Below are 68,825 nucleotides of genomic sequence, written 5' to 3'. Positions count from 1 at the left end.
CTATCAATTGGTTAAGAGACTTCATCACAACCAGGTCTTATCAAGTTAAAGGAACCACAAATATATCATCCCCATGGTCATCTGAATGCGGAGTACCACAGGGATCGCCTCTCTCCCCAATACTCTTCAATATCATGATGATCCCCTTGGCCAGATTATTAGCCAAACATGGCCTTAATCCCTTTATATATGCTGATGACGTCACCATTTTTATTCCCTTTAAATCAAATTTATCCGAAATCTCTGATAAAATCACTACTGGTATGTCCACCTTGATCTCATGGGCCAATGCCTTTAAGATGAAATTAAATAAAGAAAAAACTCAATGCCTAGTCCTCTCATCTCAATACTCCCCATTGCTCCCGGCCACCCTCAATACCCCAGATGTAATCATCCCCATCTCCAGTAGTTTAAAGATCTTTGGAGTTACAATAGATAGTCATCTATCCTTCGATAACCACGCTAAGCTGATCACAAAGAAAATGTTTAATATGATGTGGAACCTGAAGCAAGTGAAATCTTATCTTCCATTGAACACTTTCCGGAACCTGGTTCAATCCACAGTCATCACTCAGGTTGATTATTGCAACAGAGTTTTCCTTGGATGTAAATCCCAAGTCCTGAAAAGTCTCCAGACTGCCCAGAACACGGCAGCCAGACTTATATTTGGAAAGTCAAGATTTGAAAGCGCCTCACCCCTTCGAGAAAGGCTTCACTGGCTCCCCATCAAAGAGAGAATATACTTCAAGGTCCATACAGTGATCCATAAGATCTTATCAGGAGAATCCCCCAGTTATATGAACAACCTGATTGACCTCCCAATTAGAAATAGAACAATGTCCTCGCGAACATACCTGAATCTACACCTTCCAAACTGCAAAGGTGTCAAGTACAAAACATACTATGCATCCACTTTCTCCTTTCTGGGTAGTCAACTTTGGAATGCTCTCCCAAGAACCATCCGAGATATTAATAACTATTTACCTTTCAGGAAAATGTTAAAGTCCCATTTTTTTCAAGCAGGTTTACCCTAATGGACCAGCTTAATTCCACCAGATCACCTACGATACTCCTGCTAAGACGTCGACACTTACTCTGACCCCAATGTTATACTCAATCCCTCATCTTCTTCCCTCCATCCTTTACCATTTCCCTCCCATTCTCCTTCCCTTTCACCTATCATATCCTTGTCTACCTTCCCTATTCTAGTTCATAACGTTCTTTTCACATGTCCTTTGTAATGCCTTTCATAATGTAAGTAGTTATGATCATCACAATTTATAATACTGTTTCTATATTTCCTTGTTTTTACTGTATTCTTTACCATGTAAGATGCTTTCTTTTACTATGTAAGCCACACTGGACCTGCTGTATGTGGGAAAGAGCGGGGTACATATGTAATAAATAAATAACAAGTCTTTACTCATTAAAGATTTAATTGGCGATTTTTCGATAGGTCTGGCTTTTATAGTAGAAACTTGGCTTTCAGAAGCTGATTTGCCTTTTTTATCAGAACCTAGTCCACCTGGATTATGCCATTTGTCATAGCCCTAGACTAGGAAAAAAGGGTGGAGGTCTGGCTATTATTTATAAGGATTTTTTTCTCTTAAATGTGTGAGTTCAGTATCTATTTTTGGATTAGAATTGCTAGCCTGTTGTTTGCAAAGTTCCTCATGAGACACACCTGAGAAAATTAAGGAGTTATGGGGTAGGAGGCAATGTTCTGGGGTAGGGGAGGTTGTTGGATGTCTGGAGGGGTGGGGGATGGGAGATGTATTGAAAGGGGAAGGGTAGGGGAGGCTTTTGGATGTTTGGAGGTGGATGGGGATATTTGTTGGTAGGGTAATGGGTAGGGGAGGTTATTGGAGGTCTTGGGGGGTATGTGGGGGTGGGAGATTGTTGGATGTCTGGAGGTGGTGGGGATGGGAAATGTGTGGGTAGAGGAGGTTATTCAATGGCTGGGGGGTGGGTGTGGAAATGTCAGTAGGGGAGGTTGTTAGATGTGATGGGAGATGTAGGGGGATGGGATATAGTTAGATGTCTGGAGGTGGTGGGAGATGGGAAATGTGTTGGTAGGGGAGGTTATTGGAGGTCTTGGGGGGTATGTGGGGGTGGGAGATTGTTGGATGTCTGGAGGTGGTGGGGATGGGAAATGTGTGGGTAGAGGAGGTTATTCAATGGCTGGGGGGTGGGTGTGGAAATGTCAGTAGGGGAGGTTGTTAGATGTGATGGGAGATGTAGGGGGATGGGATATAGTTAGATGTCTGGAGGTGGTGGGAGATAGGAAATATGTTGGTAGGGGAGGTTATTGGATGGCTGGGGTGGGTGGGTTGTCAGATGGGTATGGATAATGTGTAAGTAAGGGGAAAGTTTGCCTGCATTTGTTGGTGCCTAATTATAACCAAGGAGATTTTATGACAGGAGACGGCAAGATGTCAAAAATTTGAAGCCATCTCCCTCGCACAGCCGCCATATTGGTGAATCCTAAACAAACTATCAGCTGTATCCTTAAATCTTTCCTTCCCGCTCTTCCCTCACATGTTCTCACAGTTTTCAATGCATTTTTATTCAGTCTCAGTTATAGAAACATGCCGGCTTGTGCAGAAGAACCGTCAGAATGGAACTTACCTTTCATCGCTTAGAGTAGTAATGCTAGAAGGCAGTAGTCCGAAGTGGAGGAATACTAGAGCACATAGGAAGAGGAAAAAGCACAGTTGTGCCACTTTGTAGGTTTTGTTCCGGGCAACCACGGAGGTTTCATAAAAACTCTGAATGTTGTCTATTAAACCTTCTTGCAGGCAGCAGGCGAGCATCTCGTGTCTTCCTATGACAGTGGGAGGGTGGATGATTATGCTCTGGCACAAATCCATAATTTTGCATAATTTAGCATAGGCCAATCTCTTCTGTGGACCCAAAGCTGACGGGCACAACCCTAACTGCTCCCGAGTCTCTGACAGAGGTAAAAACCATACACTCCAGTCACCGCTATGGAAAGGATTGGGCAGCTCACATGAAGCTTCGGCTGGAAACTCGCCCTTACTTTCCTGTGGCAATTCAGGAGTAGTTTGTGCTGGAAAAACAAATGGGAAGCTGTCAAATTAAAAAAAAAAATCCACATATGAGCGGTCATATGCGTTTGCTATTGTTTTTATGTAGAAATATCTTTATTGTTGTAGAACTGTAAATATATCTATCGATATATTTATTTATTTATTGCATTTGTATCCCACATTTTCCCACCTCTTTGCAGGCTCAATGTGGCTTACAATACATCATGAATGTTGGAAATGTATAAGAGAATAGGCGTTTAGTATTACATAAGGATCTTGTTTAACATGATAATAATGAATTAAGATAGTAGAGTGACAAGCAAATGCTGTAAGACAATTCTGGGTATATTTGTAGGAGTTCACATTTGTTGATCTTTGTGGTATGCCTTGTTAAAGAGATGGGTCTTCAGGAGTTTGCGGAAGTTAGTTAGTTCATAGATCGTTTTCAGGCTGTGCGGCAGCGCGTTCCAGAATTGTGTGCTCAAGTAGGAAAAGGTAGAGGCATGCGTTAGTTTGTAAGGGAACAATACAAGTCTTAATGCCAGACAAGGTATGCTCTAAATTCCTTATTTAGGGAATTTGGCATCTTAAATACAAAAGGATCAAAGGAATACATAAAAATATTTATTATTACAGGAGCACAGGCTAGTTTACTAATGACTTCATACATATGGTTTATCGCCTCTGTGATAGTCTCCTTCACCTCTTGACCATTCGATTATCCATAATATATTGGAGTCATAAATCGCTCCCAAGTTGAGATACTAATGACTTACAATGTTTTTCCATCCCTAGAGGTCTCTGGGTCACCTAACAGAAAGTGGTCACATATACTAGATTCTAGCCTAATATTAATACTATATTAAGTATATTTATAAGGTAGAAGTTATTTCCACATTGTCATCATAGGCAAAAATAAAAGCCTATAACGTAGCACTGAAATCCACAATACAGCATTGCAAATAACAAAGGAAGCTCTGGTCTGGAGCAAGGAGGTTTAATAGACAGGAAACCAAGGGCTTCTTTTACTAAAGATTAGCTTGAGTTATCTGCAGAAGGGCCAATAGGAATAAAATGGGACCCGCTGTAGATAACTCGAGCTAACCTTTAGTAAAAGACCCCCCCCTCAAGTGTCGTCAAAATGTTGATACCAATGAGGTCAGTCTCAGTTTCCCCTTCCCCACACAGCCATCATCGCCATACTCTCTAAGCAAAGCAAAGCAAACCTATGAACTGCTGCATCCGTGTTGTCATTCTTTATTGTTGGTAGAATTTCTATTTAATCTCACTTACATTTTCAAACATGCCGGCTTGTGCAGCATACGAATGTACACAGAAGAAGTTTAATAATGGAATACCTTTTCAACAGGTAAAGGAGTAATTTCTTATGAATTGTAATCAATGTGTCATCTGGAGGAACTGGTTATAGGGACACCCTAGCACATGTTATATTCATACAGAGATTTTTTCCCCTACTAAAGGGCCACTAAAACAGACATCATGCTATGAGAATCAGGTGCTCAACATTCAGAGTTTCTATCTATTTATTTATATCATTTATACCCCACATTAAACATGAATTAGGTTGAAACCTGGGCACATTTTAAATCTTTTTTCCCCCTGTGTTTACATCAAAAGAAAAAGATGGCATGTGGGAACTTGCTACTTTTATTTTGTGGATTGCAGAGGTATATTATAAAAATGCACTTGATATTTTTATTACTATTATTTAAAAGAAATCTTAAAGTACACTATAAGCAAGCATATCTCTCCATATTTTTCTTAAACTGAGGAAAAGACTTCAGACACTCGGTACCTATTGCTAATTTTTAGCTTAGCGGTCCAATTCGCTCAACGCACATTAGAAAAGTTTCTTTCTTGCAGATATATGCGTTTTGCGAGTATCGTCACAAGTCTGAAAAACCTCAATTTGATTTATTTTTATTTTTATGTTAAAGTATTTAACAAGACTGGTACTTAGCTGCGGCGCATTCTGTGATTGCTGGGTACGCCCAACAGCGAGCTCCTGTTTCACTAGGTGCTTCGTAAGGAGCTGAACCCAAAGTCTTTATCACAGGAATCTGAAAAACAGTACACAATCTGTAGTATCATGAGAGATTAGAAAGTTCTTGAAGAAAAGTTCCCCTTAGATTTTTTTTCTCACCTATTACCACCGTTAACCTTCTGATACGTGAATTCTCAAAATGGCGGCAAGTACCAAGTATTATTTAAAAGACAGATCTTGAATAATGAGGGCAGAGCTACCTTCAAGCAGAAGTCCAGAGTCTGTCTAAATATCCAGTTCAGCACACTATTAGCTGCCAAGTTCATACAAAGTTAATTATGTTCAGTGGAAAATCAATCTGTTGGCTCAGTCTGCCTGCTATATGAATATTCCATCATTGTTTCATTATTGCTACCATGTATTGCATATGGGCATTTGCTTTTAATTTTGATTGTTTTAATCAGTTTATCCAGACCTTACATACACATGGTTTGCTTTTTAAACCCAAAGGGTGGTTGAACAATTAGGTAAAAACTGTGTTGTTTCTGACTTTACTTGTTTTGGACTGCTTTGGGTCCTGTTGATCTGTTCATCTGGTGTCTGGAATTTTGGAAGATGGAAATAAGGAAATAAAAATTTAATTTTTAGATGTACTCTGTAGAAGTTGTTTTTACTTTTGCAATGTGATTGATGCCTAGTCTGGTGTGTGCATGTGATAAACTTTGAATAACTGCTACGTTACTATGTTATACTTATGGCTATGATTTCTGAACATGTGGTATCTGCACAAAACAAAATATTTATTTTTATTTTGACTATAAAGCCTAGTGGTTAGGGAGGGTGGTGGACTTTGGTCCTCCTGCAGAACTGAGTTCGATTCCCACTTCAGGCACAGGCAGCTCCTTGTGACTCTGGGCAACATTCCATGTAGAAGCCTGCGCGGCCACATTGGTGGTCTGCAAGGGCCGACTTCTACATGGAATGTTGCTAGTGGAATAGCAACATTCCATGTAGAATCTCAAATAGTAGCAACAGTGGAGGAGTGGCCTAGTGGTTAGGGTGGTGGACTCTGGTCCTGGGGAACTGAGTTCGATTCCCACTTATACAGTCTGTGCCAGAGCCGGTGGTTGGGAGGCGGGGCTGGTGGTTGGGAGGCGGGGATAGTGCTGGGCAGACTTATACGGTCTGTGCCTTGAAGAGCATAGGTACAAATCAAAGTAGGGTATACACAAAAAGTAGCACACATGAGTTGTCTTGTTGGGCAGACTGGATGGACCGTGCAGGTCTTTTTCTGCCGTCATCTACTATGTTACTATCCCGCTTATAATTGAAATAGAAAAACGCCTATATTGTGACCCAAATCGGGAGATAGACGTTTATCTCACAAAAACGAATAAAGCGGTATAATCGAAAGCCGAATTTGGACGTTTTCAACTGCACTCCATCACGGATGCGGACAAAGTTGATGGGGGCGTGTCGAAGGCGGAACTGGGGCGTGGTTATCGGCCGATCAGAGATAGGTGCCTTTCGCCGATAATGGAAAAAAAATATGCGTTTTTAGCGAGAATTTAGGGCACTTTTCCTGGACCCTGTTGTTCCACGAATAAGGCCCCAAAAAGTGCCCTAAATGACCAGATGACCACTGGAGGGAATCGGGGATGACCTCCCCTGACTCCCCCAGTGGTCACAAACCCCCTCCCACCATAAAAATATGCCGTTTCACAACTTTTTATGTTCACCCTCAAATGTCATACCCACCTCCCTGGCAGCAGTATGCAGTTCACTGGAGCAGTTATTAGGGGGTGCAGTGGACTTCAGGCAGGTGGACCCAGGCCCATCCCCCCCCCCACCTGTTACACTTGTGCTGGTAAATGGGAGCCCTCCAAACCGCCCCCCCAAACCCACTGTACCCACATGTAGGTGCCCCCCTTCACCCCTTAGGGCTATAGTAATGGTGTAGACTTGTGGGCAGTGGGTTTTGAGGGGGATTTGGGGGGCTCAACACCCAAGGGAAGGGTGCTATGCACCTGGGAGCTCTTTTACCTTTTTTTTTGTTTTTGTAAAAGTGCCCCCTAGGGTGCCCGGTTGGTGTCCTGGCATGTGAGGGGGACCAGTGCACTACGACTCCTGGCCCCTCCCACGAACAAATGTCTTGGATTTCTTCGTTTTTGAGCTGGGCGCTTTCATTTTCCATTATCACTGAAAAACAAAAACGCCCAGCTCACAAATTGTCGAATAAAACATGGACGTCTATTTTTTTCAAAAATACGGTTCGGTCCGCCCCTTCATGGACCTGTTCTCGGAGATAAATGCCCATGGAGATAGATGTTTTCGTTCAATTATGCGCCTCCACGTTACTTCAGGCACAGGCAGCTCCTTGTGACTCTGGGCAAGTCACTTAACCCTCCATTGCCCCATGTAAGCTGCATTGAGCCTGCCATGAGTGGGAAAGCACGGGGTACAAATGTAACAAACAAACAATTTCCCCTGAAACATGTTCAAAACAGAATAATCCATTTGTACAAAAGAGATGAAAATGTGATTCCATGTGCCCCAATAAAAGGAGAGTTTAATTTAACTTCCAGTCTTTATAACACCAGGCTTCCCAAGGCAAATTACAACAGTTAAGAGATATCCTCACTGAAATGTGGCCATGTATTACTGTATTGTAACATAGTAGATGATGGCAGGTATAGAACAGTGTAGACACATGAGCACAAAATACAGCCATTATTAGTGCTGTTTTCACCAGCTACAGTAATGTTGAGTATTGTGTTCAATTCTGGTTGCCGCATCTCAAGAAAGATATAGTAGAATTGGAAAAGGTGCAGCGAAGGGCGACTAAAATGATAGCGGGGATGGGACGACTTCCCTATGAAGAAAGACTAAGGAGGCTAGGGCTTTTCAGCTTGGAGAAGAGACGGCTGAGGGGAGACATGATAGAGGTATATAAAATAATGAGTGGAGTGGAACAGGTGGATGTGAAGCGTCTGTTCACGCTTTCCAAAAATACTAGGACTAGGGGGCATGCGATGAAACTACAGTGTAGTAAATTTAAAACAAATTGGAGAAACTTTTTCTTCACCCAACGTGTAATTAAACTCTGGAATTCGTTGCCGGAGAAAGTGGTGAAGGCGGTTAGCTTAGCAGAGTTTAAAAAGGGGTTGGACGGTTTCCTAAAGGACAAGTCCATAAACCGCTACTAAACGGACTTGGAAAAATCCAAAATTCCAGGAATAACATATATAGAATGTTTGTACGTTTGGGAAGCTTGCCAGGTGCCCTTGACCTGGATTGGCCGCTGTCGTGGACAGGATGCTGGGCTCGATGGACCCTTGGTCTTTTCCCAGTATGGCATTACTTATGTACTTATGTTTAAACTGTATTAGTGATATTCACTTGTTATTTCTTTCCTCCACCTTGAACAACAGAAACAGTGTTACACTTGTTACAGATGCAGCATTTCATAGGTTTGCTTGCTTTGTTTTTGAGTGTGCTACAGATGACGGCTGCGCGGAGGAGTGGAAACAGAGGCTCACTTGCCATTAAACCTGCTTAGTCTTTGTGAATGTGACCCTCCCCTCGAAAACTCCCCCCTCCCTCCCTCTCTCTCCTAACAGAGAGAATAGAAAACCAAGGAGGTTTAATAAAACCACAGAAAGCGCACAAGTTCGCCACTCTTTTCAACAGCATCCCGGGTCTCTCAATATGGCGGCAAGCTCCGCCCACTGGCTTCAGCCCACACAATGCAGCAGATAGGCTCATGCCGCCTCCTGGGGGGCTGGAGCGGAAGTGGACGCTGCTGCGGCGGATGAAGACGCTGCTTGCTGCGGGGCGGAAGTTGACGGCCAGCGGGGCGGAAGTGGGATCGGGAGTGGCCTATGGAGCGCGGCTCAGCGAGCGAGCGGTAAACAAAGTTCCGCGCAGCCCGGTCGGGGGCGGCCTTGGCCGTTTATCCTTGTGTGAAGGGAGCCCCGGGCCAGGCCGACACCCCTGACTCCAGGGCATGTGCTGGAGACGGCGCAGCCTGCTTTTCCCCCTTCATCCTCCTGAGAGCTGTCAGGAAGCACCTTAGCACATCAGACTGCCATGACTTCCTCCCCCACCTCCAGGGGAAGAGCAACTCTGGAGGGTGGGGCTGGATATTTCACTGGAGACCAGGGGTTGGGGATTGACCTCCCCCTCCCCCATCTCCTGGCCCTGAAGAGCAGGGGGTGGCTCGCTTTTAATAACCCAGATCTGTTCTTGGACATGAGCCAGGGGAAGGACCCAATCTCCTGCCCCTGAAGAAAAGCAGAGGAGAGGTCTTGGGTAATGCCCCCCCCCCCCAATCTCCTGTACCAGAGAAGGGTTAGGGCATAGGAGAGGTAGACCCCTAAAAGAATGGGGATTGTGTGCTAGACAGATCAGTATCTGCAAGAAAGGAGATGGGGACGGAGACGGGTTACCCCACTGCTAAAAGTTGTCTCACTCTTAACCTTCTTGTTGTTTCCAGGTTTCAGTCATGGATGAACTTGTGCAGGATTTGGCCTCTGCTCTAGAGCAGACCTCCGAGCAAAACAAGATGGAGGAGCTGGGGGAAGAAATGGCTCTCAGCCCGCGACAGCAGCGGCGTCAGTTGCGCAAACGGCGAGATAGGAAGCGGCGCTCCGATTTCCTACACCCACAAGAGCGCCTCTGCTGCTACAGTGAGGCCTCTGAGTCCAGCCTGGACGAGACCTCAAAGGAATGCCGAGAGATTGCCGCCGCGGTCCACTACAGCGATTCCGATGAAATGCTGAGTTCCAGGAGACACCCGTCCCTGAGTGTCACCCTCCGGAGCAGGCTGCACACTTGGCATGAGTCAGACCCCTTTCCTGAAAACGGTTCTTGTCGGCCTTCTCGACGCCGGCGGAAGCTGAAGCGTGGAGCTGCTGGTCTGCAGCAGAGACTGAAGGGGACGGAGTGGGGCTGTGACAGGGGCTGCAGATTCAAAGCTGCCAAGAAGCAGCGGCTTTCCCGCTGGAAGGAGAACACCCCGTGGGGGTCATCAGACCATAACTTGTGTGAACCCCTGGAAAGCAGGACCTTGCTTGTCAAGGAGGCCAGGAAAGAGAGGATGGACTGTGAAACTGAGGAACCAAAGCAAGGCTCTGATGAGAACATGTCTGAATGGTGAGTTCTAGTAACAGGGACAGCCTCCAGACCTCTAGCACTCAAACGTCTGTGCTTATTAGGAATCTTCCCTGGTATTTCAGACCCTGCACTTTCTGCCTTACTGCAGGAGGGTTTATAAGTGCGCTCTTGGCTCTACCTGTCTCTGCACCATGACTCTGCCATGCCAAGACACAGGAGACAGAACCAGATACTGACCCTAACGTCCACCATCTCATCCTGCAAAACCATGACCTTCTTTGCCTCCTGCCAACAGAGTGGCACTTAGCAAGAAAGAGCATTTTCTTTCTTGAGCACTGAATTATAATAAAGGGTCTGATTTTCAGTGAGATCTTGGCACTTAGCTGGGAGTTAAATAGCCAGATCCCACAGCAGAAAATTCCCTTCCCTTAACTGCTAAATTCTGGAGGTAGAGTGAAGCTTTAGTCACCTAATGCTGGCTACATTTAGCCACCTGATTTCAAGTGGCCAAATGACAGGCTGAAATCTAAGCCTGATATTCTACTTTGTCTGAGCAACTTTGGGAATTACCTGGAGAAATCTTTGTTTTTTGAAATTTCCCCTTCTTGCACACCATTTACATTTTGTTTGGCCAAGAGCTAGCTGCTACCAAAGAGATGACGTGGGAGCTGTTTGCTTCCCTGGGTGAAACTTCAGTTTTACCCTCCCCCCTTGAGATTTTAATAATTACTCAGTTATGATTACCCCAGTATTGCCCTTTCCATATCAGGCCTGCAAAAAACAGATATCAGTTTGTTTTATACATATTTACATAATGAGGGTGATTTCCAAACATCAGTTACCCAGGATGATATTTGAAAATTACCCACCCTTCCTGCAGGTAAGAGTAACCTAGTGGTTAAGTTCAGTGGCCTGAGAACTTAGGGATCTGGGTTCGATTCCCGCTGCAGCTCCTTGTGACTCTGGGCAAGTCACTTAACCCTCCATTGCCCCTGGTACAAACTAAGTACCTGAATATATGTAAACCGCTTTGATTGTAACCACAAAAAGGCAGTTTATCAAGTCCTGTCCCCTTTCCCTACATGCTGTTGGTTCTTTGTGTGGCTGTGCAGCCTCCTGTTTAATTTGAATGTAGCTGGTCTTTGCTGCCCCCTCCCCAGGTGACTGCCTGGTTCACCTAATGGCCAAAAAGTAGGGAAACGGGACTGACCTTCAGAAACAGACCAAGGAACAATAGCTTATTATGATGAAATGGTTTTGGATTGTTGATTCACTGAAAACGCTTTGAAGACTCGACACAGAACCGTATTTCGGCAGAAAATGCCTGTCTTGGGAGTCTTAAAAACTGCAGAGGTATGGCTTGAATAGAATAAATAGACTCAGTGGTATTATTATTATTAGCATTTGTATAGCGCTACCAGACGCACGCAGCGCTGAACATCTGATACAAAGAGACAGTCCCTGCTCAAAAGAGCTTACAATCTAAATACAGACAGACAAGATGGTTATGGGTGAGGGAAGTAATGGGAGCTAAAAAGCAGCAGTGAAAAGGTGGGTTTTCAGCATAGATTTGAAAACAGGTAGAGATGGAGCTAGACGTATAGGTCCAGGAAGTCTATTCCAGGCATAAGGTGCTGCGAGAGAAAAGGAGCAAAGCCTGGAGTTAGCAGTGGAGGAGAAGGGGGACGACAAGAGGGTTTTGTCCAGTGAGCGGAGATGAGAGTGGAGAGGTAATGGGGGGCTGCAGAGTGGATGCATTTAAAGGTCAGTACGAGAAGTTAGTTGATGAGTTAAAAAGATGGAAAAATGACAGTGCTTTGATTTTAACTAGGCAACTGGTGTTCAGCACGGTGCGGTCCAGCTTGTTAACCAGACAGATGGTTGTGCTTTTGCTCTACCTGACAAAAATAAGTGATGAACTTTCTCGCTTCTTGAGCTGCTGAATTTTGTCTGCTTAGGAATGACGTGTAGGATCTTAAGTATAGAAAGGAGACTGAGTTAGTTTTTAATTTTTAGCTTTACTTTACTTTTATTTATTTAAAAGGTTCTGGGTGAAGTACGAATTGCATAATTAAATCAACAATTACCACATACTGTTAACCTTCAGTGTGCACTTCCCAAGCTCTGTCTGCGGTAAGCCTTATAATCCTTAATTAGAAAGAAAACTCCCAACGTCTGATCATATAATTTCTAGAAATACCTCAAGTAGTGTAAAAAAATGTTTGTGTTGTGTTTACAATTGATGATCTCATGGCACCATGCGGTGTCACAAGCAACCATCATACATTATTTAAATCACTGCACAAGCTGAGTAAAGATTGTATGCAAAAGCTAATGAATTTCAATCAAACATTACCAAAGAACACTGGTTCACCATAGAAATTTTTCAAAAAAGAGCAGCACTTATCTGGTGTAAATAGAGAGCGCTTGTGAGCGATATTGTAACAAATAGACTGGATTATATGCAAATGCTGAGTTCAAAGTCGACATCCGTAGCAGTAAGGAACAGACAATCCGTGACATCAAAACTAAGTGCTTCAGGGAGACCAGTCAGCTTAAAGTTGCCCACAGTTCCTCAACAGGGATAAGATGTTATCTTCAAAACTATATTAAAAAAATGTTTGTGTTGTGTTATTGTTCAGCTGTATGTTGTATTACTCTTGATCCTGTTTAAAAATACAAACATGGGAAAAAGCATTCAGAATAAGACGCTGTGGAATAATTACCCCAAACAGAAACTCACAAGATGCCAACATAAAAACCTCTAAACAACCTGAGCTGCATTTAAATTCTCCTGCGTGTACAAAGGAAGGGACCCTGATTGGGTAACAACCACACGGGTCAAGAGACCCAAATTATAATCACTTATCGCAGATACGTTTGCCACTCAAATTCTTGTTTCAAGTCCAAAGGTTCAACCGTCTGCCAAAAGTAAAGCCAGTGTTTAGTAATGTCCCCTCCTTTGGGAAGCATAAGCACTTCAAAACTCAAGTCCTGTAATGCATCCAATGATGGACCAATAGAGCTACGGCTGAGATGTTCTGAAATCCTATTCTTAACAGCTTGTTTCGTCTGCCTAATGTACAATAAATCACCCGGGCATTGAATCAAATAAATTACTTGCTTTGTAATACGAATTGGAGAAAATCTTTCTTCACTCGGTGTGTAATGAAACTCTGGAATTTGTTGCCAGAGAATGTGGTAAAGGCAGTTAGCTTAGCTGGGTTTAAAAAAAAGGTCTGGACGGCTTCCTAAAGGAAAAGTCCATAGACCATTATTAAATTGACTTGGGGAAAATCCACTGCTTATTTTTGGAATAAGCAGCATAAAATGTACTTTTTTGGGATCTTGCCAGTTGTTTGTGACCTGGATTGGCCACTGTTGGAAACAGGATGCTGGGCTTGATGAACCTTTGGTCTGTCCCAGTATAGCAACACTTATGTACTTATGCTACATCTGATGTGTCTGTGGAGTAGCTTAGTGGTTAGAGCACTGGGCTTGACATCCAGGGGAGCTGAGTTCAAACCTCACTGCTGCTCCTGGGGATCTTGGGTAGTACCTTACCCCTCCATTGCCTCAGGCACAAAAATTAGATTGTGAGCCCTTCATGGAGAGTGAAATACAAGTACCTGAATGTAACTCTCCTAGAGCTACCACTGAAAAAAAGGTGTGAGCAAAATCCAAATAATTGGGGTCTTATTCTGAATGCAACATCTAGTCACTGATTTGTATTTTATTTCCTGCACTTTCTGTTCAATGTTTGGTTACCCTTTATTAAAGTATAGTTTTGAAGATAACGAGGAATGTGTGTAACTTTAAGCTGACTGGTCTCCCTGAAGCAGTTAGCGTGAAACATGATTCTTGTCGGGGACCTGTTGCTGTCCAAATTTTTGGTTCCTCACTGCTACGGATGTTGACTTTGAACATTAGGGGAATATTTGCAGCATTTGCATATTTATTTATGTATTTATTTGCAGCATTTGTATCCCCCATTTTCCCACATATTAGCGGGCTCAATGTGGCTTACAAGTCACCGTATTGGGGAGCTCCAATACGGTCGATGATAATCAAATACAAGTAGAATCAGGGTAAGGGAAGGTAGGGGTAAATGGGAACAATAAATGACAAAGATATAAGAAACAACAGTGTCTTTTAAATCAGTGCAGCGTTGAGGCTGCTAATCAGAAACAGCAGGGTAGGCCTTACAAAACAGATAGGTCTTCAAAGTTCGCCTGAATTGTAGATGGTCATGTATTGTTTTCACTGCTTTTGTTAATGCATTCCACATTTGCGTACTTAAATAGGTGAAATTGGACGCGTAGGTCTCCTTATATTTAAGGTCTATGCAATTAGGATAGTGAAGATTCATGTAGGTACGAGATGAGCTGATACTATTCCTGGCTGGTAGATCAATGAGGCCAATCATATAACCAGGGGCATCACCATAGTCCAGCCTAAGGATACAAAATTGGTTACATATGATCCGTTTCTCAAACCGCAGCGAAACAAATGGGATTATGTTCATCTGAGTCATTCAGAAGTGATGATGATTTTCATACAGTAATTCTCTCAGCTTCAGTTTAAAGAAGTCAAGCGTGGCCTTTACTTGTCTGGAACTGGGATGATGCTGGGATCCTCTAGTTCCATGTGATTTGGACCATTTGGGACGGGGATGGATCCCACTCAGAATTAGGAGTTCAGCCTTCTGATGTTTGTTTCTAATGTAGGCACCTAGCTCGAGAGGCAGCTCGTTTGTTGGAATTTACCCGTTAAGGACTAATGATGTGTCGATTGCTACTCTGTAAAGGGCAGGTGTATTCTATAAAAATGCACGTAACTCGTAGGGATGCCCCCTTGAAATTACACAGTATAGGAGTTACACACGTATCATTATAGAATACCATTTGTGCGGAAATCCCAATTAATGCCAGTAACTGGTTAGTGCTGGTGGGCTCATTAATTAAGTTGCATGTACAAATTGGCTATGTGCTCTGATTTGAATGCGCAACTTTAGTCGCCATTTATAGAATCTTGAGTCGCTTCCTGAAAACCTACCACATTGTGAAGATATTAAGAAGAGGAAGAAATTAGTGATGGAACATGTCACATACTTTCCACGCTCATGTACACGTGAGCCTTTTCATACAGTCAGATGATGGGGGTTGTCTTGGTTGTCCCACTGAAGATGTATTTTCTTTTTTTGGCCTCTGTCCGCTTATACAGTACAGTGGGTTGAGATCCTGGGGAACCAGGTTCAGTTCCTGCTGCATCTCCTTGTGACCTTGGGCAAGTCACTTAACCCCTCCATTGCCCCAGGTACAAAACCTAGATTGCAAATCAGTTTTCACTTCTGGGTTTTGGGATCTGGCCATCTCTTACCTTAGCCAATTTCCTGGTTGCTGTTTTGTTAGTTGAAGGAGTGCCCTGTTGGGTCTGACCACGAGGCTCCTCTGCCCTGTCCTATCTCCTGCCTCCTTCTCTCTACTGACTACAATGTACTCTGCCTCTACAGGAAACACTCAGGCTTCAGCCCCAAGTCCTAGTATCTACTACTACTTAACATTTCTAGAGCGCTACTAGGGTTACGCAGCGCTGTACAAATTAACAAAGAAGGGCGGTCCCTGCTCAAAGGCGCTTACAATCTAAAGGACGAAATGTCAAGTTGGGGTGTCTAGATTTCCTGAGTAGAGGTGTAGTGGTTAGGTGCCAAAGGCGACATTGAAGAGGTGGGCTTTGAGCAATGATTTGAAGATGGGCAGGGAGGGGGCCTGGCGTATGGGCTCAGGGAGTTTATTCCAAGCATGGGGTGAGGCGAGGCAGAAAGGGCGGAGCTTGGAGTTGGCAGTGGTGGAGAAGGGTACTGAAAGGAGGGATTTGTCTTGAGAGCAAAGTGCATTGATTACGTTCTCTGGTGTATAGTTCACATTGGTCTTCCATCCCATTATCAGTACAGATCTCCGTGTACGTTCCCTGCCAGCGGGGATCTGCAGCTCATATTTCCTTTCCTTGACCTGCACTGACTTCCTCAGTATGGGGGGTAATGGGAGGAAGAGATGTTGTCCAACCTACATTTCCCCTCTTCAGGCTGCTCTGATTTCCTCAGTGTTTTTCATTATTGGATGTGGTATACATAAGACTTCACAAAGGCCTTGAAAGCTGTCCCACCGAGCAGCCTGGGGTAGACCCCAAGGTGGGGGACTCAGACGTTGGTCTGGTAAGGACGTGCTGAGGAGGGGGTTTGTCAGTGTTGAGCCCGAGAGCTCTGTCTTCAGTCCTGTTCTCTTCAATATCTTCATTAGTAATTTTGCCAACAGGAAGTGGGACTAATTTGATTTTTGCAGATTATGGTGGGCAAACCACAGCCTATGGCACTGAGAGAATGTTACTATAGCCTGCAAGTGATATCTGGGGATTGAAAGAAGTGGCAAAACATGTCGGCACCCTCCTACCCTGCTTGGACCACCTGGGCTTTTATTGGTCCCCAAGCTGGCGCTGGAACCCCCCCCCCCCTCAGGTGTCTAAAATTTGGTGCCTGCTACTTTGCTAATACTAGGTACAGGAGTGGTGGCTGCCTGGGGCTGGAAGAGGAGGAGAAATGGCTAGGGAGAGGGTCTTCGGCCACTTGGAACGGGGGAATGGGAGGGAGGAGTGTAGGAATAGCAGCAGCTGGGCTACAGGAGGAAAGAAACCTGAAAAAAAACCCCAGTAAAGACATTTTTCCTCTGTCTATAAGAATTTCTGAAATTTGTTCCACCCCTGCTATGATTTGCAAAAGAGTAAATGTCACAGATGAAATATAAAGAATAAAATTCAGTCCTCGGCTCTCCTAGTAGCAGCCACATGTTGCTGTAGGACCCTGGTGGATCTCTGCATTTCTCTCTCCTTTGCCCAACCATGCTCATCACTCACGGTGGACACCATCACAGGGAGCTCAGCTGCTACTCTGGGCTCTGTCAGGAAGCTGAACACAGAGAGCTTGCTTATTTATTTAGGAGCCCTTTGACTAAGCTGCGTAAGCGTCTATGAGTGTCTAATGCAGCCAAAATGCAGTTACCGCCGAACTACCGCGTGGCTTTTGCGGTGGTTTCATTTTTGGCGCGTGTCCGATATGCGTGTCTGAAAAATATTTTTTATTTTTGGGCGCTCGTAACGGACATGTGCCAAGTAGCATTTGATGCATGTAGGTCATTACCACCTGAATTGTTTACCGCTAGGTCAATGGCTGACGGTAAGGTCTCAGACCCAAAATGGACGCGTGGCAATTTTGATTTTGCCGCATGACCATTTTCAGTAAAAAAAAAAGAGGCCTTTTTTACAGGCACGCTAAAAAAATGGCTCGGCACGCGCCCAAAACCCGCGCCTACGCTACCGCAAGCCATTTTTCTGCGCACCTTTGTAAAAGGACCTCTTATTTATCTGTAGACATTTGAATACGCAATGCTCCCAGTGAGCTACATACTAAAGGAATTAATACAAAAACTGATTACTCTCTCTGGGTCCGGTTGGTAACCCGCACGCAAGTCTGTCTGAAGCTAACATGTGGGGGGGGTGGGGGGGGGGAGAACTTGTCTGAACCTGCCCATCGAAAATGATTGTCTTTTGTTACCTGTCCTTGTGTGCAGATGTGTAGAACAGGGCTGTAGTCTCCCGGCTGAGCTGCCCTGCGGTACCCATGGGGTTTAGGGATTTTCACACTGTTTCTCTGCTCTGGTTCCAGTGACACCAGCAGCGTGTGCAGCAGCAGTGATACTGGACTCTTCACCAATGACGAGGGTCGACAAGGTAACCACTTTTGGGAGGCTTTGCAGAGACCGTGGTGGTGGTGGTGGGGGGGGGGGGGGGAGTGTTGAGAATCCTGGAGACCAGCAGTCTGTGGAACAGACCTGTATGAGAGGCAACCTCTTGGGAATCTCCTATAATTCAGCAGAAATGTTATAGAAATTCCCTTCAGGTTTTACTGAGAATAAAACTATGATATGTTGATGCTTTTTGACATGGTAACTTTGAAACAGAGAATGATTTGATCTCATGTCTTTCCACTTAGTTTATGATGTGTCATCCAACTGATTTCCCTGACATGACTGTGGCTGACCCAGATCCATGGTTTCAGACACATGACTAAAGTGTGTCCCCTGTGTGAGGGTGCAAATGAAGAGTGACGGATCATAGGCCTGAGGCTTCTGAGTGATAGCCAGAACCCATCTTGCATGGGAGGCATGCCAGTGATGGATGACACAGATCCTAGATGTGAAGTGTGTGTATGATGGATTAAAGATCCAGGGTATGAAGAGTGCAAGCGATGGGTGACTCGGATCCCTGGCTATGGATTATGCAAGTGATGGGTGACACAGATCTCTAGATGTGTGACATAAGAACATAAGTGTTGCCATTCTGGGACAGACCAAAGGTCCATCAAACTCAGTATTATGTTTCCAATAGTGGCCAATCTAGATCATGAGTAGCTCCTTATCCTAGAAATAAGCAGTGGATTTAACCAACTTCATTTTAATAATGGCTTATGGACTTTTCTTTCAGGAAATGATGCAAACCTTTTTTAAACCCTGCTAAGATAACGGCTTTTACCACATTCTTACATATGTACATAAGTATTGCCATACTGGGACAGACCGAAGGTCAGTCAAGCCCAGCATCCTGTTTCCAACAGTGGCAAATCCAAGTTACAAGTACCTGGCAAGATCCCAAAGCAGTGCAATACATTTTGTGCTGCTTATTCTAGAAATAAGCAGTGGATTTTCCCCAAGTCCATCTTAATAATGGCTTATGGACTTTTCTTTTAGGAATCTATCCAAACCTTTTTAAAAACCCGCTAAGCTAATTGCTTTTACCACATTTTCTGGCAACGAATTCCAGAGTTTAATTACATGTTGAGTGAAGAAATATTTTCTCCGATTCGTTTTAAATTGACTACTTTGTAGCTTCATTGCATGCCCCCTAATTCTAGTATATTTGGAAAGAGTAATCAAGCGATTCACGTCAGCCCATTCCATTCCACTCATTATTTTGTAGACCTCTATCATATCTCTCCTCAGCCGTATTTTCTCCAAGCTGAAGATCCCTAACCGCTTTAGCCTTTCCTCATAGGGAAGTCCCATCCCCTTTATAATTTTTGTCGCCCTTCTCTGTACTTTTTCTAATTCCACTATATCACTAGAGATGCAGTGACCAGAATTGAACACAGTATTTGAGGTGAGGTCGCACCATGGAGCGATAAAGAGGCATTATAACGTCCTCATTTTTGTTTTCCATTCATTTCCTAATAATTCCTCACCCGGATCTCTGGGTGTGAGATGTGAGATCGATGGGTGACCCGGATCTCTGGGTGTGAGGTGTGAGAGCGATGGGTGACCCGGATCTCTGGGTGTGAGAGCGATGGGTGACATGGATCTCTGGGTGTGAGATGTGAGATCGATGGGTGACCCGGATCTCTGGGTGTGAGGTGTGAGAGCGATGGGTGACCCGGATCTCTGGGTGTGAGATGTGAGATCGATGGGTGACCCAGATCTCTGGGTGTGAGGTGTGAGAGCGATGGGTGACATGGATCTCTGGGTGACCCGGATCCCTGGGTGTGAGGTGTGAGAGCGATGGGTGATCCGGATCTCTGGGTGTGAGGTGTGAGAGCGATGGGTGACCCGGATCTCTGGGTGTGAGATGTGAGATCGATGGGTGACCCGGATCTCTGGGTGTGAGGTGTGAGAGCGATGGGTGACATGGATCTCTGGGTGACCCGGATCCCTGGGTGTGAGGTGTGAGAGCGATGGGTGACCCGGATCTATGGGTGTGAGGTGTGAGAGCGATGGGTGACCCGGATCTCTGGGTGTGAGGTGTGAGAGCGATGGGTGACATGGATCTCTGGGTGACCCGGATCCCTGGGTGTGAGGTGTGAGAGCGATGGGTGACCTGGATCTCGGGGTGTGAGGTGTGAGAGCAATGGGTGAAATGGGGTCCTGGTTGGAAGGCGTTGAGGAGGTGACTTATCTCTTGGTACTTTGTGGCCTTGATGTGATGCTTCTCAGATCATTCTAATTAGGAGGTTGTGAAGCTCTGTTCAGTCAGTCAGCATATCTCTGCTAATTACATTTGGGTTGCCTATTTAAGACTGCTGGATGGATTTACTGCCTGTCACAGTGCCTTTATTGAGAGAGGCCCTTAGGTGAGAAATGTACATGAGTGACAGGCTGGGTTGAACTCCCACTGGATTCAGATTCTGCAGCAGTAGTTAGCATGTTGACCCAGTCAGATGGGCTGGGTGCTTCTCGTTTTCCTACTTTCCATCATTCCCTCTTTCATCGACTCCTAACTCGGAAGTGCTCTTTTGCTTATATTTATTTTATTTATTAAAAAATTATATTCCGCCTACAAAAGCACATACATAATCCAATTTAAACAAATAAAATTCAAAACAAAAATATAACATACTGACCTGATACTAACGCATACAAATGTGGTCTCAGCAAATTAAATAAAAGCTATTTTGCTACAGCAATGTACAAAATTTAACACATTAGCTCCATGTCCGCACACACAAATGTGTCTTCAATAATTTACGGAAAGATGTTATACTACTATATAACCTATTAACTCCAGGTAGTGCATTCCAAAACGAGTGAGAACACTGAATTCCAAGTACAAACATATTTTGCAGAATGCAAATCTCCAGTTATTAGCAGCATCACATGATCTCACCTCAAGGACCGATACACAACGAAGGATTCTTCCAAATACCAGGGAACATAAACAGCATATAATGCTTGATGAATTAAGCATTCTACTTTATATAAAACTCTAAACTGGATAGGGAACCAGTGCAAAGAACGGAGCACAGGTTGTTACATGTCGAAAATGAGACGTACCATAGTTCCATTTCGGTTGCTGCAATCTGGGACTTTATGAAGAGCCCATGATATCGTTCAAGTTTGTTGTTGCTTAGGTGCCAGCTTAGATGGGTGGAGCGGAAATGGAAGAGATTGGTTTCCCTGGATATAGTTACAACAGTTTTACCAGAATCAGTTAAAAAAGGCCAAAATGTAATTCTTTATTCAAAAAGGGGCCAAATCCTGCATGCAATGTTTTTCAACTCTTGAAGGGTTTGAGATCAGGTGGTGTGTGTGTGTGTGGGGGGGGGGGGGGGGGGGGGTATTCAACTCTGTCATCATAACAAAATAAGAATAGCCATACAGGGTCAGACCAATAATCCATCTATCCCAGTATCCTGCTTCCATCAATGGCCAATCCAGGTCACAAGTACCTGGCAGAAACCCAAACAGTAGAAAAATTGAATGCTACCAATCCCAGTGCAAGCAGTGACTTCCCCCGTGTTTATCTCAATAACAGACAATTATTATTATTATTAACATTTGTATAGTTCTACCAGACTATGGACTTTTCTTTCAGGAATGTGTCCAAACCTTTTCTAAACTCAGATACGCTAACTGCTTTTATCACATCCTATGTCAACGAATTCCAGAGCTTAACTATTCTTTGAGTGAAAAAATATTTCCCCCTATTTGTTTTAAAAATATTTCTGTGTGTAACATTGAGTATCCCCCGATCTTTATACTTTTTGAAAGAGTGAAAAATGGATTCACTTGATCAAGAAATACTCATTCTAAACTGTTTGATTGCCTAATGCAGTGTTGGGTGGGATTTTAAAACAAGTAAATTGAAATGACAATTAAAACCATTTTGTATGATTTTTTAAATTTTTATTGAAATCACTCTTTTAATCTGATTTTGGTTTTAGATTTGGAATCACATAAAGTGATTTTGTATCTTTTTCAGTTATTAAATCAAAAATCATTTCTGATGCATATTGATTTAATCTTAGGATTTATGGATTTATTACTGTGATGGTCAGAAATGCCGGCAAAGTCTAAGGGATTACCAAAGTCCATAAACTCTGTTTATATATTAATTGTTGCCACATGGACTTGTAATTCATATCTCCATGCTTATCAATATTGATTGATTAATCTATAATCCTATACCGTGACAATTATTTAATAGTAGTACCTTGCTCTGTGATTTGTTTGTTTTATTTTTTTAATTTGAAATCACAACTGGCTTACTGATTTGATTTTGATTTCATATTCATTTTGTACTTAGTGATTTGATTTTCATTTGAAATCTTTGTCAAAATGACTTTACACAGCACTGGCCTAATGTCATGAAATTTTTAAATATTTGAGTATCTTGGGATCCTTGAGAGATCCTGGTTGACCTCTGACATTGGGGTTATTGGATATTCCTTGGTGCAGGGCTCCTGAGTGTGGTGGGATTGCTGGGTGCAGTTGGATCCCTAGGTGTGATGGATTTCCTTAATACTGCGTTATCCATAAGGATATGAGACTTCTTTAGGGAGTGGGATTCCTGGCTGTAGTGGAATTCTATTGATATGGGGTTTCTTGGCGCAGTGAGGCTCCTGGGCAGAGATAACTGGGGGTATGGGGCTCCTGGGCACACAGAGATCGCTGGGGGTATGGAATTCCTGGGTGCAGAGAGGTTGCTGGGGGTATGGGGTTCCTGGGCACAGAAAGGTCATTAGGGGTGTGGGGGTTCCTGGGTGAAGAGAGGTCGCTGGGGTGTGGGGTTCTCAGGCACAGAGAGGTCGCTGGGGATGTGGGGATCCCTGGTGCACTGTGGTCGCCAGGGGTGTGGGGCGTAGGGATCCCGGGCGCAGTGAGGTCGCCGGGGGTGTGAGGTTGCCAGGGAAGGTCGCCGGGGTGTGTGAGTGTCCCGGGCGCACTGAGGTTGCCCGGGTGCACTGAGGTCACCAGACGTACTGAGGTTGCCAGGGTCATGGGGTTCTCAGGCGCCCTGAGATCCCCGGGGGCATGGGGTTTACGGGCTCCCTGAGGTCGCCGGGGGCATGGGGTTCTTTGGGTGCCTTGAGATCACCGGTGTACTCTGATATCACCGGGCGCATAGGGTTCACGGGCGCCCTAAGGTCGCCGGGGGCATGGAGTTTCTGGGTGCCCTGATGTCACTGGGAGCGTGGGGTACTTGGGTGCCTTGAGATCGCCGGTGTGCTCTGAGGTCACTGGGGGCGTGGAGTTTCCGGGCACCCTGAGGTAGCCGGGTTCGCGGGCACTCTTATATCGCCAGGGGCGTGTGATTCCCGGGTGCAGTGAGATTGCTGGGGGTGTGGGGTTCCCAGGCGCAGTGAGTTTGCTGGGGGTGTGCCGTTCCCGGCCACAGTGGGATCACCATGGGTTTTGGGTTCCTGGCTGTAGTGAGATTGCTGGGGATGTGGGGTTCTTGAATGTGGTGGAATTCTTTGTTTATTACAGACACTTGATGTACTGCTATTAGTATCATAGCAGAGCATAGTAATTAAGAGTGAGAGAAAGAGAAGAAAAGGGAAGGTATGATAGGGGAAAAGAAGATAGAGATGGGTAGAAGAAGTGAAAAGGGATGAGGGAGGGAACCAAGGAAGAGGTTCTGATCTTTGCCAGACAGCTGTTTTTGAAAGCCAGTGGGAAATTGTGCTTTCTTGAATGTAGGAAACGAGGGTCATAATCTTAGCTGGGATTCAGAGTCACTTCATGACCTTTTGTACTTTGTCTGCAGGAGATGATGAACAGAGTGATTGGTTCTACGAGGGTGAGTGTGTCTCCCGATTCTCTGTCCCCAGCCTCCTGCCCAAATGGGGGACTGAACACCATTCTGACATGGAGAGGATAGACCCTGGGCTGGACAAGCTTTCTGACTCCATGTTTCTGCTGCCCTCTCGACCTGCACAGAGAGGTATGAATTTAAGAAAGGGAACTAGTTCTGCCAGGCACCTGCCCTTATCACTGAATCCCCATCACTGCATGGTTATCGAACAATACAACTCAAGAACTGTCTGAAATATACTCAGGAAGAGATCTGTATTTCCTAACTTAGTTGTTTGCTTCTGTAGAACTCTGAGTCTAGAACCTTGTTTTCTGTCCTAGCCTGTCCATGCTAAATCCTCCAGTTTTCTTTCTCCTTGGCAGTCTGAGTCCTGAGAGGGTGCTGTCCACCTGCAGCAATCTCCTTCCATTTATTTATTTTTAATAGGATTCCATGCTCGACTGAACTGCCTGCCAGGAGCCACCGCACGCTGCATCCGAAAGGGACACAGGAGACTCATTGGCAAGGTATTGCTTTTAATAACCCCAACTTGTCCGGTTACCATTGCTTGTCTGCTTCTCCGTAGTCCCGTTGTTGTAAGCTATACCGTGCAGTAAAGACTTCTTATCTGTACTGAGCTGTGGCTGTATCACTTGTAATCCTGTCATATACATCTCCTGTGGCCCAGGCTCGCTGATTTTGTGGTAATCTGCAACATGTTTACTTCATATTAAGGAAGATTTACACATCTTTAATTTTCTTGTTTTCTGGACTGATGACAGATGTAACTCATGCCTGGCCTGGGCCGTCAGGGCCAGTGATTTGCAGAGCAGAAGTTAGCTGTATCGTGGGGCAGTGGCGTAGCCAGACTGCCAATTTTGGATGGGCCTGAACCCAAAGTGGGTGGGCACAAAATTTTCTCTCTACCCCCCCCCCCCCCCCCCCCCCCAGCAAAATTTAGTCACGCTAATCAGATGCATTTGTCACACAGGGTAAAGTGCTGCTTTTCAGTGCATCAGATTTCAGAAAATTTATTTAATAGCTTAACACCCTTTTCAGTGAGCTTTCAGAGGCCAAAAACTCCTGCCTCAGGTCAGCATAACGCTGTTATGGTATCCTCTCCTGACCTAAGGAAGGAAGTATTGGTCTCTGAAACTTCATTAACACAGGTACCATATTACTTTATCCTAAATTAAAAATAAAATTATTTTCTTTACCTTTCTTGTATGGCCATTTACTTTTTCTCATTGTGTCGCTCCCAGTCTCTAGATTCTGCTTTCCTTCGTTTCGCTTAACTCTTCTGCCACGGTTTCCTGGCCATTTCTCATTTTTCTCTCCTTTTTCTTTGCTTTCTTCAATATTTTTCTGCCTCTCTCTCTCTCTGTCCTGATTTAATTCATTCTTACTATCCATTCTTTAATTTCCTTCATCTACTTCTGGCTTTTCATCTTTTTCTCACCCATGTTCTCCCCATGCCCCTTCCTCTTACTCTCCAGTCTTTCACTACTCTCCTTTTCCATCCAGCAGCTCTCTTCTTTCTCTCCCCATCCTTCCAGTCTCCTCTCTCTCTCCCCATCCTTCCAGTCTCCCCTCTCTCGCCCCATCCTTCCAGTAGTCTCCCCTCTTTCTTTCTGCATCCTTCCGTCCAGTGTCACCTTTCTCCCTACCCTTCCATCCAGCGTCTTCCCTCTTTCTCTCCCCATCCTTCCATCCATCTACCCTCTCTCCTGATCCTTCCATCTAATGTCTCTCTCTCCCTCTTTCTAACCAGTGTCTCTGTATCACTCTACCCTTTTCTGTTCAGTGTCCCTTCTCTCTCCACATCCTTCCAGTCTCTCCCCTTTCTCTCTGCATCCTTCCAGTCTCTCCCCTTTCTCTCCCCATCCTTCCATCCAGAGTCTCTCTCCCCATCCATCCGTTTCCCCTCTTTCTCTCCCCATCCTTCCATCCGTTTCCCCTCTTTCTCTCCCCATCCTTCCATCTGTTTTCCCTCTTTCTCTGCCATCCTTCCATCTGTTTTTCCTCTTTTTCTCCCCATCCTTCCATGTTTTCCCTCTTTTCTTCGACGAGGCCCGCCCTGCATGCCAGCGCCAGCCCCCATTGCCGGCCACTGCAGCTTTTCCTGTTGAGCAGCAGAGCCGGCACTACAAAAAGAAGAAGCGCTAACGGCGCTAAGGACGAAAAATGTTTTTTAAAAAAAGCGCGGCACCGGCAGACACTGTCTAGGCAGCCTTGAGGCATTGGCTGCTGGCTCACAGGCTCCTCCCGTCTCCTACGTCACTGCCCCTGCGAGCCAGCAGCCAATGCCTCAAGGCTGCCTAGACAGTGCCTGCCGGTGCCGCGCTTTTTTTTTTTTTTACATTTTTCGTCCTTAGCGCCGTTAGCGCGTCTTCTTTTTGTAGCGCCGGCTCTGCTGCTCAACAGGAAAAGCAGCAGTGGCCGGCAATGAGTTCTGGGGCTGGCGCTGGGCGGGCCTGGGCTGAAATTGGGTGGGCCTGGGCCCAGCCAGGCCCACCCGTAGCTACGCCCCTGTCGTGGGGAGAAGTGTGACCTCATGTTAGGGGAAAATGCTGAACCGATGGGAATGTCAGGCATTGAACAGACACATCTAGCCAGGAGCCTCATGTGGTTATGTGTCTTATCTGGTCCTCTTACTGTCCTCTGCTCCCCTGTGTTACATTTCCTAACTCTTGTGCTGACCTCAAAGCATTCACATCTCTTTACCTTGTATGTCTTCTTCACCTCCCCTAGTGTCCTTCGCCCTCGTCCTCTTTCCCCAGTCTCCACTGCCATCGCTGTTTCTTCATCCCCACAGGCCATCACTGTTCCCCTTTTGTGTTTATTGAACTTGATATACCACCATTACAGGAATGTGAACAAAGCAAAATATAATACACACATGAAAAGAACTCCATCAAATGATAGGCGGAACAGCAGCGGTGGCAGGACTACATTTTCAGGCTGTTTCGGTGCTAAAACTGAAATTTGGTCTGCCTCTAGTGTGTTGTAGTGAACGATCATGAGACACGATGTGTTTTTCTCTCTTTCACAGGTGTTTTGTCTGTGTGTGTTAAATTGAATGGTCTCTTTTTGTCTCACAGATGTTGTGTGTGTCGTAGTGAAAGTGTGCTTTGGGTGTCCCTTCAGTCATATATGTTATATGTGTTTTGATTGCAGGACAGCACAATGAGCGCATTGGGTTTAGAGAGGATGGGACAGTTCATGAATGATCCTCGCCAGAAAGAGTAAGTAGAAATCCAGTGAGGATGAATTTGCATTTGCCCTTTGACCCTGAGACTGCTGGAGTTACACAGTGGAAAAATCCGAATTGCCTTTATTTTCTGGGGTGGGATGCACAGAAAGAGAGTAAACTTATAAACCGGTGCTTATTTTAAGAGCTCATTTAGGCTCTTACATAGGAGGTGTTTAATAGAGACACATATGTGTCTGCCTGAAATACTAAGGTAAGTTACAAGAATTGCAGGCGTGAACATTTTCACTTGCTTGGAAGCAGTGTGTGTTCATGCAAACGTCACTAAACTGTGCTCCTGTACGTGTCTACTGGCATCATATCAACACACGTCCTTTTACACTATCCGAATAGTGTAGCTTTAGAGTGAGCTGCAGTTTGTGAACTGCTAATGCAAAGACCGGGAAGGAGGAGGTATAATCCCGCAGATTGAACTTGAGCTAGAAGTGTAAAGAAACGGGAGACTGTCTGCTCCAAAATCTAGCAATGAAAAAATATTTCCCAGGGAAGGACAACCTTGGATGTGGGGAAAGCATCTCTAATGTCTCTGAACGCTAGCGTATACTTTGAGATAACAGTTAAAGCCAGGAGGAACTGAACAAAAATCTTGAGTCATGGAATTCAGAAAACGCCAAGTGAATAAAAAAGTGGAGGAACAGCCTTCTGGTTACAGTAATCAGCTGATAACCAGGGAGACCAGGTGATCTTGGGCAAGTCACGTAACCCTCCATTGCCTCAGGGACATGTAAATTCTACTTACATGTACTGAGAAAGCTGTGAACTAAATTCCAAAAGGAGGCACTGCCAAGGTCGGAGCATGTATTATTATTATTATTTATTGCATTTGTATCCCACATTATCCCACCTATTTGCAGGCTCAATGTGGATTTTCCTAACTGGTTGGGTTGGGAAAGTGAATTAGTGAAGCTGTTGGCTGTCGTTGTAGACCTTGTTGAAGAAGTATGTCTTCAGAGATTTGCGAAAGTTATTTGTTTCGACAATTGATTTCAGGTCTGTGGGTAATACTACTTAACATTTCTAGAGCGCTGCTAGGGTTACGCAGCGCTGTACAGTTTAACAAAGAAGGACAGTCCCTGCTCAAAGGAGCTTACAATCTAAAGGACGAAATGTCAGGTTGGGGTAGTTAAGATATCTTGAATAGAGGTGTAGTGGTTAGGTGCTGAAGGCGACATTGAAGAGGTGGGCTTTGAACAAGGATTAGAAGATGGGCAGGGAGGAGACCTGGCGTATGGGCTCAGGGAGTTTATTCCAAGCATGGGGTGAGGCGAGCCAGAAAGAGTGGAGCCTGGAGTTGGCGGTGGTGGAGAAGGGTACTGAGAGGAGGGATTTGTCTTGAGAGCGGAGGTTACAGGTAGGAACGTAAGGGGAGATGAGGGTAGAGAGGTAAGGAGGGGCTGCAGATCGAGTGCATTCCATATCTGCGTGCTCGTGTAGGAGAAGGTAGTGGCATGCATCAGCTTGTATTTTAGTCCTTTACAGCTGGGGAAGTTCAAATTGAGAAATTTGCGGGAGAAATTTGTAGGAGAGCCAGAAGAGCAGTGGGATAAATGAAAGGGAGCTATAGCAAAACAAAATCTTTCCTGCAAGGTGACTAAAAAGTGAGGGTAAGAGCAGTAGTGTACAAAACATTTATGAGAGACAATGCAGTGAAACTGCCAGAGGAGGAAAAGTGAAAGGAAAAAGACTGAGAAGAGAAATGCTAAAGAAATAACTATGACATCAGACCCTGCTTCTTAGTTATCCCTTCTAAGGACCTACTGATGATGACAAGACGCCATACGTCAAACCAAACTACTCCTAAAAAGCCCAATAAATGCTCCAAAAATACTCACTATATCAAACATTAGTGTGTGTGGTGTGGGAGCCTTCAGTGGCGTGAGCATAATTTCCTAATAATTAGGCTATTTATTCTGCTCACACTACCGAGGGCTCCTCCAGCACACACAGTGATGTTACTGCCGGTTAAGTATTTTTGGACCATTTGGGCTTTTGGGGGTTAGTTTGTTGTGAAGTGGTGAATTGTTTTCCTCCTTTTTGGGGTTTGCTTGCTTTGAAGTTAGAGCATCTACAGATGACGTCTCACGTTTTGCTTCACTTTAGCTTCTTTAATGCAAACTAAGTTTAATGCCTTCTCTCTTTTTGTCTCGCTTCTGTCCCTCTTTCTTGTAAAACTTCCCTGGTCTTTTTTTTTCCTCCTGTCACTCCTTTCTACTCTGGCTATTTTCATCCTTTCTACCGCTTTTTTCTTGTCTAATTGCCACTCATCTTTCTCCTTTTCTGCTCTTTCCTAAATTCTGCCTTCCTCTGTGTAATTGTGTGTCACCTTCTCTCTTCCTTACATTTCTTCCCCCTCACTATCCACTCTTCCCTTATTTCTCACCACTGCCCCCATCCCTTGTGTGCTTTTCTTCTTCTCTCACCCCATGTTCCTCTAACTCTGCTGTTTGTCTTTCCTTCCCTTTTCTCTCCTCTGTGCTGACTGCATTTCTTTTCCTTTTTCTTCCTGTATCTCCCTAGTTTCTGGTTGCCATCAACAAGGAGACGAGATTGGAGCCAGGTAAGTTGAGTTCTCTTTTTCACAACCAGCAGATTTTCCCGATGTCTGGCGGTGTGCTTGGAGTTAGGGGATGCTGGCTTCACTGTGGATCTGCACTCAGCACTCAATCAGATTCAGAAAACTTTTGTAGCCTGACATTTTCAACACGTGTTCCCAAATTAACACTTGTAGAGGGTAATTTTGTAAATGAACATCTAGGCATAGTAACATAGTAACATAGTAGATGACGGCAGAAAAAGACCTGCATGGTCCATCCAGTCTGCCCAACAAGATAAACTCATATGTGTATACCTTACCTTGATTTGTACCTGCCTTTTTCAGGGCACAGACCGTACAAGTCTGCCCAGCAGTATTTCCCGCCTCCCAACCACCAGTCCCGCCTCCCATCACCGGCTCTGGCACAGACCGTATAAGTCTGCCCTCCACTATCCTCGCCTCCCAACCACCAAACCCCTCTTTCACCCACCTGCTCCGCCATCCAATTTCGGCTAAGCTTCTGAGGATCCATTCCTACTGCACAGGATTCCTTTATGCATATCCCACGCATGTTTGAATTCCGTTACCGTTTTCATCTCCACCACCTCCCGCGGGAGGGCATTCCAAGCATCCACCACCCTCTCCGTGAGGTGAGCTGTAGACCAGTGGTTCTCAACTTTTACTGTGACACACCTGACAGACAGAGTCCATGAGTGTGATGCATGTGGGAAAGAGGAACCCAAATTATAGTTACGTCATGCAAGGTTCCATGTTAGGAGTTATGGACCAAGAAAGGGATCTAGGTGTCGTCGTTGATGATACGTTGAAACCTTCTGCTTAGTGTGCTGCTGCGGCTAAGAAAGCAAATAGAATGTTAGGTATTATTAGGAAAGGAATGGAAAACAAAAATGAGGATGTTATAATGCCTTTGTATCGCTTCATGGTGCGACCACACCTCGAATATTGTGTTCAATTCTGGTCACCGCATCTCAAAAAAAGATATAGTGGAATTAGAAAAGGTGCAGAGAAGGGCGACGAAAATGATAGCGGGGATGGGATGACTTCCTTATGAAGAAAGACTAAGGAGGCTAGGGCTATTCAGCTTGGAGAAGAGACGGCTGAGGGGAGACATGATAGAGGTATATAACATAATGAGTGGAGTGGAACAGGTGGATGTGAAGCGTCTGTTCACGCTTTCCAAAAATACTAGGACTAGGGGGCATGCGATTAAACTACAGTGTAGTAAATGTAAAACAAATTGGAGAAAATATTTCTTCACCCAACGTGTAATTAAACTCTGGAATTCATTGCTGGAAAATGTGGTGAAGGCGGTTAGCTTAGCAGAGTTTAAAAAGGGGTTGGACGGTTTCCTAAAGGACAAGTCCATAAACCGCTACTAAACGGACTTGGAAAAATCCAAAGTCCCAGGAATAACATGTATAGAATGTTTGTACGTTTGGGAAGCTTGCCAGGTGCTCTTGGCCTGGATTGGCCGCTGTCGTGGACAAGATGCTGGGCTCGATGGACCCTTGGTCTTTTCCCAGTATGGCATTACTTATGTACTTATAACACTAAACTTACCATCAACATTAAGAAACATTTCACCATCCTAGAATCTATACAGAACATATTCAAATTCTGGTGTCTCCTCAGTAACAGCAACACAAAATGTCTTTACTGTCAGATACTGTGAAGTAACACAAACCCTGCAAATATGCTGCACAGAAACTATGTAGCAAACAGAACCTACGGACAGCAGAGCTGCAACATTTCCATTTGGGGGTGTTGGTGAAGGAGAGGTATTATATATTAAAATTTACTAAGTCGCCTTTATCACTAAAGCAAATCGAGGCGGGATACAATAAAATAAGTAGGGACCAGTTGGATAAAACTCGCACATTTGCTTATGACACCTTTGATGTGACGAAAGGGATTCCTGTGCTGTGTTCCTCCCTCAAATTAATAGATGTGTGAAGAACTTTGCACTCTGGTGAGAGGGACTGCACTCATCTATCTCAGGCTCACAATTCCCAGTCTCGAATAGACAACTGGTAGCTTTCTCAGTCACTTTTTTCGAATTCTCAGACTATGGAGATTGGTCCATATAGCATATCTGATCATGCACTTATCTGGTGTACCTTGAGTTGGGGGGGCATTTGGGGAAGGGCTTCTGTGGAAATTTTATCCTGTTTGTTGTGCGATGCCAAGTTCAGGGATTTTTTGTTTACTTTCTAACTGTTCTTACCTTCTTACCTATCTGTATGTTCCATCTTTGCTTATACCTACACTGTTAATTAAAATGTTTATTATGTATTGTGTTGACATCGTAAGTAGTATACTATGCCTTACTTTGTATTGTTTGAATATTTTTACTGCTGTAATTGTCTGTTGCTCATGTTTGATTTATTCTTACTGTGCACCGCCTTGGATGAATTCCTTCAAAAAGGCGGTAAATAAATCCTAATAAATAAATAAAAGGTGGGCTGATTACCAGTCTAATAACGCATTGCGTGTGGATGATCTGGTGCTCTTCTGGGCAAGGCTGTACTCCGGGGAGAAATCTTTGCTTATACTAGTTTTAAACGGAAATCGTGAGACAGCGAGTTTCTCTGTCTTGAAAAACAAATTGTTGTGATGGCTTGTATTCAGTATAGGTCTAACCCCACTCCTCAGCAGAAAAGTTCTTTGTTAGCTGCTCAGGCTGCATTGAATGAACATTTACATTCTTGAACAGTGAAGTAATTTACAAATACTACCATTACCAGTTTTATTTTCATGGCAATAAAGGGGATAAGTTACTAGTGGGACTTCTTTGGCGTTCTAGGCAGCCACGATTTATAACACAAATTGATAAGGGACGATGGAACCTTGGTGTGGTCTGATCGACAGGTCACTGAGATCTTTAGAACTTACTATCAAAAGATTTGTGCTCCACCTGCTGACATTGGTTTATCCAGCGAGGAGTACTTAGAGAGTTTATCTCTTCCAGTCATCTCAAGCAACACTAAACGTCGGCTTAACGCCCCTATTTCCGAAGAGATTTCTTTGGCTCTTCAGCAAAGTGTGCCTTTCAATGCGCCTGGGCCTGATGGTTTTCTGGTGAAGTTCTATAAACTGCTGCACCCCTCGATCACGGCCACCTTGAGAGCCTTATTTGAACAATTCGTACAGGGAGGAGTCCTACTGGATTCCCTGCAGTTCGCCCAGATTGTGGGATTGTTGAAACCTGGGATTGACCCGACGCAACCAGCTTCTTATTGGCCCACATCTGTATTGAATGTGGAGACAGCTGTAAGCTAAGGTCTTGGCAATTAGGCTGGTGCCAGTGCTCACATTATTGATTGCTGAGCCACAAGTGGGCTTCGTGAGAAATAGAACCCCCCACGAAGAGTTTGCAAACAATACTTCTCACTAGAATATGTACAACTGGAAAAATTGCCTTCTCTGCTAGTCAGCTTTGATGCAGAGAAGGCATTGGATTAGACGGCTTGGGATTTCTTTTGTTTGCTACGCTTCTTAAATGTGGGATGTAGGGATTTTGTTTGAATATGATATGAGCATTATATTCCTCCCCTAAAGCTATGATTTGGGTGAACAATATTTTATCCCAAACCTTTGTTATCGTAAGAACATAAGAGTAGCCATACTGGGTCAGACCAATGGTCCATCTAGCCCAGTATCCTGTTTTCCAAACAATGGCCAAGCCATATCTGGCAGAAACCCAAATCGTTGCAACACTCCATACTACAGATCCCAGGGAAGTTGCTTCCCATGTCTGTCTCAATAGCAGACTATGGACTTTTCCTCCAGGAATTTGTCCAAACCTTTTTTAAATCCAGATACGCTAACCACTTTTACCACCTCCTCCAGCAAAGAGTTCCAGAGCTTAACTATTCATTGAGTGAAAAAAATATTTCCTTCTATTTGTTTTAAAGTATTTCCATGTAACTTCCTCGAGTGTCCCCTGGTCTTTGTACTTTTGGAATGAGTAAAATATCGATTTACTTCTACTCATTCTACACCACTCAGGATTTTGTAGACCTCAATTATATCTCCCCTCATCTGTCTCTTTTTCATGCTGAAGAGCCCTAACCTGTTTAGCCTTTCCTCATACAAGAGGAGTTCATTCCCTTTCATTTTTGTCACCCTTCTGTGTACCTTTTCTAATTCCACTATTGGGCTCATTTTCGAAAGAGAAGGACGTCCATCTTTCTACATAAATCGGTAGATGGACGTCCTTCTCCCAGGGACGTCCAAATTGGTATAATCGAAACCTGATTTTGGACATCTCCAACTGCAGTCCATCACAAGGACGTCCAAAGTTCAAAGGGGCGTGTCAGGTGTAGTGAAGGACATTTTCACCCGGACCTGGTTTTCTTACGAATAAGGCACAAAAAGGTGCCCGAAATGACCACATGACCACCGTTACTCTCCCAGTGGTAACTAACCCCCTCCCACCCTCAAAAACATCTTTAAAAATATTTATTTATTTATTGCATTTGTATCCCACATTTTTCCACCTATTTGCAGGCTCAATGTGGCTTACAATATTCCGCCCTGGCTATTGCCATGGCTGAGTAGAGATACAATTAATAATAACACAAGAATATGAGTAACATAGTGGAATAAAATATTGGGTATAACAAGGTCGATGATGAAATAACAATTAGAACAGTAATGTACTAAAGTTCAGGTGATGGGTCGTTATGATATGTTCTATTAAAGAGATAGGTCTTCAGTGATTTCCGAAAATAGATTAGGTCACTTATTTTTTTCACATCAAGTGGTAATGCATTCCAAAGCTGCGTTCCTATGTAAGAAAAACTGGATGAATGTATTTATATTTTAGTCCTTTGCAGCTAGGGAAGTGTAGATTTAGGAATGTGTGTGAAGATCTTTTGATGTTCCTGGGTGGTAGGTCAATAAGATCTGACATGTAGACCGGGGCATCTCCATAGATAATTTTATGAATCAGGATGCAAACCTTGAATCCGATATGTTCCATGAGTGGAAGCCAATGTAGTTTTTCTTTTAAGGGTGTGGTGCTTTCAAATTTTGTTTTACCAAATATGAGTCTGGCTGCAGTGTTTTGTGCTGTTTGAAGTTTCTTAATAATTTGTTCTTTACAGCCAGTGTAAAGTGCATTGCAGTAGTCTAGATGACTTAGCACTAATGATTGTACCAAGCTGCAAAATATGTCGTGCCAGCCTCAGATATCATACTCAGGTCCATGACAGCACATGCAGGTCCCAGGAGCAGTTTTAGTGAGTACTGTAGTGCACTTCAGACAGGCAGACCCAGGCCCATACCCCCCCTACCTGTTACATTTGTGGAGGAAACAGCAAGCCCTCCAAAACCCACCACAAACCCACTGTACCCATAAGGGCTATGGTAGTGGTGTACAGTTGAGGGTAGTGGGTTTGGGGGGGGGGGGGGTTGGAGGTTCTCAGCACACAAGGTAAGGGAGCTATGTTCCTGGGAGCATTTTATGAAGTCCACTGCAGTGCCCCTAAGGGTGCCCAGTTGGTGTCTTGGCATGTCAGACGACCAAGTGGCTTGCGTTAGGACGTTTTTGACATGGACGTCTTTGGTTTCGAACATTGCCGAAAGTCAGAAACGTCCATGACTCTGATGGTATTTTCGAAATGAAAGATGGATGTCCATCTTGTTTCAAAAATACGAGTTTCCCCGCCCATGGATTTCGCCATTTTGCAAGGACGTCCAAATTGCAACTTGGACATCCCTTTCGAAAATGCCCCTCCACATCTTTTTTGAGATGCGGCGACCAGAAGTGAACACAATATTTGAGGTGCAATTGCAACATGGAGCAATACGAAGGCATTATAACATCCTCATTTTTATTTTCCATTCCTTTCCTTATAATACTACTACTACTTATAATATCCAACATTCTATTTGCTTTCTTTGCTGACGCAGCACACTGGGCAAAAGGTTTCAACGTATCATCAACGATGATTCCTTGACCTTTTTCCTGGTCGGTGACTCCTAACGTGGAACCTTGCATCACGTAGCTATAGTTGGGTTCCTCTTTCCCATATTCATCACTTTGCACTTGCTCACATTAAATGTCATCTGCCATTTAGATTCCCAGTGTCCCAGTCTCGTAGGGTCCTCTTGCAATTTTTCACAATCCTCTTGTGATTTAGCAACTTTGAATAACTTTGTCGTCAGCAAATTTAATTACCTCACTAGTTACTTCCTTCTCTAGATCATGTATAAATATGTTAAGCAGCGGTCCCAGCACAAGAAAGATATAGTAGAATTGGAAAAGGTGCAGCGAAGGGCGACTAAAATGATAGCGGGGATGGGACGACTTCCCTATGAAGAAAGACTAAGGAGGCTAGGGCTTTTCAGCTTGGAGAAGAGACGGCTGAGGGGAGACATGATAGACGTATATAAAATAATGAGTGGAGTGGAACAGGTGGATGTGAAGCTTCTGTTCACGCTTTCCAAAAATACTAGGACTAGGGGGCATGCGATGAAACTACAGTGTAGTAAATTTAAAACAAATCGAAGAAAATATTTCTTCACCCAACGCATAAATAAAGTCTTGAATTCGTAGCCAAGGAACGTGGTGAAGGCGGTTAGCTTAGCAGAGTTTAAAAAGGGGTTAGACGGTTTCCTAAAGGACAAGTCTATAAACCACTACTAAATGGGAAAAATCCACAATTCCAGGAATAACATGTATAGAATGTTTGTACGTTTGGGAAGCTCACCAGGTGCCCTTGGCCTGGATTGGCCGCTGTCGTGGACAGGATGCTGGGCTTGATGGACCCTTGGTCTTTTCCCAGTGTGGCATTACTTATGTACTTATGTACACTATCTACCCTTCTCCATTGAGAATACTGACCATTTAACCCTACTCTCTGTTTTCTATCTTTTAACCAGTTTTTAATCCACAATAGGACACTACCTCCTATCCCCTGACTCCAGTTTCCTCTGGAGTCTTTCATGAGGTACTTTGTCAAGCGCCTTCTGAAAATCCAGATACACAATATTGACTGGCTCACCTTTATCCACATGTTCGTTCACCACATGTACCACAGAGAGGCAATAGATCAAATCCATGACTCTTATTTGGTAAGGGTCGGTCTGTGCTTACATATGTGACTCAGGTTACATATTTTGCACATGTTTAGGGATCTGCAGGGAAAGGCATGAGCTAAATCCAAAAGTCAGTCCTTCCTTCCTTCCTTCCTTCCTTCCTTCCTTCCTTCCTTCTCCTGTTTTCCCAGTATGGGGTGTGTTGTATCAGGACCCAGAGTTAGTCTTGCTGTAGCAGGTGTAGGGTTTTGTGTTATCATGTATAGCACCTGGCAGTGAAAGGAAACTATTTCAGAGTTTCCATTTTCTGTTGTACCTATTGCCTTTGCTTGTAATGTTATGTGTTTTCTTGATAACAGCTAATATCACTATGTGCTGTATATGTGTAATCCCCAAACCTTCCCATTTTATACAGATATAAGGTCTTTATTGGATCATGCCCTTTATACCAGTGTATAGTGATGAATTTTGCATAAGATACTTTCTACTGGGTTTTACACGGTGACAGCCTTTCTAACGCTATCTCTTACAGTTCAGTATCTAAAAGCCAATCGCATAAATGCTTTGTTGAAGCTCAGGCAGGTGAGCAGCTAATTTTGGATGTATAATTTGCCCCAAGTTATCTGTCCAAAAAGGGTGCACCATTTAGCCTTGGGGGGGGTTCTTTATTTGGCGCTTAAAAAATCCGCAGGTAAACATTTCCGCCCCTAGACGTATTCTATAAGCAATGCTTAGATTTACGTGCAGTATATAGAGTACACATAGCAGACCTCACTGTGTCTAAAATTACGCCCAACGAAAACCTGCTGTAAATCCCTGCGTGTAGATTTACATGCACTGGGTCAAATTCTATACCAACGCACGTAAATTTTGGAACGCCCACAAAACACTCATAACCGTTCCCCCTTTTGCCTGCGCACAAAACTTAGGCTCACTGCGTTACAGAATATGCTTAGGGATTTGTGCATGTAAACTGAAATTAATGCAGTTTGTGCTTATTATTGCTTGTTAAGTGCTGTTAATGCTGATTAGCTTGTTGAGCCAATTAAGTTATGTGCATTAGTATAGAATCCGCCTGATTTCTGCGTGAAAATGTAGTCACGCTGTATAAAATCCAGGGGATAAGTTATACATCTAAACAGTGGTATACAGCCACTGAGTAAGTTATGCATCTAGATGGCTCAACCGATTAGCAGATGGAACAAAAAGTGGAGTCAACAATCACAAATGGGAACCAGATGATTCTTTAGGAGTGAAGGAGTAGCCTAGTGGTTAGTACAGTGGACTTTGATCCTGAGGAACTGAGTTCGATTCCCACTGCAGCTCCTTGTGACTCTGGGCAAGTCACTTAACCCTCCATTGCCCCTGGTACAAAATAAGTACCTGAATATATGTAAACTGCTTTGAATGTAGTTGAAAAAAAAAAGCCTCAGAAAGGCGGTATATCAAGTCCCATTTCCCCCGTCCCCCTTCATTGCCAGCATAAATTGCATTTGAAGAACCCGACGCAGCTGTGTTTCAGCATAAACATATGCCTGCATCAGAGGTCACAAGAAAATCTTATTGTCAAATGCCAGTACGATTCGATCAGTTGCTGGTTCTGAATTCTTTTATTAGACTCCGGAGAGCGATATAAAGGTAGCACTACAAGCGAAGATGCTCAATATATCGCTTAGACGAAACGCCTTGCAAGCAGATACAATAGTCACCCAAAGAGCAAGCATAATGAAATAATCTCAGTGCTCTGTGCCATCATAAATTAAAACCTCTTAATTTTGGCACTTCAGATTACACATAGATATTCAGCAATGCCACGTTAACAGATAGCTCTTCTGAATATGTGTATCTGTTAGATGTTTTGTACTGTATGTTCTTTGTGCAGTTCAATATTGGTTTGTTAGTGTGAGGCCAAAGTGTCCGTGATCTAGGATTTGCGCAAACTTTTGTTCGGGTAACTCGGGGGGGGCTTTTTTTGCTCCCTGTCTCACTTTGTATGTTTCACTGTCTTTCCACTTTGTCCATATCTATTTCTGTTGACCTAGAGTACAAACTGGATGTTGCCTATGAGGATCCCATATAACCAATGACCAATTTATAGGCAGAGTGCAGAGGCTGGAGATCAGATGCACTTAAGCCTCGGTAGTGCTTGGGGAAGGTCTGTGTGGGAGTTCTGAGGGTAGCAGGGAGGAAGGGAAGATTTTGCTACTACAAGGTTAGTCCTAGTAATGTGCTGTGACGGACTTCCTCAGTCTTAGCTCAGTTCTTCCCTGCACTAAATCCAAGATCAGCCTAGAATCCCACCAGCAGTTATCAACATGTGAGTGAGTTGTAGTAGAGCAAAGGTGAATCGTATTTATTTCAAGCTGTCTTCATTGGAGTAATCTTCCTTCTTTTTTTCAATACAGTTTAACCCTCTGTCTTCACTGTACTCGCTGGATGTTCTTGCAGATTCTTCACATCGAAAGTGTTTTCCAGCACACTGCAGAGCCAGGTAACTCTCTTGAACTTTTGCTGTCTTGCATCTGCACCTTAGGAAATTAAAGAGTCATTAGATAAGAAGCAGTTGCCCTTTTGTGCATTGCAAATTGGCTAAAACACAGTAGACTAGGACTTAATGGGTGATTATATGGAAAAGGGTCACTAGTGGAGTGGCTCAAGGGTCTGTGTTAGACCTGTGTTGTTTAACATACTCATAAGCAATCTGGAGGTAGTGAATGATACAATATTTTTCAAAGTTTATTTATTTATTACATTTGTACCCCGCGCTTTCCCACTCAAAGCAGGTTCAATGTGGCTTACATAGTAATTGGGATTACAAAGTATTGGTGAAGAGAAATAAGTTGAGTCTTATCGGAGTAATAAAAGAAATAGAAATGTAGGAATGCAGGGATGAGGGGAGTAGGAGAAGTATGAGCAAGGGTAAGTGAGCGATTGGAGGGGTAGATGAGGCGGAGGGGGATGGGCAAGAGTGAAGGGAGTAGGAGAGGTGTGAGTAAGGGTAAGTGAGCAGTTGGAGGGTAGATGAGGCGGAGGGGAATGGGCAAGAGTGAAGGGAGTAGGAGAAGTATGAGCAAGGGTAAGTGAGCAATTGGAGGATAGATGAGGCGGAGGGGAATGGGCAAGAGTGAAGGGAGTAGGAGAGGTGTGAGTAAGGGTAAGTGAGCAGTTGGAGGGTAGATGAGGCGGAGGGGAATGGGCAAGAGTGAAGGGAGTAGGAGAAGTATGAGCAAGGGGAAGTGAGCAGTTGGAGGGTAGATGAGGCGGAGGGGAATGGGCAAGAGTGAAGGGAGTAGGAGAAGTATGAGCAAGGGTAAGTGAGCAATTGGAGGATAGATGAGGCGGAGGGGAATGGGCAAGAGTGAAGGGAGTAGGAGAGGTGTGAGTAAGGGTAAGTGAGCAGTTGGAGGGTAGATGAGGCGGAGGGGAATGGGCAAGAGTGAAGGGAGTAGGAGAAGTATGAGCAAGGGTAAGTGAGCAGTTGGAGGGTAGATGAGGCGGAGGGGAATGGGCAAGAGTGAAGGGAGTAGGAGAAGTATGAGCAAGGGTAAGTGAGCAGTTGGAGGGTAGATGAGGCGGAGGGGAATGGGCAAGAGTGAAGGGAGTAGGAGAAGTATGAGCAAGGGTAAGTGAGCAGTTGGAGGGTAGATGAGGCGGAGGGGAATGGGCAAGAGTGAAGGGAGTAGGAGAAGTATGAGCAAGGGTAAGTGAGCAGTTGGAGGGTAGATGAGGCGGAGGGGAATGGGCAAGAGTGAAGGGAGTAGGAGAAGTATGAGCAAGGGTAAGTGAGCAGTTGGAGGGTAGATGAGGCGGAGGGGAATGGGCAAGAGTGAAGGAAGTAGGAGAGGTATGAGCAAGGGTAAGTGAGCAGGTGGAGGGTAGATGAGGCGGAGGGGAATGGGCAAGAGTGAAGGGAGTAGGAGAAGTATGAGCAAGGGTAAGTGAGTAGGTGGAGGGTAGATGAGGCGGAGGGGAATGGGCAAGAGTGAAGGGAGTAGAAGAAGTATGAGCAAGGGTAAGTGAGCAGTTGGAGGGTAGATGAGGCGGAGGGGAATGGGCAAGAGTGAAGGGAGTAGGAGAAGTATGAGCAAGGGTAAGTGAGCAGTTGGAGGGGAGATGAGGCGGAGGGGAATGGGCAAGAGTGAAGGGAGTAGGAGAAGTATGAGCAAGGGTAAGTGAGCAGTTGGAGGGTAGATGAGGCGGAGGGGAATGGGCAAGAGTGAAGGGAGTAGGAGAAGTATGAGCAAGGGTAAGTGAGCAGTTGGAGGGTAGATGAGGCGGAGGGGAATGGGCAAGAGTGAAGGGAGTAGGAGAAGTATGAGCAAGGGTAAGTGAGCAGTTGGAGGGTAGATGAGGCGGAGGGGAATGGGCAAGAGTGAAGGGAGTAGGAGAAGTATGAGCAAGGGTAAGTGAGCAGTTGGAGGGTAGATGAGGCGGAGGGGAATGGGCAAGAGTGAAGGGAGTAGGAGAAGTATGAGCAAGGGTAAGTGAGCAGTTGGAGGGTAGATGAGGCGGAGGGGAATGGGCAAGAGTGAAGGGAGTAGGAGAAGTATGAGCAAGGGTAAGTGAGCAGTTGGAGGGTAGATGAGGCGGAGGGGAATGGGCAAGAGTGAAGGGAGTAGGAGAAGTATGAGCAAGGGTAAGTGAGCAGGTGGAGGGTAGATGAGGCGGAGGGGAACGGGCAAGAGTGAAGGGAGTAGGAGAGGTGTGAGTAAGGGTAGGTGAGCATTGGGGGAGGGAAGTTGTTAAAAAGGCAGAGAATTGGGGATTTGCAGAAGGATTGTGTGAGTCTGGGAGACCTGGAGGAGTGGCCTAGTGGTTAGGGTGGTGGACTTTGGTCCTGGGGAACTGAGGAACTGAGTTTGATTCCCACTTCAGGCACAGGCAGCTCCTTGTGACTCTGGGCAAGTCACTTAACCCTCCATTGCCCCAGGTACAAATAAGTACCTGTATACAATATGTAAGCCGCATTGAGCCTGCCATGAGTGGGAAAGCGCGGGGTACAAATGTAACAAAAAAATAAATAAATAAAAATAAATGGCAGATGAAATGGACATGTGGGAAGATAATCCCAAGTACAAGCACAAAATGCAGGGTTCTGAGTTAGCAGTCAGCACCCAAGAAAAAGATCTTGGACTCATTTTAGGTAATACATTGACATTTTCAGTCCAGTGCGCTCTGGCTACTGAAAAGGCAAGTAGAATGTAAGGGAGCATCCGAAAAAGGATGGAGAACAAAACCGAGAACATCATTATGCCTCTGTATAGATCCCTGGTGCATTTGCACCTTGAGGACTGTGTGCAGGTCTGGTCACCCCCATCTCAGCAAGCGAGGGGTCCTCTGCATCCGCTCTCAAAGGTGACATCGCCCATGGAGCCTGCTGTGTGGATAAACTCTCCGAGCTCAGAGTAATCAAAGTTCGATGGCTCTGACCATGCGCAGAGATTCCTTTGCTGCCTCGCTCTCCCTCTCCCGCTCAGTCTATAACAAAGCTAAAACAACATAACTAGAGTTTTTTCAATTTTCTTTTTTTGCGTGAAGCCGGTGGGTACTTGACTGTGACTGCGTTCCCTGTTACGGGTAAGCAACTTTGCTTTCTCCAGAGATTCTGCAGAGGAACACAGACACACTCGAAAGTGAGTCCCAACCTATTGGCCAGAATTGCTACATCTGTTTGCTGAGGTGACGGGGTGGAATACCCTGCTAGGGCGGAGGTTTGCTTGTTGCACATCCGTCTTGCGGGAGTCCGACTGTCGGTACACTGGTTGACATTGGTGTGGCTGGTGGCGAGAAAAATTACGCTGGCATCAGCGTGGAGGAGCCCGATAGCACCGCCAGTGATCAAGGTTCTTCATAAAATCGACTATCTATATCAAATGTCGAAAATGACGGCCCTTCGCTCTGGGACATATACAGATCTTGGAGACTGCAGAGTGGGATTGATCTGGACGCTCCCAAGTTGATTGTTCCTTTATTGTGATGGATATAAAGACTCATAAAAGCCGAATTTCAGTTGAAATTGGTGTTTGGTTATCAGGGATGGGAAGGGAGGGCGGAGGGTTGGGAAAGTTTGCTATTCTGTATGCTTTGCCATAATTGTATATTATACAATGACTGTTTAAATCTGAAAACTTTAATAAACATATTTGGGAAAAAAAAAAAAAAAAGTGAGTCCCACGCTGAGGGCCAGTTTAATATAGGGATCTTAATGGCCCAGAGTAGTAGAATGGGAGGAAAAACAGAAGAAGACAAATTTTAGGGAACAAAGTGGTTCTGTAGAACTGTTTATTTATTTATTGGGATTTATTAGCTTCCTTTATGAAGAGATTCATCCAAGGCGGTGTACAGGAGGTACAGTTTAACATAAAACTTACAATTTCACGCAGGAGTAGTAGATGATGATAGATGTCGAAAGTGCAAACAAGACGGAGCAACGTTTATGCATTGCATTTGGCAATGCAGATATATCGAGATATTTTGGCAGAGATTAATGCAATTCCTTAGTGAGATACTGGGGTACACAGTTGGGATAACATTTGAAAGAGTGATGTTCAGTGTTGCGGGGCAGTGGAGTGTGGGTACAAGAGGTGCACAAGCGCTATTAAATAAAGTCTGTATAATGGGGAAAAATGCATTCTTAATCATTGGCTATCAGACATGCCTCCCTCCTATTGGTATTCGAGGAACAAATTTCATCAACTTATGTTATGGGAATCCAGAGGGGCGAGATTGTCACCAAAATGTCAGGGGAGATTTCTGGCCGTTTGGTAGTGCTACCTTAATAATATATCCCCAAGAGCACATAGTCTTGAATAGGTTACCCTGGAGTATGATACGGAATAGGGAGTGACATGGTGAGGGACAAGCATGCAAAATGGGGGGGGGGGGGGGGGGGTGGAGGAACAAGATAAGAGGGGGGAGAAGGGGGAGGAGGGGGATGAAGGAAGGGATCATACAATGTACTCTCATTGGGGGGGGGGGAAGGGGGTAGCTAGGGGAATGGAGAAGGGGAGGAGGTGGGTCAACAAAGAGTATTGGGTAGGCTTGAGAGTGGGGGACGGCAAGTGTTGATGGCCTGCAGTGCACTTAAATCTAGTTAAATTTGAGTTTGCAGGGCTACAGAGTGTATACATAATAGAGGTGAATTACATTTCTAAACATTGTCCTCAATAAAAACGTATTGACATGTCGAATGGGGGGGGGGGAGGGAAGGGAATGTAGATAGAGGAATAGTCAGTTTAACTATAACGCAAGGAATTAGTTGAATTTTATATGTTGTTTCGCTGTTTACTTCAAGAATCAATGTGTTAGTATTGTGGGTATAGAAGTATTGGTGGGGGGACAGGGGGGAGAACATCACTAAAAACATTGATGATAGCAGCTAATGATATATCCATGTCAGTGTGGTATGCTATCTAATAGGTCAAATGTTGGACTTAAAGGTTATGTTGAACATGTTGAGTCATCAATAAAAATTGTTGAAACATAACATAAAACTTACAATTTTGTTAACAGCATAACAATAGTAAAATAACCAAGAATAAACTAAACATAATAAATGAGATAAACTTGAAAACAGTAAATTGAAACCTAATAATAGAATTACCATGAAACAGTATCAAACATATACACACAAGCCGTTAAGTGCATTAAAACGGGCTTGATTTTTTAGTACAGTTTTGTATACTACATTCTTTGTGTGTGTGTGTGTGTGTGTGTGTGTGTGTGTGTGTGTGTGTGTGTGTGTGTGTGAATGAGTTCAGAGAGAGAGAATGTGTGTGTGTGTTTGTGTGTGTGTGTGTGAATGAGTTCAGAGAGAGAGAATGTATGTGTGTGTGTGTGTGTGTGTGTGTGTGAGAGAGAGAGAGAGAGAGTATGTGTGTGTGTGTGACAGAGAGCGAGAGAGCTGCTAGGAGTCCCTGTGAAAGTGGAGGGTGAGTCGCTCCTTATAGCCAGTTGTTAAGAGAGAGAGCAGCAGGGCTCGTTTGTGAGTTGTGTGTGTGTGTTCTGTGTGTGTGTGAGAAAGAGGTGCTAGTAGTCCCTGTGAAAGTGGAGGGTGAGTCGCTCCTTATAGCCAGTTGTTAAGAGAGAGAGTGTGTGTGTGTGTGTGTGACAGAGAGCGAGAGAGCTGCTAGGAGTCCCTGTGAAAGTGGAGGGTGAGTTGCTCCTTATAGCCAGTTGTTAAGAGAGAGAGTGTGTGTGTGTGTGACAGAGAGCGAGAGAGCTGCTAGGAGTCCCTGTGAAAGTGGAGGGTGAGTCGCTCCTTATAGCCAGTTGTTAAGAGAGAGAGCAGCAGGGCTCGTTTGTGAGTTGTGTGTGTGTCTTTGTGAGAGAGAGGTGCTATTAGTCCCTGTGACAGTGGAGGGTCAGTTGCTCCTTATAGCCAGTTGTTAAGAGAGAGAGAGTGTGTGTGTGTGACAGAGAGCGAGAGAACTGCTAGGAGTCCCTGTGAAAGTGGAGGGTGAGTCGCTCCTTATAGCCAGTTGTTAAGAGAGAGCGAGAGAGCTGCTAGGAGTCCCTGTGAAAGTGGAGGGTGAGTCGCTCCTTATAGCCAGTTGTTAAGAGAGATTGTGTGTGTGTGTGTGTGTGTGTGTGTGTGTGTGTGTGTGTGTGTGACAGAGAGCGAGAGAGCTGCTAGGAGTCCCTGTGACAGTGGAGGGTCAGTTGCTCCTTATAGCAAGTTGTTAAGAGAGAGAGAGAGAGAGTGTGTGTGTGTGTGACAGAGAGCGAGAGAGCTGCTAGGAGTCCCTGTGAAAGTGGAGGGTGAGTCGCTCCTTATAGCCAGTTGTTAAGAGAGAGAGCAGCAGGGCTCATTTGTGAGTTGTGTGTGTGTGTTCTGTGTGTGTGTGAGAGAGAGGTGCTAGTAGTCCCTGTGACAGTGGAGGGTCAGTTGCTCCTTATAGCCAGTTGTTAAGAGAGAGAGAGAGTGAGAGTGTGTATATATGTGTGTGTGTGAGAGAGAGAGAGAGAGAGAGAGATGGTAGGAGTCCTTGTGCAGGTGACTCTAGAAGCTATCAGTGGCAGAAACCTTGACTCTTGATGTATTATTCCAAGAAAATAACCTTGGAAGTGCATCACCCAAGAACACTGTCCCATGTGCAAATGTTTGTGCAATTAGATGTGCTATTGTATATGATCCCTTGGATATTGTTTGCAAGTGATTTTGTTTCTTTTAGTTTTTCTTGAATGTGTTTATTTTATTATTACCATGTATTCGTTAACATGTAGTATTTTGTCTGTATGGGATACGGGGTGGAAGGGAGTCATTAACAGGCACAATTGTATTCATATGACGTGGCTGAGAGGCAACTGCTGCCCATCTGAGAAGTTAGTCTGTCAAGAGGTGGTAGAGTGAAAATGTGTATTAGGATTATTGAATGTTTTTTCTTTGGGTAAGCAATCCGTTAGTGAGGGATTTCATTTTAAGACAATGCCTACTGACAATCTCTGTATTGCAAAAAAATTTGGAAGAGGGAGGGTGACAGTTCCTTTGCTTCAAGTTTACGTGTGTGTGTATGAGAAAGAGAGGGTGAGTTATAGAGAGAAGGTGTGAGTGTTTGTGACTGTGTGAAAGACACTGAGAGTGTGAGAGTGAGTTCAGAGAGAGAGAGACAGAGATACAGAGAGTGTGTATCTCAGACACACACACACACACATATATGAGAGTGAGAGAGAGAGTGAGCTGGTAGTATGTGTGTGTGAGAGACGGAGGGAGCTGGTAGGAGTGGCTGTGACAGTGTAGGGTCAGTTGCTCCTTATAGGCAGTTGTTTATTGTGTAAATAAGTTTTGTCTGTGTGTCTGAGAGAGACACAGGAAGAAAGTGCATGTGTGTGAGAGAGTGAGTGACAGTAAAAGTATCAGAGTGAGCTGTGACAGTGGAGGGTCTGCTGCTCCTTGTAGGCAGTTTTTTATTCTTGTAGTACTCTTTGTGTGTGAGAGAGAGAGACAGTGTGAGAGTGACTATAGAGAGGGAGAGACAGATATAAAGAGTTTGTATATGTATGTGTGAGAGACAGTGACAGCTGTTAGCAGTCCCTATGCCAGTGCTTCTCCTTGTAGCAGTTCGTAAAGGGTTAACGTTTGAAAAGGTCGGGCGCAGGAGGTGGGTGTGGTTATGAATATGAGTGGTTTAGGGTTGTTTATTAATCAGGGTTTTCCTGAGCCTTCGGCTTTGGTGACATTGATCTGAGGGCTGATGGGGCGGAGCCAGGGTTTTGTCGGCGCTGCGCTGAAGAAAGGCAGAGCTGTGGAAGGGAAGTGAGTCAGAGCTCCTGTTCGCATTTCTTTGTGTTTTAAAAGTGCGGACGTACGTGCTGGCATATTGAAGAGAGAGAGGGAGAGACGGGAGCGACTTTAAAATAACACCTCGGAAACCGGCTGCAGAAAGTTAGAGCTTCTGGATGGTCTGTGACGTGCCACGTCGGTCACTCTTCATTTATAAAGTAGTGACCAAAGGCTTGCAGTTCATTGACTCTTCTTGCTATTTTCCAAGTGAGATACTGAAGGGAAGCATCAGTTAGTGCTAAAATGATGTTTTATGTTTCGTAGCCCCCTCATGAAATGAGAAACAGTAGGAATCGTAGAAAGAGGCTTGTTTTGGTGGTTAAACGGCTTAAGTGTTCATCTTCAAATCACAGCTACTGTTGATTGTAAAGCTCTTCCATTCTTGGCTCTGTTGTGTCCCATTGATAAATCCCAAACTGTTGCGACATTCCCACCCCTCCTCCCGCTGTCAAAAGCTTCCAAAACCACAACTGGAACTCTGATTCAGTGTGATTAAATGCAATCCAGTGTTGTACCAAAGGTGCCTGAATGGCTCCTGTGCGTATCCTACTTGAAAGGGAATCGGGTAAGATACTGGGAGCATGTGTTCTGACACTAGGAGGGGAGTGAGAGCCAATCTTCTTATGGCCATATAGAACTTTGACAGTGATATTCTCTATCAGCTGAAATCTGTGAATTTGGCAGGCAGGTAAACCTACAAGGAGGGAGTTGCAGTAATCGAGTTTGACTAAGACCAAGGAGTGGAGGAGAATACAAAGAGTTGTATACGTTGGCTGTATTCCTGGATGAAAAGTTCATAAAAAGTTATTGGCCAGGTAGACTTGGGAGAGCTGCTGTTCATTCCTGAAAATGAACTATGGGAGACACATCTACGTTTTTGGATCTGTTGGGTACTTGAGACTTGGATTAGCCACTGTCGGAGAAAGAATGCTGTGCTCAATGGACCTTTGTCTGACTCAGCATGACTTTTCTTATGAACTGGCCATTGTTGGTCCATTGCTCCCAGCGTCCTGTTTGACTCAGCATGGTTAAACTTATGTCTTTATGGACTGGCCAGTGTTGGAAACAGGATGCTGGACTCACTAGATCTCTGTCTGACTCAGCATAGCTTTTCTTATGGACTGGCCACTGTTGGCGATAGGATGCTGTACTCACTGGACCCTCTGTCTGACTCAGTATGGCTTTTCCTTTGTTCTTATCCAGTGTTGGCGATAGGATGCTGGGCTCACTGGACCCTCTGTTTTGACTGAGCATGGCTTTTCCTATGTTCTTGTTCACTGGCTACTGTTGGCGATAGGATGCTGGGCTCAGTGGACCTCTGACTCTGCATGGCTTTTCTTATGTTCTTATCCACAGCTGGGTAACCCTTTTGCACCTCATACTGCACAGCCAGGTAACCTTCCTACATTCAGCAGTTACCCTAGATTGCATAAGATTTAAATTTGGATTTTAGATTTCATTTTTTTTTAAATCGGAGTTCCAAGTTGATTTTACATATTCAGATACATTTGCTAAGGTTCTGCTCAATAGGGCTTATAATTTAAGTTGTATCTAAGGCAGTGGAAAGTGAATTCCTTTTCCATGGTCTGAAGGTGCATCAGTGGGAAAAGTAAGATGTATTTATTAATTAGGATTTATTTACCACCTTTTTGAAGGAGTTCAGTCAAGGCAGTGTACAGTAAGAATAAATCAAACATGACGAATATACAATTACAGCAGTAAAAATATTCAAATAATACAATGTAATTACAATGTCAACACAATACGTAATAGAAACTTTTTAATAGACAGCATAGGGTATAAGCAAAGATGGGACACGTAGATAGGTAAGAGGAGTTAGAAAGTAAGGTGACTAATTTAAAGAAAGTTGCACGTAAAGCAGGGGCATAGCCAGACACCCACTACGCCACTGACATGAAGTCAGAGAGATGGTTAACTATTATCTCAGCTAGGGCAGGAGTGGATAAACATGTCCCGCTGCAGTATGTGCAGCCCTTGTCACTCCTTGTGTGTCAGTGAGACTAACAAGTTAGTTACTTCTACCATTAAAGTCCTGGTTGAAGAGCCAAGTTTTCACCTGCTTCCTGAAGATAGTCTTGTGTTAAGCGGAGCCTTTCAGCCAGTGCATTCCAGAGTGTGGGGGCTATTCCGGAGAAAGCTCGCTTTCGGGTATCACATCGTGTGATGTCCTTTGGAGAGGGTGTGGTTAGGGATACTCCTTGGGAGGACCTTAGTGACCTTGGAGGTATGTAGAGGGACATCCTTTTCTTCTAGTACTCAGGGCCATTTCCTTTAAGGGCCTTGAAGATCAGACATAGGGTTTTAAATTTAGCCCTGTATTGTACTGGTAGCCAATGAAGTTGTTGCAAAAATGGTGTGATGTGGTCATGTCGCGTGCAACCTTCTCTGAGTCTTGCTGCTGCATTCTGAATCAATTGGAGCTGGTGCAGGCCCTTTGTAGTCAGACCATTGTATAGTGTATTGCAGTAATCCAGTCTTGATGTTATCATGGCATGCACAACTAGGATAAGATTTACCTTCTCAATGTAAGGAGAGAGGCAGCGTAGCTGTTGCAGATAGTAGAAGCAGCTTTTGAAGGTTGCTTGGATTTGGGAAATCAGAGGTAAGTGTTGAATCTAACGGTATTCCAAGATTCCTGACTTTTTTTTTTTTGTTACATTTGTACCCCGCGCTTTCCCACTCATGGCAGGCTCAATGCGGCTTACATGGGGCAATGGAGGGTTAAGTGACTTGCCCAGAGTCACAAGGAGCTGCCTGTGCCTGAAGTTGGAATCGAACTCAGTTCCTCAGTTCCCCAGGACCAAAGTCCACCACCCTAACCACTAGGCCACTCCTCCATACTTCTGATTTGAGGGGGAGTTCGTACTTCCCAAATGAGATTTGACTCTTGCTTCCCTGGTTTTCAGCTCGCTGCATAACTTCTAGGCAGCTACTCCCCTCCATAAGAGATTTGGTAGGGGGGGGGGGGTCTATTTGTTAAACACGCCAACACTCCAGGTTCTGCCCCACATTGCTGGTTTCTTGATTAAGGTTGGCATTGGCCTTTTATCAGATTCCACCTCATGTGGCAGACTCTGTGAAGATGGTAGAAAAAGGCCCATTGTAGGACCTGTTCCAGATTGCTGGATCCCTGAAGAAAGTAGGAGACAGACTTATTCCAGAGTCTGTCCCATATCGCCAGCTCTGAGGGTGGTGAGAGATGCTCTTTTTCCAGGCTCTGGTCCAAGTCATGCTAACATAAGTAGATGATATTACAAGAAGACCAACTAGCCCATCCAGTCAGCTAAATTATTCCTTTCCACACTGCACAGGGTATACCCCAACTCCCAGTCAGGGCCAGCTCAAGGGGTTGTGGCCCCCTGTACCAAGTAGGGATAGATGTCCAGCCACAGCAACAACTTGGTAGGCGCCATCGTGACACTGGAAGCATTCCTGTGTGCTTTTTCCCCCGCTCTGGTTGTTTTTTTGTTTTTTTTAACCTTTCTCCCCTGCTCTACTTTTGTTGTCACAATCTCCTGGTAAGCTCTAGTTTTAGTGTATCTCACTTTGAGATTACTGTCACTAGTTTTTAGAAATTTGGTGGAAGCCCCAGCGGGCCTGCTTGATGTGACCCCCAGAAGGCATTTATTCTGGACTGTGTTCTGAGTGTGAGAGATGCTGCTTTTTAACTTGTTATGAGCTTCTTATGAGGGAGATCTTTGTTCTCAAAAATGGTTTGTCTGTAAAACTGTTTTATTTTATCATTACCCTTCTGGGACCTGGACTGTATTAATTTGCTCTCATGCCTCCTGGCTGTTTTCTCTGCAGGCTAGAATGTTAATGGCCTATTTGTCACTCTTAGTGGGGGTGGGGGTGGGAGACAAGACACATGGTTGGCAGAGTTTGACCCCCTGGGAGAAGATGTATCTTTTTCTTAGGTATAAATACTCTCCTTTTGCTGCTAATATTCCGTTTGCCTGTAATGTCTCTTCCTCACAGGCTTTGAGAGATATAGTAAATGATGGCAGATAAAGACCTGAACGGTCCATCTAGTCTGCCCAACAAGATAAACTCATTTTGCATGGTATGTGATACTTTATACCCAAGTTTGATTTGTCCTTGCCTTTCTCAGGGCACAGACTGAGAAGTCTGCCCAGCACTGTTCTTGTAGTAAGTTCTGAAGCTAACATTGAAGCTCCTTAAAATTTACACTCCAGCCCATCCCTATCTATTCAGTCACGATCAGGGCACAGACCATAAAAGTCTGCCCGGCACTGGTTTTGCTTCCCAATTACCTGCGTCACCACCCAATCTCCGCTAAGATTCCATGGATCCATTTCTTCTAAACAGGATTCATTTGTGTTTATCCCACGCATGTTTGAATTCCATTACCGTTTTCATGAGGATCTAATGACAGTTTGTATGTGTGTGTATGTCTATATATGTGTGGGTTTGTGTATATACAGTCCCCCAAGTGTTATAGTCAGATAAAACATAAGAATTGCCATAAAGGTAGTATATTCACTCCTATTTTACTCGCTAATGCTGAATCGAGTTGAGTACTGCCATGTTATTTATAATGTGCTAAAGCTATCTTCCATTAAGCTATATCATCCAAGACTCGACACGAGTCATGTTTTGGTCCACAAAGGCCTTTCTCAGGAGTCTTTATATGGATGTTTGCTGTTATTAAGCTAAGCTTAATGTTATGCAGGTGGTGTTTGTTTATTTATTTGCTGCACTTGTATCCCACATTTTCCCACCTATTTGCAGGCTCAGTGTGGCTCACAAAACATGTACACATTATAGGATAAGAATTTCAAAATATAGATACAGATGGGTACGGAGAATATCAAAGCAATCATAATATCTTGCTGCTTTCTTCCAAAAAAAGTAGAGCGCTTGAACTAACAAGAGTCTTGGATGATTTGTTAAAGGCATTAATTCAGACATCGTCTGTTGCTGTCACTCTTGTTGTGACTGTTTAGTTTTTTGTCTACAGGAGCTACTGTTCTTCTGTTTTTCTGCTGTAACTGAAGATTAGCCATAACAGTAATGTGCAATTTTTTTATTTAAAGTTGTTTATTAAAAAATAAAATAAGTAATCTCAAAAGCAGAGTAATAGCAACCAAACAGCACTTCCAACAACCCTCCCCCCAAAGAGAAAGTGGACCTTAACCATCAATAGCACCAGGGGCTGGGCAGACCGTCAGGTCTCATTGCGTCGGCAAATTTTGAAAAACATAGCTAATCGTCCATGTCACATTGCAGCCAATTTAGACGTTTGAAAAATAAAGTCCAATTTGCAGAGAATTTGAGGAATGGGTGGTAGAGACTGCTGTAGCCAAGGCCAACTTGGTCGCCATAAAGAAATGAATCGCCTGTTTATGTTGTTCCAACATGATCTCTGCAGGCTTAAAATGGAGTGAACAATGTGCAGGCCCTGCAGGGGTTGGTCTTGCCAAGCGCCTGTTGAAGCAGATCCAGGAGAGCAGTCCAATAGGGTTGAACCCTAGGGCAGGACCACCACACATGATAAAATGTACCTTCTGCATCACAGGATCTCCACCTTTGGTCAGATAGCTGAGGATTCATCTGAAATAAATGCTCAAGGGTATAGTACCAGCAATAAAGAATGTTAAACCCATTCTCAATTATATTACTAGCTACTGATCACAAACGGGTACTGAAACCCCTTCTCTGAAGCATAGGCAGAATTAAGATCCATTTCCCATCGAGCAGTAAACTTCTGAAGTGGGGAACTATGTAGCAAAAGAGCCATATAAAAGCGAGATATGCTTCCCTTCCTCCCCCACCTTGAATGGAGTTTCTGTTAGACTAAGATCACCCCGACCTGCTGATAGTGAAAAAAGTCCCGCATCTCCAGGCCAAATTCATCTTGGAGATCCAAGAACGATTGGAACCCCCTCATCCCAGATATACGCCAAGGCCCGGAAGCCCACCGTGGTCTCTATGGAGGGAGTTGCTTTCCCTTTGGAACCAGGAGGCCTCTGGTAGTGTCTTTTTACTGTTTGTGGGGAAAGCAGAATTCCTACCTGGCATGTATAACAGAGTGTTTAGTTGGTGGAAGGAGCGGGGTATTTTGCTATTGGGACACTTGGTTCAGGAAGCTGAGTCCTTTTATACTTTCCTTGAACTGCAACAGAGGAGCTCATTTAGACCAGCAGATCACTTTATATATACACAGCTTTCACATTATATGTCTTCTCTACCTTCATGAAATCTGTCTTGGAGGTTTGGGGGCCAGTTACGTGAGTTTCTGGAAGGCGATGCTTTAGGGAAGGTGTCTATCTCTTGGTTTCATAAAGCCTTAACCAGTCGTCAACCGCCTAAAGATTATCAGGTAGTTTTTGAGGCCTGGATTAGAGATTTGGGGATGTTCAGAAGAATTCGCAACCAAGCAGAGAACTCAAACGCCCCACGGGAAAACACAAGTATAAGTGAGAGTGGGATGTTTGACCACGGGAATACAAATCCTGGAGACAAGAATCTTAAAAATGTGTTTATTGATGAAAAGACTCGACACAACTGTTGTGTTTCGGCCGTCAGGCCTGCATCAGGAGTCTATAAAACATACATATGTGGTGGAAATGAAAACGGTAACGGAATTCAAACATGCGTGGGATAAACATAAAGGAATCCTGTTCAGAAGGAGCTTAGCCGAGATTGGGTGGCAGAGCCGGTGGCGGGAGGCGGGGATGGTGCTGGGCAGACTTATAAGGTCTGTGCCAGAGCCGGTGATGGGCGGCGGGACTGGTGGTTGGGAGGCGGGGATAGTGCTGGGCAGACTTATACGGTCTGTGCCAGAACCGGTGGTGGGAAGAGGGGCTGGTGGTTGGGAGGCGGGGATAGTGCTGGGCAGACTTAACACAGTCTGTGCCCTGAAAAAGACAGGTACAAATCAAGGTCAGGTATACACAAAAAGTAGCACATATGAGTTTATCTTGTTGGACAGACTGGATGGACCGTGCAGGTCTTTTTCTGCCGTCATCTACTATGTATAATAAAAAATCACAGTAAGCAATAACATGGTAAAAAACAAATAAAATGAAAAGATAAGATGTGGGAATAACATCCTTTGCTAGACGTCAAAAAATGTGTTCACATATACAATGTTCTCATAAGGTGCTAATATTGCAAGAACAATGCGTATAATAGAGGGGGGAAGGAACGAGGAAAATGGAATGGGGGAGACACATATGTCTCACAACCTCTGAGGACATCCTTAAGGCATGACCTGGAGTCGTACATAGGTCAGAACTTCAAGATTGTCTTTTTCGTACTATACACAGGTCCTACTTTTCTCAAAAGAAAGCCTTTATTGCAGGATGTGCCGACACCCCCCAATGTCCGAAATGTCAGTCTGGTGATAATTCCCTTTCTCATGGGTTATGGCAGTGTGCTTTCTTGGTAGAGTTGTTTAACCATTTCCTGTTTCCTTTGAAAGAGTTATATTCAATAAATCGTCTACATTGGGAGCCCGTGGGCTTGGTGAAAAGCTATTTCTGGGGAAATCCTGTATCATGGGGGAAAATGGGGGGGGGGGGGCGGTAATGGGAGAGGTGTTTGTCTTTTCTTCATATTGTATACCTCTGATGTTAATCATTATTTCATTAATAATGATATTTTATAATAATAATAACACTGTTTTCTGTTTTGCAGACAAGTAAATGTACACCTCGGATTTCCCTGCTCCAGAGATATCAAGAGGAAACACAAGCCAGTAACCTCCGGCATAGCCGGCTCCTCATCCGGCACAGCCAGCTCTTCGCTGATTAGCTCAGCCTCCAGCACTACTGGTTCATCAATGGCCACCTTAGTGTCTGCTACAACCAGGTCCTTGCTGGTCACCCCTTCTTCCAGTGCAGCCATATCTTCACCAACCAGTCCAGCTTTCACCATAACTGGTTCCTTGCAGACCAGCTCGGCTTCTGCTGCAACCGTGTCCTCGTTAACCAGCTCTGCTTCTGCCTCAACCGGCTCCTTGCTGATGAGCCCAGCATCTCCCTCAGGTAATGTAAATTAGCTGTAAAAAAACATGGAAATTGTACTCCAGGCCTTCTAAGCAGATCTCTGTTTTTTTTTTTTTTTTTTTTTTTTTAAATTACATTTGTACCCTGCGCTTTCCCACTCATGGCAGGCTCAATGCGGCGGGCAATGGAGGGTTAAGTGACTTGCCCAGAGTCACAAGGAGCTGCCTGTGCCTGAAGTGGGAATCGAACTCAGTTCCTCAGTTCCCCAGGACCAAAGTCCACCACCCTAACCACTAGGCCACTCCTCCACTCGCTTGTGAGGGAGAGCCCGTCATGCGGCAGGATACATCCTAACTGCTTTCAAGGGAGTCACTGTTGCGTGGCAGGATACATCCTAACTGCTTTCAAGGGAGTCACCGTTGCGTGGCAGGATACATCCTAGCTGCTTTCAAGGGAGTCACTGTTGCGTGGCAGGATACATCCTAACTGCTTTCAAGGGAGTCACCGTTACGTGGCAGGATACATCCTAGCTGCTTTCAAGGGGAGTCCCCGTCGTGCAGCAGGATACGTCATAGCTGCTTGCAAGGGAGTCCCCGTCGTGCGGCAGGATACGTCCTAGCTTCTTTCAAGGGAGTCCCCGTCGTGCGGCAGGATACGTCCTAGCTTCTTTCAAGGGAGTCCCCGTCGTGCGGCAGGATATATCCTAACTGCTTTCAAGGGAGCCCCCATCGTGCGGAAGGATACATCATAGTTGCTTTCACGGGAGTCTCTGTCGTGCGGCAGGATACATCATAGTTGCAAGGGATTCCTCCTCCTGCGGCAGGATACATGCTACCTGCTTGCAAGGGAGTCACTGTTGTGCGGTAGGATACGTCATAGTTGCTTGTGAGGAGGAGCCCGTTGTGCATCAGGATATGTTATAGTTGCTTGCAAGGGAGTCCCCATAGTTCGGCAGGATACGTCCTAGCTTCTTTCAAGGGAGTCCCCATAGTTCGGCAGGATACATCCTAGCTGCTTTCGAGGGAGTCACCATCGTGCGGTAGAATATGTCATATTTGCTTGCAAGGGGAGTCCCTGTCGTGCGGCAGGATACATCCTAGCTGCTTGCAAGGGAGTCCCCGTTGTGCGTTAGGATATGTAATAGTTGCTTGTGAAGGAGAGCCAGTCGTGCGGCAGGATACATCCTAACTGCTTTCAAGGGAGTCACCGTTACGTGGCAGGATACGTCCTAGCTGCTTTCAAGGGAGTCCCCGTCGTGCAGCAGGATATGTCATAGTTGCTTGCAAGGGAGTCCCCATCGTGCAGCAGGATACGTCCTAGCTTCTTTCAAGGGAGTCCCCGCCCTGCGGCAGGATACGTCCTAGCTTCTTTCAAGGGAGTCCCCGTCATGAGGCAGGATACGTCCTAGCTTCTTTCAAGGGAGTCCCCGTCGTGCGGCAGGATACGTGCTAGCTTCTTTCAAGGGAGTCCCCGTCGTGCGGCAGGATACGCCCTAGCTTCTTTCAAGGGAGTCCCCGCCGTGCGGCAGGATACGCCCTAGCTTCTTTCAAGGGAGTCCCCGTCGTGCGGCAGGATACGTCCTAGCTTCTTTCAAGGGAGTCCCCGCCGTGCGGCAGGATACGCCCTAGCTTCTTTCAAGGGAGTCCCCACCGTGCGGCAGGATACGCCCTAGCTTCTTTCAAGGGAGTCCGCGCCGTGTGGCAGGATACATCCTAGCTTCTTTCAAGGGAGTCCGCGCCGTGTGGCAGGATACGTCCTAGCTTCTTTCAAGGGAGTCCCCGTCGTGCGGCAGGATACGTCCTAGCTTCTTTCAAGGGAGTCCCCGTCGTGCGGCAGGATACGCCCTAGCTTCTTTCAAGGGAGTCCCCGCCGTGCAGCAGGATACGCCCTAGCTTCTTTCAAGAGAGTCCCCGCCGTGCGGCAGGATACGCCCTAGCTTCTTTCAAGGGAGTCCCCGCCGTGCGGCAGGATACGCCCTAGCTTCTTTCAAGGGAGTCCCCGTCGTGCGGCAGGATACGCCCTAGCTTCTTTCAAGGGAGTCCCCGTCGTGCGGCAGGATACGTCCCAGATGCTTGCAAGGGAGCCCTACCTAGCTGTTATAAGGGGATTCGTATATCTAAGATATTTCCTGCTATCTGTGTCTCATCAGAGAGTTATCAGTTTGAAATGCTAAATAGTAGTAGTAGTAGTAATTTTATGTAGTGATTTTCAGACAGAATTTTAATTTACTATTTCATCTCCCCCAGTTGAATTGCTCTTGGTGTATCTGCTTCCATGACTCTCTGTATTATTTTAGAAGTTTCACCATAAATCCTAAATTTTCCAATGCTCTTTCTGTTCTGGGTTATGACAAAGTGAAGCGTGGAGTTCCTCTCCTTCCCCTGCTGAATGGTCAGGAGACTGGACCCCTGTAAGGTGAAGGACATGTCCTGAGCTGGGCATCACTCACCAGGATGGATTTCTTTTTTTTTTTTACCTAGCACAGGCTGTGTCCAACAATAACTCTTTACTGGAGATGAGTAATGATGGGAGATGCCTGCTGCTGCACTTCTGTATTAATACACATCAGGGGCCAGCTCCTGGCACTAAATCACCTGCTGGCATCCATCTGTTATCAGCATGCGAGGGGCAGGCAGCAGATAAAGGGTCCCATTGCTCAGTCCTTGCAGCAGAAATGGCTCTGATCTGAGATGAACGTACTCTTCCGGCAGACTGATGAATTTAGCTACTTAAACATGCAGGGACTAATCTCTGACGTGTGCTTACTCTTTCTGGAGAAATTTTGGAAAGGAAATTGATGGGATACAGACACAGTAAATTAGCTGTTTGCATTGGGGAGCACAGCTAGCTTATCACTGGTACTGGGCATGCAGTCACTGTCCAGTCCCAGAGGTGACAGGCTCTGTATCCCTTTGCCCATCCACCAAACACTCCAGTCTTAGAGGTATCAGGTGTTCTGTATCCTGTGCCCATCCCCTAAATCCTCCAGTCCTAGAGGTGACAGGTTATGTATTCAGGAAATCTGGTCTGCCCCTACTTGACATTTCGCCCATTAGATAGTAAGCTCCTTGGAGCAGGGACTGTCCTTTTTTCTTAATCTGTACAGCGCTGCATAACCCTAGTAGCGTTCTAGAAATGTTAAGTAGTATGTATCCCTCTGTCCATCCCCCCCCCCCCCTCCCGAGATCTCCAGGGCTAGAGGTGACATGCTTCCCTGTGTCTGTCCCCTGAGCCCTTCATTCCCAGAGGTGATCAGCTCTGCATCCTGTGCCCATCCTATGAGCCCTCCTGTCTTAGAGGTGACAGCCTCTGTATTCCAGTGCCCATCCCTTGAGTTTTTCAGTCCTAAGTGTGACAGGTTGTAATGCCTAGGTGTCTGTCCCCGAGATGCCTTGTCTCAGAGGTGACAGGCTCTGTTTCCTTATACCCATTTCCCAAGCTTTCAGCCTTAGAGATAAGGGCTCTTTAAATTCCCTGAGCCATTATTAACTCTTAAATGTTCTTGTGTTCTTATATTAACACATTCTCTTCTCCCTTTTTTTCCAGGAGATTTATCTCTTCACAGAGATGAAAGGATCCAGCCCAAACCTGCTAATGATCTCTGCCCCGAAGGCACCAACCGCCAGATGAATGGATGGGTTCCCCCTTGCCAGGCTCCTTTTTTTAAGTCCTTCCAGGATAACGTACCCCCTTAGGACTGCTGCCAGAGCTAGCAGGCTTCATCCCAGGACACTGCATGAGCTGTTTCATTTCCATACTGTGGGCATGCATTCACACCATTATCCTCTGTTCAGTACTGGTGCAGATAACACTGTTAAATGCCAAATCACAACATGTGCACCATGTCACCATCGACCACGTCTTCCAGACTTGCAACAGTGCCACTGTGCAACTCCTTTGTGGCAGCAGCAGAGCCAGCCTGTTGATTTTTTTTTTTAATTTTCTGGTCTGCCACAGCTGTTTTTAACTCTATGCTTGCTGTGTACTTTTTAATGGAGGCAGACTGTTTGTAGTATTCAGACCTTTAGCACAAGAAGGGAGAATGAAAAGCTTTTAAGCAGGCTTCGGTGTACGAAAGGTAGAGTCATAGAAGTGAGCAGAGGAGCCTGCAGCCTGAACCTTTACTCTGTGGATTCCCTCTCCCTGATTGTCTTCATCCTGTCTGAGTTTCCTGCTGGCAGGTGATGGGCGGAGTGCTTGGAGAGAAAAGCAGGAGAACTCTGTTGGACACTAAACAGGCTTAATTGGTCCTGGGTTTGAAGTCTCTCTCAGATTAGTCCATGCCAAATGTGTTGGGCAGTCAGATGCTTTCATCACTTTGCATGTGAGCTTCCGTTCTTGCACGAGGGTAGATGAATGGTTATTGATGTGGCAAAAATCTACATCAGGAGTCCGAACTTAAACATTTTTTAAAAAGTGTGTAGTGCAGTGAAGTATTATATACATGTAGAATTATATTAAATATTGGTTTACAGGTGTACACTCCCATATACTGCCCTCTGTCCCTACTTATTGTGATGGCTTTACCTGCACTAGACTGATCTTGGGAAGCAACAACTAAAAGTAGCGGAGCAGTGTGAGCAAGTTATTAATGCGGAGTTGAAGACCTGGTGATTCATTTTTACCCATAGGTCCTAAAGGAAGCGATAATAACCACAGCCAGTGTCAGACCCATCCAGAATAAGAAGCTAAGCACATGGCCAAGAAGAGACATGATAGCGGTCTAGAAAACACAAGTGGGGTGCTGAAGGTCAATAGGGACTTGTTATTTACCCTTTCACAGTTGGAGTGGAGGAGTGGCCTAATGGTTAGTGCAGCGGGCTAAGAACCTGGAGAACTGGGTTTGATTTCCATTGTAGCTCCCTGTGACCCTGGACAAATCTCCTAACCCTCCATTCCCCAGGTAGAAAATGTAGATGGTGAGTCCACAAGGGACAGAGTAAGTACCCTGCCTATAATAAATGTAAACCACTTTGGTATATCAAATCCATTGCCCTTTACCATTTTTCCAGGAGTAGGGGCAGTCCATCAAGCTAATGGGTGGCACTTTTAAAACAACTTACAAAAATATTTTTTCAACTCAGTTAAACTGTGGAATTTGTTGCTGGAAACAGCATAGCTGGATTTCTAAAGTTCCTGGAGGAAAAGTTCATAAGAACATAATAGCTCTGAAGCCATTATTAGCCATGTAGACATAAGAAAATAGCTGCATATTTCTGGGTGTGAGCAATGGATATATTCCTTGGGATTCTACAATATACTTGGCTGCTGGGCTTGATGGACATTTAGCCTGACCCATAATGACATTTTTGTTATGATCCTGTCAGTTGCCTTAAAGTAACTTCCTTTTCCACGTAGGGTTACCTCAGAGCTGCCTCTCTCTGTCCCTTCCTCTTAATCTTTCGAGGTAGTTTTTAAAAAAATCATTTCCTAGTTTCTTTCTACATCAGTCTCAATAAATTGAGTGACACTGATTGAAATTTTAAACATACAAAGATAAAAAATGATGGCAGATAAAGAGCATAGGACCATCTTCCTCTCCCCTAGAGATCACATGGCTTCTCCTATGCTTTCTTCAATTGAGATACACTCTTTGTCTTCACCACCTCCACTGGGAGGTTGTTCCACAAAAGCTATTTAATTTTCCTTTGGCTGTTTTTCCTTTGATGTTCTCAGTATAGTTTGACAAAGATGCAAACTAGGATGATTAGAAACCACATCAAACTGTCCATTGAAAGCCCCATGAACATAAGAATTGCCATTTTCAGACCACAGCTCTGTCTAACCAACAGTGGCTAATCCAGGTCACAAGTGCCCGGCACAATCCTAAAAAGCAGCGACATTCCAGAATCCCAGATTCCATTCTACTTAGCCCTGGGATAAGCAGTGGCTTTCCCAAAGTCTACCTTAATAATGGGGTTCATGGATTATTTTCCTGGACTTTGTCCAAAACTTCTTGAAATCCAGCTTCATTAACTGCTTTCCAGAGCTCAACTGTGTCATTCCATGTCAAGTGGTCTGGTGGTCCCTGCGCGAAGGCTGCAGTATGGGGTCAAACAGATTACTATATCTCATCAAGTATTGCATTGGCGAACGTAAAGCTTTACCAATGTTCATTGGGGACATGTATGAATGTTCACAGAAAATTTAATCGAAATCTGTGATGGCTGCGCAGGGACCACCAGACCACTTGACATGGAATGACACAACTGTAAGTTGGATGAAAAAATAGTTTCACAGTGTCCAGATCTCAGTATCAGATAATGTATTTCAAGGAACTCTTCTTCAAGACCAACGTAATTGAGTCTGTTTCATCAGGGAGGAAAAGGTGGGGATTTTATTCCGAGTACTTCCTGATCCCAAAGACTCCATCCCCTCCTAGATGTACGAACATCGCAAAAAGGAGAGCATTAATTTTTCCTAGATCTGAAGCAGAGGTTCTCAACCTTTTTCAATCTGGACACACCTGATGGACGATGCTTGCATCTGTGACGCACTGAATACAATAACGCTCATGGACCTTTGGTCTGATACAGTATGTCACTTCTTATGTATTAAATGTAAACATGTTCTGCATCTACAAAACCCTATCTTCCTCTCAACAACAGATGCAGATCATAACTACCATATTTTTTCTATGGAAATTACCATGCAAGAATTTTAAAAAATATGATTCTCGCATCATCTCAGTAATAGTGAAACCAGGAACATTGTGAAATAGCACAAAACCTGAAAAAAATTCTAACTCAACAAACGTGTAGCACAACTACGATACAACAGTAGTACTGATTCCTATGATTTAAACAAGAAGCCTATGTAAGATCAGGCAGCACTTCAAATTAGAGAATGACATGGGGACAAAATTTGTCCCAAATCCATCCCTGCAACAGTACAAAATGTCATTTGTACAGAAAATGAGTGGTAAAGCTGCAGTTTTCATCATGTGTAAATGGGGATTAAGTTTTGAGTTTACGGGGACAGATATTACACAGAGCCCTAGAACACCAGTACACCTACTACTGGCAAACCAGAACAAATGGGACTTGCAAACAATGCCACACCTTGCTCACATGCAAAACACAGATACACCCTCGCCAAATACAGAACAAGGGATCACAAATTTGAAATACAATTATGAAGATAAAAAGTGAACTGGGAAGCCCAAGAAGTCAAACTAGGCATGTACCACAACATTACAGAAATACATTTCCTTTTCTACTGAACAAAATACAATCATCCATGATGCACATTTCCCAAAGTTAACATATTCTGCCAAATTGAAAATAAAACACTTCTATCTACCTTTTTTGTCTGGGTACTGTCCATTTGTCCTTTCTCCACTTTCCTCCTATCTTCTATTCCCTCACTATGTCTATCTCTGCTATGTTTCCTCTTCTGTCTCCTCCTTCTCACTCTTCAGTTCTCCACCTGTATTTTACTTACCAGTAACTGTCAGCTTTCCATCTCCTCCTCTCACCCTGAGTCCTGCCCTTCACCTACTCCCCATTACTACACTTCTACCCTTTCTACTTCTCTCACTCATTTCCTTGAAAACCCTCGTGTTCTCTCCCACATGGTTCTACCGTGCCAAGTATCTCCCCTCCCTCTTCCTTCTTACACCTTTGTAGCCCAGCATCTCCTTGTTCCCTACCCCACCCTTCTCTTTCTCCACCACTATGGTCCAGCATTTCTCTTTCCTCTCTTCCTTTCCCTTCACCCCTATGGTCCAGCAGCTCCATGTCTATTCTCTCTTCTCTTCCTCCTTATGGTTCAGCAACGCTGTCCCCCCCCCTTCCCCCTTATAGTCTAGCAATTCCCTATCTCCCCTCCACTGGTCCATCCCTGTCCCACCTCTCTCTTCTCTTCTCCCCAGTCCCCCCAAAAATGCAGCCTCAGTGTTCAGCAGGGCAGTGGCTTGGTGTCTACTCAGGAAACCCAGCCTGGTGCCGGGAGATGCAACTAAACAAATCCCAATGCTGTGTCCCTTCCCAGATTGTGTAGTCGGCACTTCACACCAGAAGTAAAAGCCTGCTAAGTGTAGTTTACTGACTACACAACCCTGGAAGGAGCACAGCATCAGAGTTTGTGTAACTTCTCCTACAGGTCCAGCATCTCTCCCCTTTTCTTACTCCCTTCCCTGTTGTCCTGTAATCTCCCCTTCCCCCCCCCCCCCAGCCCCCTCCATGGTCCACCATCTTCCCCCTCTGCCCAGTCCCCCCCCCAGTGGTCTGTCCTCGCTCCGCTTCTGTCACCCATACTCTTATCTCTTGTGTCCCCCTCCCCTTCCAGGTCGAGCACATCATCTCCCCCCCCCCCCCCCCCCCCGTGAGGACTTCTCCCTCTTCTTTCCTAAGCCTGCTTTGTTTGCTAGCACCTGCAGTGTTAACACACTGATGGGGCTGGTGCTGAATCCTTCCCTGTGCTTCATCCCGCCCCTCTTACACAACTTCCTGTTTTAAGTGAGGGCAGAGGGAAGGATCTGGCAGCGACTCAGGCACCATGTTAACGCAGGTGCCGGCAAACAAAGTGGATTTGACGAACTGGGTGACCAGGCATCTCCCATTATCTCTCTTGACCCCCTCCCACCCCCTTTGTGCCTTTTAAAAGTTTTCTTGTCTCTAGTGGTCAGCAGTAGCAATTCATACATCCTGATTATGCCAACCCTGGAGGCTTCTCTCTGTTGCTTCCCGCCTATGCGGAAGCAGGAAGTTATGTCAGAGAGAAGGCTATATGAATTGCTGCTTGCTACCATCAACTGCTAGAGAGAAGAAAAGTTTTAAAAGATACACTCTGTTCCTGCACAAATTAAGCTGGTTGTACTAATAAATGACCAGTGGTTTAGAAAAACAAATGAAAAGCAAACTAGAGAAAAAAAGAGAAATAGAGGAAAACGGGAGAAGGGATAGAGGGCACACCATGGAATGAGAAGGGGAAAGGGGAGACAGAGAAGAGAAAGGCAGAAAGTCACAGTAGCAGGGCAAATGGGGAAAGTTATGATAGAAGAGCAAATGCAGTTCTGAAAAGGTGAGCTGTTAATGCATTGTATAAGTGGATGTAAAAGTACAGCAGGAAAAATGGGACAGACAATGAAGAGCAAAAAAGGAAGCACAAAGAACTGATCCAATGTGAGATTTAAAGTTTAGAGCTGAGTCAAATGTAACACCCAGACCTTTGATTGAATCCTTCAAAGATAAAGGGGCTCATTTTCAAAGCACTTAGACTTACAATGTTCCATAACTTACAATGCAACTTTGTAAGTCTAAGTGCTTTGAAAATACACCTCAAGGTAATGCAGAAGGGGCCGGTTCTGGTGAATGGTGACAGGGAGAGAAAAAAATAGTTTCACACTTAGCAGTATCATACTCCGCATTTCCTGGCCTAGGCGTAAAATTCATTACTGTTATGGTATATGCAAAACTAACCTATTTGGAGACTTGCCTCCTGGGAGATAAGGGATCAAAAGGGAGAGTAATATAAAAGACTTCAGTGTGTCAGAGGGAGAGAAAGTTTTTTCCTCGAGCCATGACAATTACCTTCATGTGATCCTGAAAAGGTGCAGAGAAGGGCAATGAAAATGATAAAAGGGATGGGACGACTTCCCTATGAGGAAAGGCTAAAGTGGCTGGGGCTCTTCAGCTTGGAGAAACAATGACTGAGAGGAGATATGATAGAGGTCTATAAAATGAGTGGAGTGGAAAGGGTAGATGTGTAGTGTCTGTTTACTCGTTCCAGAAATACTAGGACTAGGGGGCATGCAATGAAGCTGCAAAGTAGTAAATTTAAAACGAGTCAGAGAAAATATTTCTTCACTCAATGTGTAATTAAACTCTGGAATTCGTTGCAAGAGAATGTGGTAAAAGCAGTTAACTTAGCAGGGTTTTAAAAAAAGGTTTGGATAGCTTTGTAAAAGAAAAGTCCATAAGCCATTATGCTTATTTCTAGGTTAAGCAGCATAAAATGTATTGTACTGTTTTGGGATCTTATATACCAAATCTCGGCAAAGAAACACTACAATTGAAGTATGGTTGAAAAGAAAAGGAAGAAAACTTTCTAGCTGTTTTATTGCTCAGGATAAAAAGGTACCCACCGGTAGCTTACTTACTAGGGATACTGTAGATAATACAACCCTGCTGCAGATAAAGGCTATGGTATAATTGTTCATGGACTTACTGCAGCAGAAGAATTTAGTGAAAAAGTTAGGGGGTTTAGTTACAACTAAGTGGAGTCCAGCAGATAACGAGATGATGCATTGCTACTTTTATGCCACAAACCCTATATTTAAATCAAGAGGGATATGCCAAGAGAAGTTGCCAAAACCTAGAGGAAAGAAGAATGTTGAAAACCTGCAAAAAGTAAGTGATGTAAATTTAAAAATCCTAATTTCAAAGATCAAAGAAAAGAAGGTCAATGATAACATAGTTGAAGGCATGAAAATCCCCTGTTTAACCACAAGAACCTGGCATCTCAGCCACAATGAATATTCATGAGAGAAATTTACATACAGCAGAGGCAGTGCATGCAAATCTATCTCATGAATATTCATTGTGGATATCCAGAAAACGTGACTGACTGGGGTGACTCCAGGACCAGGTTTGGGAACCTCATATAGTATAAAAGGAAGGAACTCTGTCATCGTGTTGAAACCCCAGTTGTGGAGTTCTGCAGGGTTCACCACTTTCTCCACTTTCGTTCAATGTGTATCTGAACTCACTTGGTACCTTTCTCTCAGATGTTGGGATTTCAAGTCTTATCCTATATGGATGATATTTTCTTATTTATGCCCTGTTTTGGAAAAGTTTGAGGATACACTAATATCGATTAAAAAATCATATCGCCCTTATTGATAAATGGACGACTGAACATTTTCTAAAGTTAAGCAACAAATAAAAATGTTATGGTTTGGAGATATTGATGAAGTTCCAAGCAAGGAGCTGACGCTAATTTCAGGTGAAAACTTAAAAATAGATGATTATTCCAAAGTATTAGGGATTATTTTAGATTCAAAATTGACTTTTGAAAAACAAGTTAGTCAATTAAGTAAAAAGTTTTTCTTTAAACTTAAGACGGCTCAGGGTGATTAGAACTTCACTACATCTAGACAACTTTAGGATTCTAGCACAGGCAACTCCCTACTGCAAGTAGATTACTGTAATTCTTTATACAGTAATATTTCAATCAAACTGCAGAAACAATTACAGCTGTTGCAGACTATGGCCGCAAGATTGATTTTTAGTAGAGGACGATTTGATAGTGTTACTCTTCTCTTGCTGGAACTTCTCTGCCAGAAACAAATTAAATTTAAAATGGCTGTTTAGTTTTTAAAGCACGTCATGGCCAGAATTGAGAGGATCTGGTGAATTTGCTACTAATTCTTTTCTCTGGTCGTAGCTTTTGCTTTTCTTGCACCTTTTGAATAGGCTACCTTCTAAAAGTATACGTTTTAAAATCTATTCTTGAATACTCTGTTCCATTTCAGGCGGCAAGAATTTGGAATACACTTCCTTGGGTACTAAAAGCTTGTCTTCATATCTATCCTTTAGAAAAAGCTTTGAAAACTTTTTTATTTGAAAGTTAACATGGTTTATTGTGGGGATCATATGCTATGAATCCTTCTGGAGAGCAAGCGGTATACAAAATAATCATAGAACAGAATAGAATGGAATGATATCAGAAATGGACAGGGCAGCAACCACTGGGGGTTTAAGGAGGCGTCTTAATCCTTCCAGTGGAAAATTATCAATCAGAGCACCTTTCTGTAACCTGGGCGTGACAAGTACCAGGTCTAAACATGGACACTCATTCTTTAAGACTTGGGTGTTCCTTCTCCTTCTATGATCAGAGCTGGACGTCCATATTTTGGGCCCTTCCTAGTTCCGCCCAAAACACACCCAGACCCGTCCCCTTGCTATGTGGATGTACTGTAGTGTGAGATATCCATATTGTGCCCTTCTGAAATTTGGATTTGTGTAGCCATGCAATATGGATGTCTAGCTGCCAATTTTTAGATGTCCAAAACAAAAAATAGAGCTTCTAAACTAACCACCTTAGTAGAGTTAAATGATTTTTCTGGAAAGGATATAAAAAAATTAATCAAGCATCTAAAATCTCTAACCATTGGCTTGCCTGCAGGAACAATAGCAAACATTTCTATTGTGACTTTATGCATCCGTGAGGTGAGCGTATCTAACACCAGGGAGTGCCCTAAATGCATACAAGGGCATGTTAATTTGGGTTAAATGTTTTGGGACTGTGCTATCATAAAGTCCTTTTGGGAGAAGGTGGTTACTTAAGAGCAATTACAGGATGTATACTTAAGAGGTTGCACTTTTTGACAAGTTGATGGGTCAACCATTTTTGAGAAGAGGAGGCACAGGGTCCTGTTTACTAAGGTGCACCATAATTCTGATCATCTCCTAGTTTAATCAAGACTCTTGGACACTAATTATCTTTATTATCTCCACTATCTTTTACACATTGTATTTTAAATGATGTTTACTATCTTACTTTTACACTGTTTAATTGCACTTTCTGTACTGTAGCCTTCTTACAGATTCATGTAAGCCACATTGAGCCTCATCTAGCGGGAAAATGTTGGTTATAAATGTATTAAATAAATAAACAGGGCCCTGAAAGTGTATCTTGAGGAAATGGAAAATCAATGATCGCCCCACAATAACACAATGGAAAAATGAGATGTATCAGCTATCAAAATTTGAAAAAGTCAACATTAGAACTACTTTTCCTAAGAGACGGAAGTTGTTTCAAAAAATTTGGTCCCCAGTGTGGGACAACCTTCCTCAGAAGGCGTGAAGTGATTTGCTGAATCTATGAATAATTCTATCAAATAGCACAGAGCAAAGGGGGTTGCAGAAGGGGAGATAATTACTAACAGGGTGTATTGATAGAAGACCATGGCGAAGAAACAGCATCGCATAGGAATAATCTTACTGAATTGCCCCCTCGTAATGCAGTTTCGTTATCTAGAGAATATCTTGTCTTACATTTCCCTATCTGTAAGAATGTGATATCTAAAACAATTCACTCTGCTAATTTCTCCTATCAAGGCACCAAAATTTGAAACTCTCTCCCTAAATCAATCAAGTTTACAGATGATGACCTAACTTTTAGAAGTCTTCTAAAAACACATTTCTTCAGTCTGGCCTTTCTGAATACAAACAACTCTATATGAATTTTGCCCACACCCTTTTCTTAATCTCGCTTCCCATCTAGTCCTGCCTAGTTATGCTCTCACCTATCCACCCTTAATTATTTGTTTGTCCTTGAGGTAGTCTAAATCCCTGGTTACTTACTGCACATGTATTAATTTGCATCTTCAATTTATTGTAATTTATGTTATATTCTGTACATTATTATGTTTTATTCACTTTATTGTTTGTTTGTAAACCACATTGAACTTGAGTCTATTTTGGGCTAATGTGGGGTATAAATGTCATGAATAAATCATAACTAAATAATAAACACATGGGGTCCTGTTTACTAAGGTGCATTAGTGTTTTTAATTCACCTACAATTAGCGTGCGTGCTAAGCATGTAGGCACCTATAGGAATATTGTAGGCACGGACACGGATAATGCGCGTACATGGTTAACGCTCGTTAAAAATGCTAATGTCCCTGTAATGTGGCTTAGTAAACAGGGCCCTTGGTCTTCTATAGTGCCAATGTTATATTTGACGGGAAGGGCAGGGCAATGAAATGGAAAAGTTGGAAGCCACAGTTGGACATATTTTGTAGAGTGATGTATTATTGAAAGTATGTAAAATGATACAGGTGCACTGAGCGGTTATGTTCATATACTGTAAAAATATTCAGACCACAAAATTGCTGCTAGTTTTGTGTTCAGACTTGGACATATAAGTTATACCAAGTGATTGAAT

General features: G+C 44.3%; 1 protein-coding gene across 3 annotated transcripts; it reads left to right on the top strand.

The window, feature by feature from the left end:
- Positions 1-8,896: 8,896 nt before the first annotated feature.
- On the top strand, positions 8,897-59,414 carry GPATCH2L (G-patch domain containing 2 like). Of its 3 annotated transcripts, XM_030214736.1 has the most exons (11): positions 8,897-8,962; positions 9,551-10,209; positions 17,888-17,952; positions 23,758-23,934; positions 24,232-24,311; positions 26,962-27,029; positions 29,573-29,612; positions 39,059-39,144; positions 54,619-54,893; positions 54,930-54,968; positions 58,476-59,414. In XM_030214736.1, the coding sequence occupies exons 2-11, from the start codon at positions 9,560-9,562 to the stop codon at positions 58,622-58,624; spliced, it is 1,629 nt and encodes a 542-aa protein (XP_030070596.1). In that variant the 5' UTR covers positions 8,897-8,962; positions 9,551-9,559; the 3' UTR covers positions 58,625-59,414. The 3 variants fall into 3 exon arrangements, with proteins under 3 accessions (XP_030070596.1, XP_030070594.1, XP_030070595.1); XM_030214734.1 differs by having other exon boundaries at positions 54,619-54,968; XM_030214735.1 differs by lacking the exon at positions 8,897-8,962 and adding an exon at positions 9,001-9,366 and having other exon boundaries at positions 54,619-54,968.
- The last annotated feature ends 9,411 nt before the right edge of the window (positions 59,415-68,825 follow it).

Source organism: Microcaecilia unicolor, chromosome 9 (assembly GCF_901765095.1).
Source record: "Microcaecilia unicolor chromosome 9, aMicUni1.1, whole genome shotgun sequence".
In the NCBI taxonomy this organism is placed as follows: domain Eukaryota; kingdom Metazoa; phylum Chordata; class Amphibia; order Gymnophiona; family Siphonopidae; genus Microcaecilia; species Microcaecilia unicolor.
Note: the sequence above shows the minus strand (reverse complement) of the source record. Positions and strands in the feature narration are given on the sequence as shown.

What these genes read in the sequence shown, in the direction of transcription:
- GPATCH2L (XM_030214734.1), top strand. Translation starts at nt 9,560, where the DNA reads ATGGATGAACTTGTGCAGGATTTGGCCTCTGCTCTAGAGCAGACCTCC. An exon ending in GATGAGAACATGTCTGAATG is followed by an intron (nt 10,210 to 17,887) that starts GTGAGTTCTAGT and finishes CTCTGGTTCCAG; the next exon opens with TGACACCAGCAGCGTGTGCA. An exon ending in CTCTCGACCTGCACAGAGAG is followed by an intron (nt 23,935 to 24,231) that starts GTATGAATTTAA and finishes TATTTTTAATAG; the next exon opens with GATTCCATGCTCGACTGAAC.